This window comes from Nicotiana tabacum, chromosome 20 (assembly GCF_000715075.1).
Source record: "Nicotiana tabacum cultivar K326 chromosome 20, ASM71507v2, whole genome shotgun sequence".
Taxonomy (NCBI): Eukaryota; Viridiplantae; Streptophyta; class Magnoliopsida; order Solanales; family Solanaceae; genus Nicotiana; species Nicotiana tabacum.
Window position 1 is genome coordinate 49,676,102 of NC_134099.1, and position 72,089 is coordinate 49,748,190.

The 72,089-nt window shown below is 36.2% G+C and overlaps 5 protein-coding genes and 1 long non-coding RNA gene across 22 annotated transcripts; 3 read left to right on the forward strand and 3 right to left on the reverse strand.

Annotated features, from left to right (window-relative positions):
• The first annotated feature begins 4,237 nt into the window (after positions 1–4,237).
• Positions 4,238–4,972, forward strand: LOC142174370 (secreted RxLR effector protein 161-like). The gene has a single exon (XM_075240155.1). It carries the CDS (start codon positions 4,238–4,240, stop codon positions 4,970–4,972), a length of 735 nt encoding a protein of 244 aa, XP_075096256.1.
• Positions 4,973–7,035: 2,063 nt separating this feature from the next.
• LOC142174371 (uncharacterized) lies at positions 7,036–9,875 on the forward strand. Its single transcript, XM_075240156.1, has 5 exons — positions 7,036–7,363; positions 7,536–7,740; positions 7,890–8,440; positions 8,616–9,226; positions 9,432–9,875. Exons 1-5 carry the CDS (start codon positions 7,036–7,038, stop codon positions 9,873–9,875), a joined length of 2,139 nt encoding a protein of 712 aa, XP_075096257.1.
• Positions 9,876–13,022: 3,147 nt separating this feature from the next.
• On the reverse strand, positions 13,023–13,461 carry LOC142174189 (uncharacterized). Its single transcript, XR_012703533.1, has 3 exons — positions 13,359–13,461; positions 13,171–13,276; positions 13,023–13,082 (listed from the first exon to the last, which is right to left on the reverse strand). It is a non-coding gene; the product is annotated as an uncharacterized LOC142174189 (long non-coding RNA).
• Positions 13,462–23,818: 10,357 nt separating this feature from the next.
• Positions 23,819–33,732, forward strand: LOC107782528 (putative late blight resistance protein homolog R1B-16). Of its 13 annotated transcripts, none has more exons than XR_012704047.1 (7): positions 23,819–23,884; positions 25,465–25,580; positions 26,120–30,423; positions 30,505–31,673; positions 32,279–32,389; positions 33,096–33,173; positions 33,264–33,732. XR_012704047.1 is itself a non-coding variant. In XM_075241345.1 (5 exons), the coding sequence occupies exons 3-4, from the start codon at positions 26,162–26,164 to the stop codon at positions 31,661–31,663; spliced, it is 5,421 nt and encodes a 1,806-aa protein (XP_075097446.1). In that variant the 5' UTR covers positions 25,244–25,395; positions 25,471–25,580; positions 26,120–26,161; the 3' UTR covers positions 31,664–31,673; positions 32,045–32,269. The 13 variants fall into 13 exon arrangements, 2 of the variants coding, with proteins under 2 accessions (XP_075097446.1, XP_075097447.1); XR_012704046.1 differs by lacking the exon at positions 23,819–23,884 and adding an exon at positions 25,242–25,395; XR_012704053.1 differs by lacking the exon at positions 23,819–23,884 and adding an exon at positions 25,242–25,395 and having other exon boundaries at positions 33,273–33,732.
• A 100-nt stretch (positions 33,733–33,832) lies between these two features.
• LOC142174926 (receptor-like protein kinase HERK 1) lies at positions 33,833–40,873 on the reverse strand. 5 transcript variants are annotated; one of them, XM_075241349.1, is made up of 3 exons: positions 40,416–40,861; positions 39,031–40,233; positions 33,833–38,220 (listed from the first exon to the last, which is right to left on the reverse strand). In XM_075241349.1, the coding sequence occupies exon 2, from the start codon at positions 40,148–40,150 to the stop codon at positions 39,044–39,046; it is 1,107 nt and encodes a 368-aa protein (XP_075097450.1). In that variant the 5' UTR covers positions 40,151–40,233; positions 40,416–40,861; the 3' UTR covers positions 33,833–38,220; positions 39,031–39,043. The 5 variants fall into 5 exon arrangements, with proteins under 5 accessions (XP_075097450.1, XP_075097449.1, XP_075097448.1 ...); XM_075241347.1 differs by lacking the exon at positions 33,833–38,220 and adding an exon at positions 38,378–38,706; XM_075241351.1 differs by lacking the exon at positions 33,833–38,220 and having other exon boundaries at positions 38,827–40,233; positions 40,416–40,520; positions 40,770–40,873.
• A 7,660-nt stretch (positions 40,874–48,533) lies between these two features.
• LOC142174372 (uncharacterized) lies at positions 48,534–49,091 on the reverse strand. The gene has a single exon (XM_075240157.1). The coding sequence runs from the start codon at positions 49,089–49,091 to the stop codon at positions 48,534–48,536; it is 558 nt and encodes a 185-aa protein (XP_075096258.1).
• Between the last annotated feature and the right edge of the window lie 22,998 nt (positions 49,092–72,089).

Genomic DNA, 72,089 nt, shown 5'->3' on the forward strand with positions numbered 1-72,089 from the left:
AAATCAGTGATTAAATTTTCGAACATATCGTAAAAACTCCAGTTTTAATGAAAGTTGTTTAAAAGCATTTGTTCAACATTTTCAACAGAGGCTCAGTATAAGGGGAGTGAAAATAGTAATCTCATAAAAACAAGACCCTCGAGGAAAGCATCACTCATATACATATATAGCCCCTCGGGCAAGCTTTTTAGTCACTCGAGTCTCAACTCTCATCAATCAGCGCTCACACTCGACACTCACTCTCAATAGGTACCCTACAATAACTGATACGGCATGCAGCCCGATCCATAAATATATAGTTGACTACGCTCACTGGGGGTGTGCAGACTCCAGAGGGGCTCCTACAGCCCAAGCGCTATATCGTTGTGGCATGCAGCCCTATCCAACATATCACTGCGGCGTGCAGCCCGATCCATATATCGCTGTGACATGTATCCCAATCCATATACATATAATCCTCACATCCAGATCGTCAGCCTCTCTCGGTCATTAACCTCACAATCAGGCCCTCGGCTTCTCACAGTCATTAACCTCAATATTAGGCCCCCGGTCTCTCACAGTCATTAACCTCACAATCAGGCCCTCGGCTCCTCATAGTCATTAACCTCACAATTAGGCCCTCGACCTTTCACAGTCATTAACCTCACAAGCCACTCGGGCTATCAGTAAAACAGGGCGTTCAGCCCAAAAATATCATTTATAGTATCAAAACTGAGTAAATAAGGCTGAGTTATGAAATCAATAAAACACAGCATGACTGAGTACAAATATTAAGTCAAAACAGTGAGGAATAATAGTAAAACACCCCTAAGGGTCCAAACAGTTGGCACAAGGCACAAATATGGCTTTTAGCTCAAAACGTGATAATACTTTCCAAAAGACAATAGTATCAAATAGTTTTTAATCAAATATGCGACTTAATAGTCGTATGGGACGGACCAAGTCACAATCCCCAATGGTGCACGACCCCACACTCGTCATCTAGTGTGTGTGTCACCTCAAGGTAGCACAACGATGTGAAATCCAGGGTTTCATACCCTCAGGACAAGATTTACAATAATTACTTACCTCAAACCAGACGAAAATCCTACTCTGCGATGCTTTTTCCTCTCGACTCGGCCTTAACTCGCCTCGAATCTATCCAAAATTAGAATCATAACATCAATATACACTAAGGGAACAAAACCCACGCGAACATAATCATTTACATCAAAAATCTGAAATTGGTCAAACCCAACCCCGGGGCCCATGTCTCGGAATCCGATAAAAATCACATCAATAGAATCCTCATCCTCCCATGAGTCTATACATACCAAGATCATCAAAATCAAACCTCAAATCCCCAATTTAACTCTCTAATTTCCCAAATTCTTTCTCTCATTTTCCCAAATATTTTATGATTAAACAATGGAATGATCACCATAAACACAAAATACAAATCCCAAGTAGCTTACCTCTCTGAAAACACTTGATTCCCTCTTGAAATCACAGCTTGGAGCTCCAAAATCGACCAAAAATGGTGAAGAAATGACTGAAAATCGTGAAGGAGCCTTTATATATTATTTGTCCTAGTACTTCCGCATATGCGGTCCCCATTACGCATCTGCGGGGCTGCATCTGCGGAAAAATCTCCGCTTTTGCGGAATCTCATAAAAAGGGCATTCCCGCTTCTGCGGTTGCCTGACCGCACCTGTGGTCATCGCAGATGCGGGGACCAAACCGTACATGCGACCCCTGTTGCGCATTTGCACCTCTCTTCTTCTCCTGCAGAGCTCGCACCTGCGGTCCCCAATCCGCAGGTGCGGATATGACAGAAGCAGCAATACCAACTGCAATTTCTCAAGTTCAACTTTCCGAAAACTATCCGAAATCATCCCGAGGCCCCCGGGACCTCAACCAATAATACAATCAAGTCACATATCATCATTCAAACTCATACCATCCCTCGGAAGATTCAAAACGACATCGTAACACCAAATCACACTCGGAGTCAAGCCTAAGGATTTCAAAAACTTCCGAATTTCGCAACTGATCCAAAAATCTAGCAAACCTCATCCAAATGACCTGGAATTTTGCACACACGTCAAAAATGACACAACGGACCTGCTCCAATTTCCGGAATTCCATTCCGACCCCGTTATCAAGATTTTGACTGCCGACCGGAAATGCTAAATTTCTAATTTTGCCAATTCAAGCCTAAATCCACCACGGACCTCCAAATTCCATTTTGGACGCGCCCTTAAGTCCAAAATCACCCGACAGATCTAACCAAATCATAAAAATCCAAATTCGAGACCGAATACTAAAAAGTCAAGACTAGGTCAAACCTTTCAAATTTAAAGCTTCAAGCTGAGAATCATTCTCCATATCTATTCCGATTAACCTCAAAACCACAACCGATGATTTATATAAGTCATAATACATCATACAGGGCTATTCATGCCTGAGAATTAGCTAGCGAAGTGCAAATGCTCAAAACGACCGGTCGGGTTGTTACAAAGGGAAAGCAAACCAAACATAGTAAGAAAGGTGCCACAAGAAGCACCCAGCTTCTTGAAATTATACATACCGATATTTGTGGACCCTTTGATGTTCCATGTTTTGGTGGAGAAAAATATTTTACCACTTTTATCGATGACTTTTTACGTTAAGGATACATCTATTTGCTGAAAGAAAAATCTCAAGCAATAAATGCTCTCAAAGTGTTTGTTAATGAGGTTGAAAGGCAATTACATAAAAAGGTAAAAATTATTAGGTCAGATAGAGGTGGTGAATATTATGGAAAATATAATGAATCGGGACAATGTCCAGGTCCATTTGCAAAGTTCCTCGAGGAACATGGCATATGTGCACAGTATACTATGCTAGGATCACCTCAACAGAATGGTGTTGCAGAAAGGCGTAATCGAACACTTATGTATATGGTTAGGAGCATGATGATTAATTCCTCATTATCCAAATCATTGTGAATGTATGTTCTTAAAACCGTTGTATATTTATTAAACAAGGTTCCTAGTAAGGCAGTTTCAAAGACTCCTTTTGAACTGTGAAAATGTAAGAAACCTAGTTTAAGGCACGTGCATGTGTGGGGTTGCCCAGCGGAAGCTTTAGTTCATAATCCACAAGAAAAGAAATTAGATTCTCGAACAGTAAGTGGTTACCCAGAGAAATCTAAAGGGTATGTATTTTACTGTCCAAACCATAGTTCAAGAATTGTTGAAACAGGTAATGCAAGTTCATTGAGAATAGTGAAGTTAGTGGGAGTGTTGAAAAATAAAGTGTGGAAATAAAAGAGGTGAGGGTCAATATTCTATTACCCACAAATGTGCCTACTTCCACACAAATACCAAATATTGTTCCAGTTGTTGAAGAGCACTTTGACAACACCGAGAAATATTTGGATGAAACATTTCATGAAGAAACTAACTCACAAATATCTGACACAAATGAACCACAAGAAATGTCATTAAGAAAATCTCAAAGAGTTAGAAAATCGGCTATTTCAGATGATTACGTGGTTTATTTGCAAGAGTCAATTTTGACATTGGTCTTAATAAAGATTCAATTTCATTTTCACAAGCCATAGAAAGTAATGAGTCTGACAAATGGATTGATGCCATGAAGGAAGAGCTAAAATTCATGGAATACAATAAAGTCTGGGATCTCGTTGAATTGCCAGAAAGTTCTTAAAAAATCAAGTGTAGATCGGTCTTTAAGACCAAACGCGATTCAAGTGGTAATATTGAACGATATAAAGCCAGACTTGTTTCCAAGGTTTATACTCAAAAAAGAGGGCATTGATTATAGAGACATTTTTACCGGTCTCAAAGAAAGACTCGTTAAGAGTTATTATGGCTTTGGTGGCTCATTATGATTTAGAGTTACACCAAATGGATGTGAAAACTGCTTTCTTAATGGAGATATCGAGGAAGAAGTTCATATGGACCAACCAGAGGGTTTCAAAACTAAAGGAAAATGTCAAATGGTGTGTAAACTGAAGAAGTCAATATATGGACTAAAACAAGCCTCACGACAATGATATATAAAATTTAATGATACCATAGCATCTTTTGGATTTGTGAAAAATACCATTGATCGGTGAAGATACCAAAAGATCAGTGGGAGCAAGTTTATATTTTTAGTCCTAGATGTTGATGATATCCTACTTGCTGCTAACGATTTAGGCATATTGCGTGAGACTAAAAATTTTCACTCTAAGAATTTTGAAATGAAAGATATGGGTGAGGCATCCTATATGATCGGAATAAAAATATTCTGTGATAGATCACAAGGAGCATTGGGATTGTCTCAGAAATGCTATATCAAAAGAGTTCTAGAGAATTTTAACATGAATAACTGTTCAGCAGGAATTGTTCCAATTCAAAAGGGCGACAAATTTAGTCCCATACAATGCCCTAAGAATGATGTAGAACGAAAAGAAATGGAATCAATTCCTTACTCTTCTATTGTTGGTAGTCTGATGTATGCTCTGACTTGCACAAGACTGAATATTAGTTTTGAGGTCGGAATGATAGGAAGATATCAGAGTAACCCAGGAATTGATCACTGGAAAGCTGCAAAGAAAGTTTTGAGTTACCTGAAAGGAACAAAGGATTACATGCTCATGTATAGGAGATCTAAGCATTTGGAAGTTGTTAGATACTCGAATTCAGATTTTGTTGGATGTATTGACACTAGAAAGTCTACGTTTGGTTGTTTGTTCCAATTAGCTGAAGGAGCAATATCGTGGAAGAGTGCCAAACAGTCTGTCATTACTACATCCACGATGGAAGAAGAATTTGTGGCATGTTTTGAAGCCACAATTCATGCATTATGGCTGCGAAACTTTATTTTAGGACTTGGGGTTGTCGACACCATTACCAAGCCGCTGAAAATTACTGTGATAATTCTGCAACAGTATTCTTCTCCAAGAACGATAAGTACTCCAAAGGTGCCAAGCATATGGAATTGAAATACTTTACCGTCAAGGAGGAAGTTCAGAAACAACGAGTGTCACTTGAGCATATTAGAACAAATCTCATGATTGCAGATCCATTAACGAAAGGTTTACAACCAAAGATATTTAAAGAACATGTACATAAAATGGGTCTTGACTCTATTTATGATTAATGTATTTATGATGTTTTGACACTCTGAGCTTATTTATGTGTTTCTGATATATATTAGTGATTTCTTGTTTCTCATAATGATGTACACATTATTGTTTTGAGATGTTACAAGATAAGTCTCAATGAGACATTATTGTGGATCATAATATTTTATAGCTTATGAACCTGATATGATAAGTTACTAATATTGTAGTATATGGAAGGGAGTATGTAAACAAATTATATATAACCACCATAACTCACATTTACTAGTTTATTGTATTGTGGTATTTATGATGGACATTATAGAAGAGATTTGTTTATGTGCAACTAATGTTCCTATATTAAATATTAATATTATGTGATTATTGCACTAAGTGGGAAAATGTAAGATTTTCTTACGTTTATTGGTGGCCCAATAAGTTTAAGGCTCATAATTAATATTTAATTAATGAGCAAATCTCATCTGTCTGATCGGTTACTTGATGGACGTACCGGATTAAGTGAGAACCTCTATAAATTGATCCTCTCCCCACCCATTAGGGTTACCGTATTTTTCTATTCTCTCTTCCATCACTAAAGTCGGCGGTAACGAAAGTTAGGGCAAGGGGCGAGAAACCAATTCCAAAACGCTTCCGCTTCGTGATAATGGCTTACGATTTAGGTATGTTTTCTGTAAGATTATCATGTTCAAGATCCTGGTATACAATTAAAATATATGTTTACACAATATACCTGTTGTTTTGGATTAACTTAATTATCCTTACCGTGTAAGAAAATATTATACACCATTATGGTATGCAAGTTATTGAACTCATAGCGATGATATATAAATATCCAAGAATACTATACTCGCACCAAAATTACAATCTTTTGTCCTCTGTAATCACCAAAAACCCTTCAAACGGGTATAACTAGCAAAGTGCAATGCCCCATTAGTTATCTTCTATTGGTTTGAGACCAACGATATAATGGCTGAGATAGAAACTTCGAACTGCATATTTGAAGCTACCTCGTTCATTTAACGGTGTGGAGGAGCTGTCAAAATGGGCGAACAACTGTTTAACTTTTTGGGCAAAAAGGTTGAAAAAAATTATGAGAACTTACCAGACGTACTAATTTATTACATCCTTTTTCTTTGTGCATGAGGGCTTCCGTTCCTGTTCGAGGTGTTGGTCTCGTCAAACTCAATTTTCTCTTCAGGATATTTTTCTAGTTTAAGGTTAAAAAAATCGGTGAAGAAGTCAAGCAAAAAAATAATAATACTCGGTAGCATTTTGGACCCAGAGTCATCCTAATTCTTTAAAAGAATATCAATTTCAGTGATTATTCCATGTAATGTTAATTATTGTTTATTTTGTGAATAGGGTATTTGTATAAAATTCAAATATTTCAGTGGTAATTAATTTATTCATGTTAAAAATAAAGTTATTGTTCCAAGGGGCGGCTCAACATAATATGGGCCTAAGGCGAAAACAAAAGGGATTTTTACCTATCTATACCATATATCAAATCTTATTACCAAAAATGTTCATAATTTGTTATTTACCCATGTAGTCCACACTTTTACTATAAATTATATACCAATCCAAAAATAGGTAGATTTTGCCATTAAAAAAGCCCTAAAATGAAGGCACCAGATCTGATGTGATTCTGTCAAGGATTTTATTCGAATTTTGAAACTGAAGGAGATCTCTCTTCCTGATGAAGGCACCAGTTGCGTAATTCTCTCCTTCCTCAACAGAAAGAGATCTCACAAAAAACGCAATCAAATTGTACAATTACTGAAGAGAGACTATATCGGTTCTTCGTCTCAAATTGTACAAAATTGCTCTTCGTCGATATCAGTACTCAAATTGTAGAAACTATATCTGTTCTTCGTCTTTTTTCCTATCAACTACACGAAATCATATCAAAAATCCCAATAATGCTGAAATCAAATGGTAATTGGGATAACTATGGCAGATTTAGAGATTTTGAAGTTGATGCCATTGTGGTAGATGATAATGCAAACTACGGAATTCTCAGTTCTACAATTGCAGAACAATTATCGATTGATACATCGGATAAAATTATAGAAATCAAATACATTGTGAACGAGAATTGTCCTCCAATGGAGATTAGGAATGATATGGGGGTTCGTGCTTACATGGAAACCAAAAAGGAGAATAAAAACTTAGGTTCGTATCCTTTATGTATAAGCGTAAGAGATTTCAATATGGAATTGGCAATCAACAATGAAAGCACCAGTGCAGGTATATTTGATTCGACATTGCAGAGAGTTATGGTGTTACTATGTTATCTACAATATTACTACAATTACCTAAAATTAAACTACAAAGCTCACATAGTACTGAAAAGGATAAAGCAATGTTGCTTTCAAAATTATCTACATAGAAACTACATTTATGAATTTATTGTTTGCAGGTTCGTCTGGATCCCTAAACTTACTTGAATTTCCATCCTCACCAGCTATAGAGGAATATCAAAGTGAAATAATAACTGAATCTACGCAAACATATATTGAAGAAGGACAAGTTTATCAGGACAAGCAAACAGTAGCTGCTGCAATGAAGAATTATTCAGTGATGCACAAGTTCCAGTTCAGAGTAAAAAGATCTAGTCATAGAAGGTATGTAGTTATTTGTGGATAATATATCAGCAAAATTAGTGTATGATTGAAGATAGGTGGGTTTTATAAATTGTAGTTAAATTGTAGTCAGTTTGTAGTTAATTGTAGTTTTTTCATAAATTTGTGTAAATATTGTATTTCTTTTGTAGCTACTGGCTTATATGTGTTGCTGAAAGCTGTAAATGGCATTTCAAGGCAACGTCAATTAACGATTCGGCAATGTTCAAGATAAGAAGTTTCAGCCGTCAACACACATGCTGCCTAATGGACGAAACATTCATACAGCGCAAACGTACTGCAGCAGTACTTGGTAGCATGGTCGTTCCAAATTATTGTGATCCTAAGACTGTTTACACACCAAAGGACATACAAACTGACATGTTATCCAAACATGGACTGAACCTAAGCTACATGCAAGCATGGAGAGCAAAGGAAAAAGCTTTACAGTTTTTGAGAGGGAATCCGTGTGACTCCTACAACAAATTACCCAAATATTTTTATATTCTTGAGAAGAATTATCCTTGTTCTGTTGTTAAATTGAAGAAGGCAGCAGATGATTGCTTCTTATACGCATTTGTTGCTCTTTGTACATCAATAAATGGTTGGCAACATTGTAGGCCGGTAGTAGTGGTTGATGGGACATTCTTAAAGTCAGCCTACAGGGGGATTATGCTGACAGCAAGCACCATGGATGCAGCAGGTAAATAATGGAATAATTTTGTACTTATTTTGTAGACAGTCTTTAAAATGCAGTTAAATTGTAGTTATGTTGTAGTTATTTTGTAGTTATATAAAAGAATGTAGTTAACATGTCTATATTTCTCAATATATATTGTAGTTGTTATTTAATCATATTTTATGTCTTAAAAATGTAGGTACTATTTTTCCCTTGGCATATGCTGTGGTTGATTCTGAAAATGACGCGTCTTGGAAGTGGTTCTTTGAGCAATTCAAGGAGGCATATGGTGAAAGACCTTCAATGTGTGTTGTTTCAGATAGGCATGAGAGTATACTGAAGGCAACATCAGTTGTCTATCCGGGATTGGCACACTACTCTTGCATGTGGCATATATGGACAAATATAAGGTCAAAATTCAAGAAGGGACATCTACAATTACATGAATTGTACTTTGCTACAGCACGGTCATACACTATGGATGAATTTAATGAAAGGATGTTGAAGATTGAAGAGGTAGACCTGCGTGTAAAGTCTTACCTATATGATATTGGCTATCATAGATGGTCAAGAGTACATGCAACGGTGAATAGAACTTTTACTATGACGTCAAACATTGCCGAGTCGTTGAATGCTGTAACAAAAGATGCAAGAGAGCTTCCAATATTTGATCTATTTGAGTATATGAGGACTCTTCTTGAACGTTGGACAAAAGAAAAGTTATCGAAGGCAAAGGGTACTTTCACATACCTTGGTCACAAATACAACAAAGAATTGGAAGACAACAGTACATTATCTCAGAAACTAAGGGTAAGATATTTTTTTTTTGGTGCAGTAGAATCAAAAAAGTACTAGCTGCAGTTTTTCCAGATTGTAGTTAAACTGTAGTCAAATTGTCGGTAATAATAGTTTGTAGATGAGCTGTAATATATTTGTTGCTGATTTGTAGGTAAATTGTTGATAATCCATTTTAATGATTGATGTATTATTATTTCTGTTTGGTCTTCAATTGTAGGTGAGGGCTTCAACAGATCATATACATACTGTGTTAGATGGTGTGAAGCGGTACATTGTGTGTCTAGAAAACAAGAAATGTAGCTGTGGACAATTCCAACTTGATGAACTTCCATGTGCGCATGCTTTGGCAGCATTAAGGCATAGGAATGAAACATACGAAAACTATTGCTCTCCGTATTACACAAGGAAGAGCCTTCTGCTTACCTATGAAATGCCAGTAAATCCTCTTCCTGATGAAGGCAAATGGGATGTGCCACAACATATTTTGGATGAGGTAGTAAAGCCACCGGCGGGAGATAAAAGGCAGCCAGGGAGACCTCACAAGGAAAGATATAAAACATTTGATGAAATAAAGTCAAAGAAATACAAGGTGTCATGTGGCAATTGTGGAGGTGAATGGCATAACAAAAGAACTTGCAAGAATGCGCCGAAAAAGAAATGAATATCATGTAGTTAGAATAGTTATTCAAAATAAATGTTAGTGAGCTCAAATTATCAGATTTTCTTGTGTAATTGTTTAAGTTTTTGAAGATGAATAAGAAGTATAAACATCAATTTGTGTATCTGCACTATTTATGTTTTTATGTATTCTGTCAAGCATCTAAAGTTGTCTTTTTTTTATAGAATAGTTAAACTTTAATATTTACTGTATACAAAAAACTGATATTAATAAAGAATGCATTCAACGTAAATTGTATCCAGATTGTAGTGAATATGTAGTTTAACTGTGTTAGAACTGTAGTCATGTTATTCATATGTAGAGGAGTTGTAGTTAAAATGTAGTTTGACGTAGTTTAAATGTAGATAAATTGAATTTTTTTGATAAACCTTGTTGATAAAAGATGGCTAAATTATTTATATGATTCCTGTATTTATTTTATCTTTCTGCTGTGTAACAAATGACAGTTATATACAGATATTACTTGGCACTTGAAGGTATTTATAAAAATAACTTGAAGATTAAAGTCAAATTGTAAGACAAAGCTGTTGCTGTAAAAATGTAATCAGAGTACTCGAGTATAATGTAATCAACAAAAAGTGTTATAGAAAACCAAAACGACATATTTCCTACATTGTTTTCCAATTCAACTACCAAATTTCACAGACCAAACTAGGAACACAATAGTCTATTTCTTATTTCGTTGCACTCTAGTCCTCTCGTTTTTTGCCGGAGCACCCTTCCTCCTTGCTAGCCTGCCAGTAACCTCACTCTCACTGATTGACCCATCTTCTTGCTTCTTTGTTGCATAGTCCCACAGTAGAGCTCCATAGCGTCTACGGTGTTGGTCAATATCAGAAAGATCTTCCTTTGGGATTGCCAAATCTCCAAGGCTAACATACTCCGCAAATGCAGCCACAAATACACCACAATCGCTGCATAAGATGAGAATTTTTCATTATATAACAAATGATTAAAATAAAAAAATTAAACATATAGAAAGGGAGATTATTTTTTTACACTGAGCCTTCCTTTTGTTGTGGAATCTCAGCAACCATCCATTGTATGTCGAGAGGGTCCGTAACTGGTTTCTCGATGTATGCCTTTGTGCTCTTGAAGTTAATGTCTTTACGTTTACCATAGAAACCAGTGCATGACAAATACAGAGGGATAATGATTGAAAACTTGTCAACCAATGTCTCAACTGTTTTATGACGGTTTGCTCTCACCATGGAATCATAAACATAAAGTTGTCTGTCCTTTATGTCAAAACTAGCAACAACCAATGGAAGTTCTCTACAAGGTTCACAGGCATGAGCACATAGTCAACAAGATCCCAGGCAACATTAGCAAGAATTCTGTACCCGAGAATATATTCTCCAACATCATCCTCGGGTTTAACAACCGAATACCTTTGTTCTGGTGGAGAACTTATGAACTTGTCATAGATTCTTTCAATCTTTGTCTTGAACAAGCAATCCGTGGTTGTGAACCTAGTATTATTGTTGGGGCCATATTTGCCTCTTTTTCGCAGATAATACATAATAACATCAATGTGCTGCCAAAATAGAATAAACATATACAATAAGGTACGGTGTAACCACACTTGTTTACAAGACAGCTACAGATTAACTACAATTTGAATTTATTAAAAACTCTAACAGATTGCTGCAAATTAGCTACACTATAACTACAGAAATATAACAGTTAGTCCAAGTACCTCACAAAATGTAATTTAATTGTAGTTTGTATGAACCATAGTGAACAAGTACTATATGTACAATTGACCCATCAGACTACAAAACAACTACACATTAACTATATTTATGCACTGTCTACATTTATTCACTATACAGAGGAACAAATGAAACATACCACCTAACTTAAGGTCCCAATAATCAGCAAGTTCAACCTACAGTTAATATTAATAGGCACAATCACAAGCTCTACAATATTACTACAAGGTAACTACAGTTGTGGTACACGGAGATTCCAAGTCAGTCAAAAGTACCAAAATTCCAGTTTGTACATACAATCATCATCACATATGATACATAAGGTCCATAAAAAGCAAAATTTCACAGCTGAGACATAAATATAGTAACATATATATGTTGTCTACAATATTACTGCAATTACACATCATAGCTGAAAAATAAACTACAATTACACTACACAGCTGAAGACAAAACAGATATTGTGAATGATTATGTTCTTTATACTTACTGTGTTATTGATGACTTGTCCGGGGTGAGCAAGGTCATAAAAGCAGTCCTTCTTATCAATCTTTTCACAACCAAAATCCAACCAAGGCTTGATTTGGTTATCCTTCTTGAAAAAGTAATATTTCCTCCTGTAATAACAAAAAAAAAAGATGATCAAATAGAAAAAATTGACAAAATGAATTACAATTTTAAAGTATAAAAATGGTGAACAGACAGTGTAAAATGAAGCATTCATACCTCCTAGATACTTTATCACTACAAATGTATAACCAGTTAGTGAACCTTTCTGTCAATTCAGGATCTACATTTTCACCTATGACACTTATGAAGGGGTGCTTGAGGTAAAAAAATTTAGGTCCAACAGATGTGCTGCCTCCAGAACTATACAAAGATGTGAAAGGTGATCGTGCATATTTTCCCGGTTGCCTGGTTCTACCGGGATGAACAGGGGTTGATTCATCTCGTATGGGCTCGCCATACATGACCAACTGTGATAAGTTTTCTGGCAGCTCAAAGTCATCCAATGTCAAACCTTTGTTTTCAATGCCTTCAGGAACAACTTTTTTATCAATGCCTTCAGGAACAACTTCAGTCACAATCACACCATGAATTGGCGACTGTGGAACTTCACCTTCTGTAGATAAGTGTAGATCTATGTATATATGAACAGTATTATGGAGTTATAGAGAATATAGAGAATATATTACCTGCTTGTTGTGCCTCGGCTACTTCATCAATTACTGGTTATTCCTCAATATTTCCTTGTAGATGTTCTGCTGAAACTTCAGCTTGAATGAATAATTGGGAATGAGAATTGTAGATATATGTAGGAATATGTAGTTAAGGTGTAAATTATTAAAATTTTGCATAAAAACCTTATTGTAATGAAGGAATGGTTCTGTACCTGCTTTATATGCCTCAACTGCTTCTTGGAAGTCAGGATATAAGTCAACATGTGGTTGAAAATGTTCTGGAGAAATTGTAGCTGCAACACATAGTAAAAAAATGATTAGTATAATTAAATAATGCTGTCTTGAAATTTGTAGATATGTATGTAGGAATTTTGTAGATACCTGTATTGCTTGTGCTTCCATGCAGTTGATCACCAGCATTGAACTGGAATTGCTGGTTGTTCTCTCCTTGATGTTGGTAATTATTTTTTGTTGAACTACCAGCAAACTACAATTTTGGGGAATATTTGAGACTACTTTATTCATATGTCTTAATTAGTCTTAGTACAAAATTATATGTAAATTCTTACCTTTGACTCGTCCAAATCAAACCTCTTGTTTATCACATTCATAACACCCTTCAAAGATTGATCTATGAACTCTCGAAGGCTTGAGAGTTCCTCAAAAACATCCTTCCTATAGGCATCTAACTTTCCATCAACCTAAAAATTAAATATATAATTAGTTGGTAATCTTATTCTAACTGCTACAGTTACACTACAATTCAACAAACTATAATTGTTATAGATTTATACCACAAATTAACTACAATGTATAACATACTATAATTGTTATGTAATGAAGTCAAAATGTAGCAAATTATGTCAATATATTGTAGTTATTCATAATACCTGCACAATCCCCTTTTCCAACTTCATGAGCTTGCTACTGACAGATTCAATGTCCTCTTGATAATCTGTATATTTGGGTTCAAATGATGGAGAAGCAGCAGTTGGAACATGTGATGGTTGAGCACCATGTTCATCTTCATATTGAATCTTGTCTGGCAGATTAAGCACTCCAAGCTCTTCTCCAGATTCAATCATGTTTGTGAACTGAATGATGAAAATAACAGTTAATTCAAGTGACAAAAAAAATGTAGATTCAATGTAGTTATTATGAATGTAATTGTAGCATCATACAAAAGTGGAAAAAAATACCTTGATCCACTCAGGCTTGATCATCTTCTCTTCAATTGCAGTTAACCAAATCTGCCCCTTTGTAGCTGACCATCTTAAAATGCGAGGTATAGATTCAGAACATCTCGTAGCAAGCTCGGTGCTAACGGACGATCAACACTCATATAGCCACACTTGCAAGGCTAATGAGTATCCCCGTATCAGATAAGAATGTACATGGGGATTAAGACGATGTCGGACAGATTCAATAACCTGCTTGAAGGATTTGATACCCCATTGGTATGACTCAAAATTACCAGACTCTATTAGAAAGAACATAAACTTGTCTATGAAAGTCACATGGTCTTTATCAGAAAGACAAACAAAAAATTCCAACATATAAAGAATGCACAACTTCACCGCATCCACATCGTTTGCCCATGCTTTATTAGTCACTACATTTTCCAAATGCCATTTCTCAACCCTTTCTTTGTTCGGAAAATATGTATTCATTAAAGGGCTAACATAGGTGGAAGTGTAACCATAGTCTGAAAACTTATTCACACAATTAAGACCAGCTATCAACCCAAATTCTCTCAAGGAAAAATTCAATTTTTCACCCTTAAATAGTACTGAAAAATATGAGTCAGTAGACTTTGTCAATTCACACTTCATTAGAAGATGAAGTGATTGGTTTTGCATACAGATTTTGGGGAGACCTAATAAGTAAGCAAAACAAGTTTTTTCTGAAAACCCTTAAAGCATTCGGAGAGAGTAAAGCTTGTATCTGGCTAGGTATGCTAGGATCACACAAATTGTGGAATCTAAGCACACCATAATCAACATTTTGTTGTGCAAAGTAAGGTCCATTCTGTAGAAAATATAAAATTAATGAACATTAGTAGTTTGCATAAAAAGGAAACAGTAATCTACATATAACTACATGACAAATACAAAATATAACTAGAAGAAGAATAGCCTACCCACACCTATAACTACAAAACAATAACAGAAGAACAATGCACGTGTAAACATTATCTACAGGATGTAACAGTTACTTCAAGTATGTCACATAAATGTAGATTAACTGTAGTTAGAATGAAGTTAAATATATGAGCTATACAGGCTATAATAAAAAATAACATATCTACAATTTAACCATCAGACTACACATCAACTACAAACTAACTACATTTATACACTGTCTAAGAGTCACAGTTCCAATTAAACTACAAAATTGAGACAAAGAATCTACAAAACAGTTACTTCAAGTATCTCACATAAATGTAGATTAACTGTAGTTAGAATGAAGTTAAATATATGAGCTATACAGGCTACAATAAAAAATATCATATCTACAATTTAACCATCAGACTACACATCAACTACAAACTAACTACATTTATACACTGTCTAAGAGTCACAGTTCCAATTAAACTACAAAATTGAGACAAAGAATCTACAAAATTAGGACAACACCACATTTTACCAAAATACACTTGAACAATCAAAGAAGAACAATGCACTTGTAAACATTATCTACAGAATTTGTAAACATTATCTACAGAATGTAACAGTTACTTCAAGTAACTCACAACATGTAGATAAATTGTATTTAGAATGAAGTTAAATGTAGCAGCAATACAGGTTGCAATGAAAAATACCATCTCTACAATTTAACGATCAGACTACAAATCAACTACAAACTAACTACAGTTATACACTGTCTAATAATCACAGTTCCATTAAACCTACAAAATTGCGAAAAATAATCTACAAAATTAGGACAATACCACATTTGGCCAAAAAACACTTGAACACTAAATTAACACTTGAACAACAGATTTTTACAACCAAAATCAAACTACAAAACAGTGAGGAAATATAAATAGTGTTTACCTTTATTGAAATTTTTTCCTTAACCAATTTTGGTACTTTTTTTGAGGGTTTCTTCTTCTTTGGTTTTGATGAAGAAGGAGAGACCTTGTGTTTTTTCATAGATGGAACTTTGGGAGAATCATCTACAAAATCGTCATCTACACTCAACTATTTCCCCTTGTGTTTCAGTTGATTCTCGACTAGTTTATCAACTCCACCAACATCAACATCGTGCAAATGCTTGCTTCTCATTTCCGCACGAATTTGTCTAGGAGATGAAATACCAGTAGTTTGTTCACTTGCATGCGTCGATTGTGGGTTTTTTGGTGGTGATTTTGGTGTTAAAACACCCAAATCAAAGGTTGGAATATCAGCTAATATAGCTTTTGATGATTTTTTTTGGGGAGTGTTGGTTTTTTCATGATTTAGGAGTTGAAGACAAAGATGGAAGTGAATTCAAATCGTGGGGGATACTATCAACTGAAGGTAATTAAGTGGAGAAGAAAGTGATGGTAATTGTGGGTGAGAAGAGATTGTACGAGAATGGAGGAAAAACTGAAGGTAAATCGTGGGGGTGGGGAACTGAAGGTAAATCGTAGGGGTGTGGGGGGGTGGGAGGAGAGAGAGGCGGGTAAACCAAATAACGTGAAAATACAGTCCTAAAATCACGCCTAAAATAAATGAAGGAATAATTATACCCTTAATTTGAATTATGGTATATAAAAGGTAATTTGGTATGCTTAAATGTAATTAACACAATCCTTAAACAATGAAGGTAATAATGTTTGATATATGGTATAGATAGGTAAAAATCCCAAAACAAAAAGTGAGACCTTAAAAAAATTCTCTTATAATTTATTGAAATCTAAAGAAGTTATAATCAGTTTTAATTATTGCCATTATCTAACCAATTTGTTTAATCTATCTTGTGTTATCATGTTGAACTTTATTGATTTAATTTTGAAAAACTTTCTCAACCGAGGCAACTTATCTATATATAAATTGTTAACGGTAATTGAATTAACACTTTTTAGAGTATTCTTCTACTTATACAGTTTCTCTTTGCACTTTCAATTCTAAATATAAGTTGAAACAAATAATATTGTAGTAACTACTATGTTTCAAGAGTCATTCAATGTTAAAGATGAATTTTAATAGTTACTTATCGAAGTAGCTTGAAAATTATCTACAAAGACACTCAAAGAATTAAGAAAAATTGTTCTAACAATATGTAAGAAGATCGATTTGAGTTAGGACGAATTAAAGACATGAAACAACTAGTAACTACAATTTAAGATGTGTAAAACTTTTAGCTATAACTATTTTAACCATATGATTTAAAAATTCTATCAATAGTGCACAATTTAAATATTATATATATTAGGAATTTGTATATTCCTATGCCACATAGGAAACCTTATTATCCTCAATATTTAAGGTTTCACTTAATTACACTTAGTATACAAAATTACCAATTCTATACCATAGTGTATTTTATGAGTACAATTAATGCAGCGTATATCCCTCCTTAATTCAAGGTACCGTATATCCCACCCTCTCACGTTTCTCTCTCCCAAACCCTCACCCTCACCCATATTTATGTATTGTTATTAAACATAAAAACTTATGATTATGGAAACATAGGTTTGCAGCATATTGATGTAGAAACACTTAAATCATACATTGCAATTAGGAGCATCAATCATTCAAGTTCTTGGTTACTGCAGTCAATTACCTTTAAAAATCACTTGAAGGAAAGGAAGTACGTTTTTAAGATTAAATCACTGAATTGCGTCAAACACTGGATATCAATAAGTTAATTTCTTCGTATAGTCTTACCAAAGAACTTGAGCTGGTCTAATTGATTGATTAATGAGATTCAAGAATATTATTAATTGACTAATTTTAATGAGTATTTTAGATCTTTAAAAATCACTTGAAGGAAAGAAAGTACGTTTTAAGGTTAAATCACTGAATTGCGTCAAACGCTGGATATCAATAAGTTAATTTCTTCGTATAGTCCTACTAAAAAACTTGAGCTGGTCTAATTGATTGATTAATGAGATTCAAGTTCCTGGTGAAAATCTTGTGAACTGCAGTCAATTACCAATACTTTATTTCCCAAAAAAAATAAAGACAAAGAAGCTCGTGTTTTAACTTCAATCAGCACCTGATTTGAATTTTCTGTTACTCTACATCGAGAATACAAATAATCTATAATTCATCTACAAAATATCTATAAACTGGGTATATTAAATTTTAATATCCCAATTCGCATTCGATTGTAGCTTAATTGGAATTTTCGACATAATTGAGTTTTTTGCATAAGATTTGTAGAAGTTTTAGTCGTTTTTATCTGTGAAAACAGAAAACAATGCATCTATAATTAGATACAAATAATCTACAATTCATCTACAAAATATCTACAAACTGGGCACATTGAATTTTTATATCCCAATTCCCATTCGATTGTAGTTTAATTGGAATTTTGGACATAATTGTGTTTTTTGCAGAAGATTTGTAGAAGTTTTAGTCGTTTTTGATTTGTGAAAACAAAAAACAAAGCATCTACAATTAGAATACAAATAATCTACAATTTATTTATAAAATATCTACAAAATGGGTACATTGAATTTTTATATCTCAATTTCTATTCAATTGTAGCATGATTGAGATTTTTGACATAATTGCGTTTTTTCAGAAAACTTGTAGAAGTTTTAGCCGTTTTTTATTTGTGAAAATAGAAAATAAAGCATCTACAATCTGAATACAAATAATCTACAATTTATCTACAATTTCTGCAATATGTCTTCTTCTTCTTCTTCTTCTTCGAGTTTCAATCTGAAATTTAGTTAAAACCAAGTCTAATCTTCACCAAAACTCCTCAAAATTGAGATATAAACTTCAAACCACATTCCCGATTATTTTCAACAACACCTAATCCAAACAAATAATGATTTTTGAAAACCCAAATTTGAATTCAAAGCTTTCAAGTTTTGTAATGGCTGTCAATGGTGGAATTGCTGCTCTCTTTTCATTTGCTTTGTATTACTGAAACTTGCGATTGAGAAATAGTGAGAGATGTAGAGAGAATGTCGACGAACTGAGCTTTTGCAGAACTGATTTCTACAATTTGATTCGAATTTGTTGACGATTTTGTCTTTTTTGATTTGTGGCTTAAGGAAAAACATCGAAGAACAGAGTTTTTGCAGAAAAGAGCCTATGTAAGTTGATTTTAAATTGAAGATATAGGATTTGCGTTTCAAATTTGATCTGAAGGTCGCTAAATCAATTAGAATATTCTGTTTCTGCTTTGTAGCGCGCCTAATTAGGAAGGAATCGGCTCCTAATAATTAGTATTTAATAAATGATATAATAATTGTAGAAAAACTGTGAACATTGAGGGTAAATATGAAACTATGCACATTTTTTGTAATAAGGTTTCATATATGGTATAGGAAGGAAAAAGCCTCTATATATTATTTATAGATTTTGGGCCCTAAGGTCATTGCCATAGTAGCCTTAGGCTCCAGCTGGCCCTGATTGTTCCATATCTAAGTTATTGTTGCAACTTGCTAGTCCGTAGCAGATTAGGAATTTGGGCCAGCCCATGCCCATTACAATTCGGGTAGCTGGCGCTGATTGTTCCATATCTCGTCACTTCGTACGTACATAACATCCACAATTATTAACAATTAACAATTTAAACGCCTATGGGGGTTAATTTCCTCTTATAAGGTTATGCAAGAGACTTACCTCGTTTCCAAGCCCTCTTCCTGGTCCTCAAATTACACTAATAGCCTCAAGTCGGTGCCGAGCAATCCGAAACAATCCAAAAGTCGTACAAACTAATCAATATGTGCTCAAAAGTTTATAACTTAACTATTAGAGTAATCACCCAACCCAATTTAAAAAATTCTTAAAAGTCACCCCGGGCCCACATGCTTGCATTCCGAAAATAATTTGTAGATAAATGTTACCCATAACCTTAGGAACTCAAATATATAATTTCTACTCAACTCCATAAATATTTTTGTGGTCTAATCCCATTTTTACCAAAACCTAGTTTTTTCAACAAAATCCTATAATTTCCATAATTTACATTAAAATCTACATAATCTATCTATTAAACTTACATTATGTAGAAATCACTTACCTTAAAATGCTAGGTGAAAAATCCCCCTCCAAGAGCTCCAAAATCGGCCAACCCAAAGTGAAATGAGAGAAATGAGCTTAAGTCCCGATTTAAAACATGTTTCTGCCTAGTGGTCCCTTCTTCGCGATCACAGAGGAAAAAATCAGCCATCGCCTAAAAACGCTCTTCGCGAACATGACATGTCCATCGCGAACGCGAAGAGTAACGACCTAGATTCCCAGGCCCAGCTCCGCCCCTTCTACGCGAACGTGATACAATCATCGCGAACACGAAGAGTAACGATCTATCTTCCCAGGCCCAACTCCCCCCTTCTACGCGAACACGATGCAACCATTGCGAACACGATGACTACTGGTCTCTACCCTTCCCGAACGCGACTACCCTATCCCGAACGCGATTGCCTATCGCGAACGCGAAATACTAAATGCCCCATCCCCAATTCCTTCAACACGAACGCGAGACTCCTTCCGCGTTCGCGAAGAAGGAAACCAGTAGCAGATTTTCTGCAAATTGGACTTAAATTCGGGTGGTCCGAAACACACCTGAGCTATCCCGGATCCCGTCCAAATACACCAACAGGTCCATAAATATAATACGGACCTGCTCGAGATCTCGTAACTCATAAAACAATATCAAAATGAAATCGCACCCCAAAATCAAATTAATCAACTTATGAATTTCAAACTTCTTCAACTAGCTCCGAATGCGACAAACCATACTTAGGCAACTCGGAATGACGTCAAATTTTGCATACAAGTCTTAATTCATCATACAAACCTATTCCCAGACTCGGAATCCCAAACGCACATTGTTATAACCAAAGCTTATTTCAAACCAAATTTAAGAAACTCTAAAACCTTCAAGGCGCCAACATTCAACATTAAGTGTCGAAATGCTTCTGGATCATCCGAAACTCGATCCCATCACGTGTCCAAGTCCAAAATCATCATACGAACCTATTGGAACCATCAAATCCCGATTGTGATATCATTTACTCAAAATATTGACTCAAGTCAAACTTGGCCACCTCAGGTCACTATTAAGGAACTAAGTATTCTGATTTCAACCCGAACCTTTCCAAAACTAAACTAACCATCCCCGCAAGTCATAAAATAGTAAAAGAACATATGTGGATTCTTTATGGGAACAAGGATCTAAAAAGCAAAATGATCGGTTGGATCGTTACAGTGGTTGAGATGATGTGGTTGGTGATGGTAGTTGAGTATGATGGTAGTGGGTGGTGCATGGTGGGTGATGGCGATGGTTAGCAGTGAATATCGATGACAACATTTTTGATAAAATTAAATCTTAATTATTTAGATTTATTTAGATCCATTAAATGGTTGTGAAATAAAAAAAATAAATATACTTTATGATTAAGATTTAAATAAGATTCATAGTTTAAAAATAAAATGAAAGATAATTAAGATTCAGACATCCTCTGGGAAAAAAGCAAATGAGCCTAAATGGCTAGGACTGAAATATATATAGAGTGAAAGAATGATAAAAGGAATTTTTTCATACCTATAAACTATTTGAAACTTTATTATCCTCAATATCCATGTTTAGCTAATTATATGGCATAAACAAGTTTTATTTACCAAATATATACAATCCACCTTAAAAGGCTCTCAGTCCATTATTTGTGGCTTCAATCAAGGAAAATAGTTACATCATTTCCTTCTTTCTCTTCTCTCTCCCTTCCTCTTTCCCCTCCTCTTCACATTGCCCCGTGAGGCTATATGCCCAGAGAACCTCACTCCATGGCTAAAGTTGCTTCCTTGCCGAGACAAAGCTGGGCTTTCTGCATTGATGGACAGACCTCGTTGGAAAATTCCTAATATGCAAATGTTATGCCTCTTAGAACCAACAAAACTGCTGCCATGTCATTCGAGTTGCAACAAATAACAGAATCGATGAATTAACAACAGATCTAGGAAATGTAACAAGTCCCTGCATAAGTAGCAATTCAAATTCATGAAACTAACATTTCTTAGCGATACAGACATTCTGGCGTCAAGAGACCCACCATTTGATCCAAGAGGGTGAACCTACATTTGTATGTGTATACTAAGGTAGACGAGGACAAAATTTTTTGCACAACAAGGATGTTCGACATATGACAGTACTGTTTCTTCACACCCGAATTCAGAGACCAACCTGCTGTATTAATTCCACAAGCATTACGCGAGCAGAGAAAGATTAGCAAACAAATAAAGTCAGAGCTAGCACATAGTATTCCCTAACCCATAAAAATATATTACATCATCTAATGTCCCAGCTCTAGTGCAGAGCTTTCCACTTAGAAATATCAGATTCTGTTTAATGTTGAAGGCAAAGGGAAAAAGAAAAAGAAACTACAACAAGCTATTTTTAAATTCCTATCTGTAGCATCTCAATACTGTGACTTGCAATAAGGCAATTCATAATTGTTTGAGCTTGAATTAGGTCCTACTGGAGCTCATAGCTAAGCTGTATAGTTGTATCTATTGTTTCACTTATTATATTTTGCAAAAAGACAATAATCAAATTCTCTATGTGAACCGAAAAAGAAAAAAAAAATTGGATGAAATTAAAAATATTTTTACTTAACGTTATGACTACAAGATCCTAGTAATAATATGTACTACTTTATTTATATTATTTCTTTTTTCATGAGGAGCTGAGAAAGTTCTATTTAGAGAATGGGACAGCGAAACTTATCTACAACTTTCATACATTATTTATATCAAGTTATATACAACTACAATATTATACCACTTAAAACAATTATTCAAAATTTATACAATATGTCTTTTGTACATTTTCATCTGATTTATATATATAGTAAAAATAAATTTCATACAACTAATTATATATTATACAACTTATCTACAACTTATCCACAACTTTCACACATTATTTCTACCCAGTTATATACAACTACAATATCATACAACTTAAATATAATTTTTATACAATGTTGTTCAACTTTCATACAATAGTTAAATAAATAAAAAAAATATATATAAACAACAGAATACAATTTTTCTACAATTTCGTAAATATAATGTATAACATGTCTTCTTCTTCTTCTTCGAGTTTCAATTTGAAATTCAGCCAAAACCACATCTAATCTTTACCAGGACCCCTCAAAATTGAGATATAAACTCCAAATCATATTCCTAATTGTTTGCGACAACACACAATCCAAACAAATAATGGTTTTTGAAAACCCAAATTCGAATTCAAAACTTCAAAGTTTTTTAATGGTTGTCAACGGTGGAATTGCTGCTCTCTTTTCTTTCGCTTTACATTATTGAACTTAGGGATTGCGAGATAGAGAGACGTAGAGAGAATTCCCAATTCTTTGCAACAACACTCAATTCAAACAAATAATATTTTTTGAAAATCCAAATTCGAATTCAAAGCTTCAAAACTTTTTAGTGGTTGTCAATGCTGGAATCGTGGGTGAGTGCAAGATACATGTGGGAAGGGGGGGGGGGTATGTGGAGAGAGAAACATGAGGGGGAGTGGAAGATACGTTAGAATAATTTTAGGACACTAATTATTATTATTAATTCCCTTAAAATGTACATAAATGGTAATTGAGTATATAAAATGTAATTATAGTAAAACTTGAATACGAAGCGTAATATATTTTGATATAGTGTATGAGAATGTAAAAAATTTCATAGTGTATAAGAATGTAAAAATTCCATGATAAAATAGACCAATTAGTCAGTCAACCTTTTGGTCATTGTTTATTGATACTTCCATCTATTATTGTCTTTCACTACAATTATCTAGTGGATAAGAGATTATGCAATCTTCTACTTAAAAAGAGAGAAGAAATAGAGCAATTTGCTTCGTTAGCTTCAGGACACTTGTTTCTGTTTCAGGACTTCAATCACTGCACAAGAAGGTATTGAATTTCTACCGATACGAAAGTAAGTTGTAGTAGCTACAGATTTTAGCTTCAATTATCTGCATTAATGGCATTGCTCTGTACCATCAATAGATGCTGACTTTGTACGGGGTGGTCAATGGTTCGATTCGACCGATTATTTTATAAAATTTGTACCATATCAATTTTTCGATTATTCTATTGTGTATAACCAAATTTAAATTTTTCGAAACCGTCCCAATCATGTCGGTTTCTCTTCGGTATCGGTGCGGTTCGATTAATTTTCGGTATTTTTTTTAATATCATGTAGAATTCATCAATAGTTTTAGAATGCAATAACATTCGTTCTTTTATAGCACTTAACAAAACTATCTAGACATTTTTACTGTTCAAAGGGCGATGAATTAAAAAAAAGAAAAGAAAGATGGCTAGAGTATAGATCCATCAGCTATTCTACAACAACGTAAAAGAAATCAAACAAAGGCAAAAAAAATATAAATCGTACGAGTTGAAAGATATACCAAGCTGTGACTCAAGAATAAAGTCTATAGAAGATTAAATATTCAAAAAGATAAATCTAAATTATATGAAAGGAAACATATTTAATACATTGTAGTTTGCTACTCATAATCGCTAGAATACTTTGTGTCTTGCTCGTAAAGATACTTGAAATAACTTAGTTTAAGTAGAAGTAGCATAATAGGTTTTAGGAATTAGTATTTTGAGTTTAATTACTTGTTTGCTTGTAATAGTTTTCATAATTCCAAGGCTCAAAGAAAATTGCATTATTATTTTTAAACTTACCAAATAAATTTATTTTCCACATGTAAAATTTATTTGGTACGGTTCGGTATTTTTTCGGTTTATTTTTATAAAATAAAAAACCTACCCTAATTATCGGTGCGGTTATAGATTTATATAAAAAACCTACGGTTTCTTAAAAGGAAACCTAAAAATCGGTTCAGTGCGGTACGGTTCGATCGGTTTAATCGATTTTCGAATATACAACCCTAAGTCTCCACATATGCAAGTAATTTTGTTCATCGCAGCTACTAGAAAGTGGGTCTCCTAAATTATAAGAAAATAAAGATATTCAACTCTTCGAAATAAATTATATTTCATTATTTCATCTGTCGTCCACTAGAGGAAAAACAAGAAAAAGATGAATTAATCAGTCTGCCTGATAGTAATTGTTTATTAGAAGCTTAAAATTTTATTGTGTGTCTTATAAAAGAAACCTCGTACAACTAATGTTAGAGTTGCATGAGACACAAAATAAAACTTATTATTAGAAGTACTTACTTTTGTTCTTTCACGTGACAAGAAGTGCAATTAGAAATGAACAAAGAACAATATTAGATGAAGTAGGAAAATATCAATTAATCAGTCTAGCTACCTTTTAATCATTGCTTATTGGTAGTGCTTTATTATCTCTCATATTGAAAGGAATGCAATGAAAAATGAATAAGACCATTTAGTCCTTGAGAAACTAGGTTGAAGACAACTTTCTTCATCACTTCCTCCAAACGGTGTGTTCTGATTCTCCTTCTTATGAACATTTGCAAATCTTAGCTTACTTTATTCTTATGCTTTGTTAGTTGCAGGAATAGCTGGTTCAATTTTTTGGTTCTTGGGCGTTTGAGGACTTCGTTCACTGTATTAAGGTGTTTGCCGTTGGGGCTTTATTTGAAGTTAGATTTCAACCAATACGAAAGTAAGGTCTCCCTCTTTTGTTTTTGTTTTTATTTTTGTTTTTGTTGGTCTTCTTAGTTCTTTTTCATATGTATAGTGATGTTAAAGTTTCAAACACCAGAATGAAACATCAACTTTTGAACCGAAAAGTTGCTGTAATCAACATGTTCAGTGATGATAGAGTTACACATCAGACCTAGCAGCGTCCATGTTTGCAAATTACAACTAGTCTTGAAACTTTGTAAAGGCTTTCACATGGTTGAAAATCCAAATCGTAAATTTCAAAGTTATAGAAACAGTTCACGGTTGTGACAACACACTTCTTTGACTATATTTTAGATTATAATGGAAGTTTCATCCCTCATTTGCTTTTTGGAAATTGGAAAACAGATAATTGTGAAGGTATCCATCTTCGTTTGGTGTATGGTTGCAACATTTAGGCCATTGATGCACTTGTAAAGAATAAGATGGGTGAAATTAGAAATACTGGACTATTTGATGTTTAGTGGGTAATGGAATCAGTAAAGTGCTCCGAATTAAGATAATGATTTATACTTGCAGGACTTATTAACAATTAGAGGAAACTGAAAAGGTGGAAAGGAGATGGCTGAGGAGTGTCGCGATGTGATAAGTGCCATAAACCTTGTGAAGGGCCAGCATTTAGGTAGAACGACCATTACTCAATTGGAGGATGCTACAAAGCACCTAACGCGTGTAGCTGTATTTCTCACGAATCTGGAGAAGCGCTACCCTGAGAATGGGATATCTGGACAACTTAGGCCCCTATTTCTAGAAGCTCGTGATGGCTTTTCTGAGATATGTTCTCGTTTTCCTCGTTTCAACCTTACCATTAAAATGGGGAACATTGCTGAGAAATTCAAAGCTTCAAAGGCATCAAAGCTTCAAATGATTTCAGAGGTGCTGAAAATAATTGAACATGAGACTATTGCTAAGCGAATCAGAGCTTCAAAGCCATCAAGATCATCTAGTCGAATCACTATGGAGATGGTGGGGTTTGTTGAATCTTTGCTTGGTTCTGTTCACCGTGCTCTGTTCTTTATTAGTGTAGGGCCTGCAGCATCTTTGCTTGACAAGAAGCTCCGACATCTACGAGTCTTCTTCACATTAATTGCAAAGCGGTGCATTGAGCATGAGAGTATGAAGGATCTCTTCAACCATGTTGAGGATGTAGCTTACACTGCTGCATACCTATGTTTCTTGGGGTCGAACTGCAATATGGATGGCGAGTTCTCTAAATTGCTGGAAAGGGTAAGTCGGCCCTTTAGCCCAGAATTGAGGCAGATTTATCTGAGTGCCTTGATAGGGTTAAAGTCATCAAGCTCTGAGACTACTACAATATTGAATGCCAAATATATGCTGGATTTTGTTAGTGCTCTCCGGGAGGATCTAAGACCTGGATGTGATGGTCGAATTAGGTGGCTCCAAAGAGGACTTTCTTACCTTTCTCGATTTCTCAGGGACGTAGAATCTTATCCCCTTCCACTTGGAGAAGTGATTTCTCTTCGATTAAATATGGAAGCTCTGGCCATTGGGGCAGCAAATGCTATCTACTCCTCCTATGATGAGCACAACACTACTGAAATAGACGATGTGCTTTTTCATTTGCAACTGAAGTTTAATTATGTCAAGGTGGAAATCGATCTGATTCGGCTACTAACCCGTCAAGCCGCCATCACAATAGGTCCTATGAAATCTCTGATTGACTATGTTTGGAGTGAGCTGATATTCTTTAGAAATTATTTCATGGATGCATTAAAGCAGTTTAATGAGGAGACTAAGATAACTGTTATTTTGACTTCTATTCAATCTGCGATTAGCCAAGCATGGTCAGTCTGTGATTCTCTTTGTCATGACTCAGAGCAAGAAGACTCTATTTCTAATGATACGGAGCAAGAAGACTTGGTCAGGGAAATGATTAATTGCTTGCATTTTCAGTTGCTTCTTAAATTCAAGTTTATTAAGGCAGCGATTAGACAGATGTATCCCAGCATTTCTGCATCATCAACATTAGACCATCCCACGATAAGTCTGCTGAACTTTCTTCCTATGAACTTTGAGGTTATTGATTCCTATTTCAGCATGCTGAAATCCTCCAATACATCATCCCCACATAGGCCCATGATGGATGAGGTTTTGATGGGGTTTCATGAATATATTCTCAAAAATCTGCTACTGAAGGATGAAACCAATTTGACGTTTACTATTGCAGGTGAGGTCAAAAAGTTTTATGGTGGGTTATTGCTCCTGGTAACATATCTTATTGAACCTCTAGTTCCTCACATTGAATGTAGGGAGCAAAATAATGTCTCGACAGGATATGGAACCATTGCAATTGAGGCGCAATCTGCTATGAGTTTATCTTATGAGGATTCTATGAATAGCAACAACTGTAGGGAGGTCAATCTTGTTCTTCAATTTTTGACTGTGGCTTTCTGGCTTATCAAGTCTGAGGGAAGCTTGATGGATATACTAAAGCACAAAGCCACTTTGGAATATCAAGTTCTGGATCTGATTGAGAGTGCTCGTGAAGAGCTTATTTTCATTAGATCTATTCTCATGGATCTTCTCAGGCAACACACAGAACTTAACAAATTGGATGATATCTTAATGCATGCTGAAGTGACTGCGAAAAAGTTAGCAATACTCAGTGATTCTTGTTATGAAATTTTCCAGGACGGAAGCAGCACTGACATAATGAGGCCTTGGTTATCTGATTCTCTACAAGAGATTGAGTCTGTCAAGGTAGAGTTCAGAAAAGTATGCTCTCAAGTTCTGGATGTATCACCTTTGACCATGACAGATGGAGAAGGCCTTATTAATTTCTTATTAAACCACCAGGACAAGGTGCCGAACAATGATGCTGCTTCTTTTAATGAAAGTTTCATGGATGGAAGTAGCAGTGAGAATCTGGAACTTTCATCATCTGATTTTCTAGGGGTGATTGAGTCTGTCAAGGTAGAGGAGGTCAGAAATGCATGCAATCAAGTTGTGGATGCATCACCCTATGAGATGCGTAAGACAGATGGAGAAGGCTTTATCAATCTGTTAACACAACAGAACAAGGTGCTGGAGTATGATACTGGTTCAATCTTTTTTCTGCATAATCAAATCTCAGTAGTTAAAGACAAACTATTGGACATGGGATCTTTACTTGTAGATATTGTACAGTACCGCAATATGCATCTTGAACTCAAAGATCTTGCTAAACGGATTCAAGATAAAAACTACATTTGTTTCTTCTCCATCAAGGGGTATATTCCTGCTTGGTATTACACATTATATCTCTCTGATGTCAAGCAGTTGATTAAGCTTGTTGAGGCAGAGGTAAAGACGATTTGTCTGAAAGTTCCAGATTCTTCAAGTTATAGCTTCCCCAAGACAAATGGGCTAGGATTTCTCAATTGCTTTTTGGGCAAATTGGAGGAGCTTTTATGTTCTAAGCTTGATTTGGCTGTCGACTTAAATCATCAGATTGGATCAGTCAAGGAGGGTTTACTGTATCTAACATCATTGATTGGTCATTTTTCAGAAAACTATGATGAGCATGATGAAGTTTATGGTCTTATAACAAGTGTTACTGTATTGGCATACAAGGCCGAGTATGTCATTGACTCATGCTTGGCCTATTCTCATCCACTCTGGTACAAAGTTCTTTGGATTTCTGAAGTTGTTGAGAATATTAAGATTGTAAATAAAGTTGTTAGGGAGACTTGTGAAAGAAACAAGTTTGAGGTGACAGTGCATGAAGTTGCAAAGACCTCCACTAATCTTGCACCGTCGTTTTCAGATAATACTCAAAGAACAAACGAAGAAATGGAGGGTTTCCAGGATACAATGGACGAATTAAAGGAGCAGCTACTTGGAGGATCACCTCAACTAGATGTCATCTCAATCGTTGGCATGCCAGGATTGGGCAAGACTACATTAGCGAAGAAGATTTACAATGATCCAACAGTCACCTCTCACTTTGATGTCCATGCTCAATGTCTTGTGACTCAAATATATTCATGGAGGGAGTTGTTGCTGACCATCTTGAATGATGTTCTTGAGCCTGCTGATCGCAATGAAAAAGAAGATGGTGAATTAGCTGATGAGCTACGCCGATTTTTGTTGACTAAGAGATTCTTGATTCTCATTGATGATGTGTGGGACAACAAAGTGTGGGACAATTTACATATGTGCTTCAGAGATGTTCGGAATGGGAGTAGAATTATTCTAACAACCCGGCTGAGTGACATTGCCAATTATGTTAAATGTCAAAGTGATCCCCATCATCTTCGTTTGTTCAGAGATGATGAGAGTTGGACATTGTTACAGAAAGAGGTATTTCAAGGGGAGACCTGTCCACCTGAACTTGCAGATGTGGGATCTCGGATAGCAAGGCGTTGTAGAGGGTTGCCTCTCTCAGTGGTGTTAGTAGCTGGTGTTCTGAAACAGAAAAAGAAGAAACTAGATTTGTGGAAAGTAGTAGAAGAAAGTCTAGGTTCCCAGAGCATTGGCAGCTTAGAAGAGAGCATGTCTATAATTGGATTCAGTTACAAGAATTTACCACACTATCTTAAGCCTTGTTTTCTCTATTTTGGAGGATTTTTGCAGGGTAAGGATATTCATGTCTCAAAATTGACTCGGTTGTGGGAAGCCGAAGGGTTTGTACAAGCAAACAAGGAAAAAAGACAAGATGATGCCGCACAAGGTTTCTTGGAAGATCTTATTCGTAGAAATCTAGTAATGGGCATGGAGAAGAGACCCAATACCAAGGTGAAAACGTGCCGCGTTCATGATTTGTTGCATAAATTCTGCATGGAAAAGGCCAAACTAGAGAATTTCCTTCTCCAGATCAATAGGTAAAAAGTAACTATACTAATATAATTGTATTATGTTTATCCCAACTCTAATTTTCATGTGTTTTCTTTTATCTGGCTCAGTGGAGAGGATGTGTTCCCTGAACAGCTGGAGGAATACCGACTGTTTGTTCACTCTTACCAAGATGAAATCGATTTGTGGCGGCCATCTCGCTCAAATATCCGCGCTTTACTATTCAATGCAATTGATCTGGATAACTTGTTATGGCCGCGTGATATCTCCTTCATCTTTGACAGTTTCAAACTTGTTAAAGTGTTGGATTTAGAATCTTTCAACATTGGTGGTACTTTTCCCAGTGAAATACAATATCTAATTCAGATGAGGTACTTCGCTGCTCAAACTGATGCAAATTCAATTCCTTCATCTATAGCTAAGCTTAGGAATCTTGAGACTTTTGTGGTTAGAGGATTGGGAGGCGAGATGATTTTACCTTGTTCACTTCTAAAGATGGTGAAATTGAGGCATATACATGTAAACCATCGGGTTTCATTTGGTTTGCATGAGAACATGGATGAATCCCTTTCTCACTCTCAATTAGCTAATTTGGAAACCTTTTCTACTCCACGGCTCTCTTATGGTGAAGATGCAGAGAAGATTTTGAGGAAGATGCCAAAACTGAGAAAGTTGAGTTGCATATTTTCGGGGACATTTGGTTATTCAAGGAAAGTGATGGGTAGGTGCGTTCGTTTTCCCAGATTAGAGTTTCTAAGCCACCTTGAGTCCCTCAAGCTGGTTTCCAACAGCTATCCAGCTAAACTTCCTCACAAGTTCAATTTCCCCTCGCAACTAAGGGAATTGACTTTGTCCAAGTTTCGTTTACCTTGGAACCAAATTTCGACCATTGCAGAACTGCGCAACTTGGTGATTCTTAAGTTATCTCTCAGAGCTTTTGAAGGGGATCACTGGGAAGTGAAAGATTCAGACTTCCCTGAACTCAAATATTTAAAACTGGATAACCTCAAAGTTGCACAATGGTCTGTCTCTTATGATGCTTTTCCTAAGCTTGAACATTTGGTTTTAACGAAATGTAAGCATCTTGAGAAAATCCCTTCTCATTTTGATGATGCTGTATCTCTAAAAAGCATTGAGGTAAACTGGTGCAACTGGTCTGTTGCCAATTCAGCCCAAGAAATTCAAACAACACAACGTGAAGATATGGCAAATGATTCATTCACAGTTACCATACAGCCTCCAGATTGGGCTAAAAGATCATCTCCTTGACTCATATCTGGTATGTTCTTGCCGTTTCATCTGAGTACGTTTACACTTATTCATTTTTCTTTTACGCCAGAACATATTTGTTTTGCTAGTATTATGCTTAGTACTAGTATTACTTAATACACGTATCAAATAATTAAGAAATCGAACTCATAACTTCTGATGCAATCTTAACTTTTTCTTGGGCTTATTTGAGATCAAAAGTAGATCTATGGTTCCTGTAACTTTTAATTCACGTTTTGATTCAATTGCCCTGGCACAGTTGTCAAAATGATAATATGTTATCCCTAGCCTAACTTATTATGTTTCCTTTTAAGTGAAAGCGATGTCTATGTTTCTATGAAGTGTTTTTGAAATTTTTGCTATAAAACTGATGAATGGCAGGCTTTGGTTTTTGTCAGCTCAACTCTTGTGTTAACTGCAAGTATGTTTAGGGGACAGTTATATCTTATTCAGACCACAAGTGGCTGAAGGAGAAGCTTAAGTAGTTGAACACATGCACTAGAAGTCGTATTTAGAATTACTGTGGTTCTAGAAAAGAGTTCTGCAGAAATTTTATGCTTTTTCAGAAATCTTAAGTTTCTAGTTTGAAACAGCAGAACTCTTTTGTTTCAGCAGTAACAGCAACTAAAGCAAAAGATTCTACTTCAGCAAGAGGTGTTTTGTCTTATTTCTAGAACAAGTGGAGTTATTATTTTGAATTCTTGCAAAGAAGAAGAATCAGGACAGGTAAAGATGATTTATTTTTCTATAACTATTTTTTTCTTTAATGTTATTTCTTCTTCATCTTTCCTCATCATCTTGAATATGAACACTGCAAAACATTTTAAATAAACTGGACAGGAAAATAAAATCTTTAATATAAAACATTACATGGAACCATCCGTGAATCCATATGGTACAACTGTTTCACAGAATGATAGAGAGGGAAGACAATCTATGCTTGATTCAGATTTCTTGCTGCATTAGAATGTGGTAAAATAAGACAATAAGTCAGAGTCCCCCTCTTGAAATGGAACAAGCAATCAGAAAAGCACATACTTTTTTGTGACAAACCAATACAAGCTGACTGTTAGTCACATCCTGGTTAAGTTAGCGTAGATAACGACTGTTCTTATTAGTGAGCTGGTTAACTGGCTCTAGTTATCGTTAGCTTAATGAGCTGGTTAGCTGGTGGATGAAATTCCACTTGACATTCGTAAGATGAAGGTGTATAATGGTGGTGCAAGTTTTAAATTCAAATGTAAGGAATTGCTGGACTGTTATTTTAATGCGACTTTGAAAAGAGTAAATGCATTTCTGACTTCAGATACAGTTCTACGGCATCCTTGGAAGATGTCAATGCTGTTTTATAATATGTTCTTATACAACCCGTTTGTATTTACACTCTTCTGTTCATTTATTCATCCTTTGTGGTCCTGTTGGGTGCATGCAGTCTTATATTATGAACAGTCAAGAAAGCCTTCTTTTATATTAGTTCCTTCAAACCAGAGTCTTGATAGCTTCATCTTTGGTGAGTATCAGACTTTGTTCTACAATTAAATTGTGTTTTTGCACAACTACTGAAGTGACTTTGTCACATTATTAATTCTGTTTTTAATAGGGATTGCAGAAGGTTTGGTCTACCTCCATGAAAACACTAAGACGAGGATTATTCGTAGAGATATAAAAGACAGCAATATCTTGTTGGATTCTAGTCTCTGAGTTAAAATTGCTGACTTTGGGTTGGATAGATCCTTCCAAGAAGACGAGTCACATGCCATCGTGAGGACTTTGTTAGTGATTCTCTTCTTTAACATTTATATTATAGCTACAAAACTTGTGCTCACTAAATAACAGCCAGTTAGGTTAATTAGTTATCTCAGCCGATGGTTATTTTTTCATTTTTTCCCTTCATAGAGGATATGGCGCCAGAATACTTGGCCATATGATTTTTTTCTATCGCAGGTTGATACTTAGCCAGTGGTTATTTTTTCCTACAAAACTTTCATTTTTTCTATTGTAAGTTGTGAACCAATTCTTGTATTTACTTCCAAATATATATATATGGACGTTTAGAAAGTTTTTGCTCATTGGTTTAGCTGTTGCCTTATATTGTATGAAAGAGGGATGGCAGCATTTTCAACATGGGAGAGTAGAGGAATTGTTTGATCCAAATCTTATGTTGTACAACTACCACATTATTAATGTAAAAAAGTGAGATTCTAAGCGTGGTACATGCCAGAATTCTGTGGACGCAAGAGGTTCCGGGATTAATGCCATCCATGTCCAAGGCATTGCACATGCTAGTAAAGAAAGTAGGAAGAGTAACCAGTACCAACTAATCCTCCCTTTATAGATGAGAAAACGGTGGAGAATCAACTTCAATTTGCCCCAATTTCTCACAGTTCTTTCTAGATGATGCTTCAGTGGCCTCAAACTGAGACGTAAAAAGGAATTTTTACCTCCTATAGCAAAGGTTAACACCCTATTTATTTTAAATAAATACCATTTAAAAAAATTATATTCTATAGATACCTTTTAATGTTTATAGCAAAATATTTAATTTGGTTACCTCCTAACCCTAAGCCACTAAATACGCTATTCAGTTACACTATTTTCTTTCTCTCTCTACTTTGATACATGCCATTCTCTTCCCCCCATTCCATGAAAACACGATGCTCAATCTCAAAATTCCTCACCCACATCACCTACGTTCTCTCCGATCCCAATTTCTCCAATTCCATCGAAGCACGCATATATGTTACCACATCAAATATGTTGACATATGGTTTCGACAATTTAAACAGAGTCCATTCAGATTTTCTGTGCTGCCGTAGAGGTTAGGAAAACATCCGTTCATCCAATCTCCGTCGAAAATTAGGCTGCCAGATTTTCTATGCGGCAGGAAATTAGGCTTTGTTCTCTTCCATTCAATCTCAAAGTTTGGTGGATCCTGCTTCACAAGCCCAGTTCTTGATTTTCTATCGTGAATTATCTCTGACTTTCTTCGTTTCTCTATTGGGAATTTTTCTGGGCTGATTGTTGTTTCTGAAGTTGGTGTGGGACTGAGGACATTGGGGTCTGAAGAGTCGGGTGTGGGATTGTATCTCCATGTATTTCATTATATTCATTGTCTTTTTTTTCATTGTATTTCAATGTATCTCGTTATATTCCATGTATTTCATTGTATTCACTGTCTCGTTGTATTCCATGAATGTATTCATATATTTTTTTAATTAATATAATTTATGTATTCAGATGTATTATATAATTTCTCTGAAGATTGCTATGTTTTTGGGGTGTTTTTCGGTTGAGAATTTTTTTTATAACTGAAAATACACAATTTGTGTTATAATTGAGTTTGTTGAGTTATATTAGGAGTCTATTATGTTAATTGATTCATTTTCCATTTAAAACAGTGTAATCCCCTGTTTCATGCCGTGAATACAGTCGAATACAATAATCTGTCCAGCTGTAATCTCATGTTTCACGCCATGAATACAGTCGAATACACTCGAATCTGTTGCCTATTTTTGCTATTGTATTCATGAATACAGTAGCTTAAATACATCTAATACATCTTATAACAAGAGAAAACGTATCTACAATCCATAATATAGCAAATGGTATCTATAGATAGCTAATTACCACTAAAAGATAGTGCTTTATGAAAATTTCTCTAACATAAATCTGTGATAGTACAGATAGTGAATCCGTGCATCTCAAGTATCTTCTTGCCTCTTGTTCCTCTTTGCACACTCTGGACACAGATGTTTCGTTTGCAACAAGTTGCTTTTATCATTGTAATAGTGAAGTGTTTAACAAATCCTTGGGCAGTTTATTATTGTTACATAAGTGGATGGACATTACCAGGAGAGAAATCAGAGAGAGTAGACTGCACAATTAGAAAATATACAGAGTGCTATTTCTGCAGAATGGAGGTGTTGATTTTTGCTCATTCTGAATCATCTCTGTATAATCTTCTTCTGTAATTGTTGATTCTGGTTGATCCATTAGTCATTTCACTGAGCCTTTTCCTTTTTTGATTCATGAAGATTCTTGGAAGTATCTGCTTTTGGCTTGAAAATTACACCAAATCTTTACTAGAACGCTGAAGTTCACTAAAATCTGTTACTGGTTGTCATTCAGTTTTGGATGTTCTATCAAATAAGAAGAAGAAACAAGTGTGATAAATCAGTGATCACCTAAGCTATTGACCATTTGTTGTTCTGATTCTAATTATTATGTCTAGGTTTTAAAATGAAGCAAGAAAGTTGTTGCGAGATGCCGCCTAGGCTTGGGCCATCATAATCCAACTCCACATATGTCTTTATCTAACAAATATATTTTAGTTTCCCAAACACAAAGAATTCCATGCCAGAAGGAGATGACAGCTCATTGAGTCTGGAGATTACAAGATTGACAAATGTTTTGGACTTGATGTTTAGGAGTAACTTTCAGGACTGGGAGGTGGCAGAGTTCCAAAGCCTAATTGATGTTTTCCATAAACAAAGCACAACACAGGATAGCCACAATTAGGGGTGACAAACGGGCGGGGTCGGGTCGGATATGAGCGAGTCGAAAATGGGTAATTTAAAAAAAAACGGATAAATTATCCGATCCGACCTGTATTTGAGACGGATAAAAAACGGGTTATCCGGCGGATAATATGGATATCCATATTATCCATGGCTTATTAAAATTTCTAGTCTCCCAAACTTGAGGAACCCCAAATTTGAGGCTTCACAAATATAAAGGTTAAACACATTAGTTATCCATTGGTTAACCATTTTCTAAGCGAATAATATGGTTTTTATCCATATTCGACTCGTTTATAAAAAGTTCATTATCCAACCTATTTTTTAATGGATAATATGGGTGGATAACTATATTCTTTTAACCATTTTGCCACCTCTAGCCACAATGTATGGAGGTGGGGGCCGGAAATAACGGAGTGTTCTCTGTTGCCTTTGATTAAGAAAAGCTTCAGTGAGGGAGGAGGTTGCCTTTCCGTATAGCTTTATTTGGATCCCTGAAGTACCGAGGAAGGTGCGCTTTTTCACTTGGTTAGTAGCAAGGGGATGATCTTGAGGGCTGAGAATTTGAGAAGAGGAAGGTTACCTTTATGTATAAGGGCTCGAGCGAAGATGTCGACAATCTCCTCATACATTGTCCGATAGCTTCGATGTTATGGTGGAATACCCTTAGATGGTTTTAGGCTTAACTACTGATGTTATGATCCCAAGAAGTCCAGGACCTGGTGAGTTATCTGCAGAGGGACAGGTGCTTTGAGCTTGAGTTTGCAACTCTCAAACTGCAGAATCAGTGCCTAAATCATCAAATTCTAGGATTGGAAATAAAGGAGAAGAATCAGCTGACTTAGTTGAAGGGGAAACACATCTTCTCTGAAGATAACATCTCTGCTAACAAACAACAGTTCAATTGTAAATCATTGAGTATGTATCCTTTCTGAGAAGAAGAGAAATAATAAGCTGAGAAGAATGAGAAATGAAAATCTATATCTGTAACTACCACCTATTGACAGTAGCTTCTGATTGAACTTAGTTACTCTAACTAACCGACTAACTACACTTCTAACTTACACCCTCTCTTTTCATCATATGAACTTTAAGGTTACTCTAACTAACCGACTAACTACACTTCTAACTAATTACATCCTTAACCTAATTACTGTCACTAACTTCCTTCAACATAATGTTTAGCTAGAATTGTGATAGAAGAAAGAGAAGACGCAAGGTGTGGAATGTTGCACCGCTAGCACTTATGTGGGTCGTTTTGGAGAGAAAGGAACATGAGAGATTTTGAGGGTGTAGAGATGAATTATGTATGATTGAGGAGCCTCTTATCCCTTATTTCCTTTTGGTGCACCCATGAAGTTCCTTTACGATTACAAGATTGGGTGTCAATTCATAGAAACCCAATCTTTTGTAAATTTTTTACTTTTTGGTATACTTCTTATATATAGGACGCTTTTTGCCAAAAAATAAAAAAAAAGATTAGTTAACCATCAAAGTCATGTATGTTCTTGCTCGCCAGTACTGATCTCTTCGTTTTTCTTTATTTTGTTTGCTGAATTACTCGTCTTCTTGTCAGTATCTCTCATAATTAGCTATTCTATAGCATTCTTTTGAAGAACAAAGTAGTAGTAGAAGTAGCAGTGCATTTACAGCTTAACTGCCAGAGCGCATAAGAACTTTTAGCTAAAGAAAAATAGGGAAAGAAAGAGAAAAAGAGAAGCTGATAAACCTGTTAACGCCAGCCACCTCGTAATCATGTATGACATCTAGAAGCTACCTGCTCGAGATGCTGTAACTTGTCACGAGTTTTTCTTGATCATATGCGTCCACCTCTTGTCCATCGTAGAATTGAAGTACCTTCTCAGTCAATTAGCACCTAAAGTACATGTGCTCGCCCTTCATATTTAGCTTCTATTTTAAGTGTTCCTTTGTGTGGTATTTCTTTCATATTGATGAAGAAGAATAATCATAATGTTGCAGGTTTGTAGGATGACTGGAGTGCTGACACTTGCTAAAAGCAAATTCCCATATTAATGGATCCTTGACAAACAAACAAACAAACGTCCTCGCTCAGTGTAGGAAGCTCATGTCAAACATTGTAAATTAAAACATGAGACCATATGATAATGGCTGAGAAAAAAACACAGTTAAGGTTGATACATGGATGAATACAGTGAGCAAACAAAGAGACTGACCAAAAAGGATGTAACTTCACCGTCCCAAACCTATCACTTGTTAAGGAAAACATTTCATGAGAATGGGAAATTGTATTTACATCATTAATACTGTGTAATTGAACGACAAGTATCAAAATAACCATATCACCGAACTAACCCTGCCATCCCTATTGGCTATTGCCAATTAATGGAACAAAAGGGAACAAAAGAAGCTTTGATGTTACATTTTACATTATTTCGCAGCCACTAATACTGCAGTATCACTCAGTATCTCAAACACATAAAACATCAGGAGAAATGTGAGGGGCCATCATCTCAGATGAGGTATGCAACGCCAACTTCTATTTGCCTGTTTACAGGAAGAAAATGGATTACCATGATTTGGTATATGTACGAAAAAATTATGTTATCAGGTCTTCCCGAAGGCTGCAAATTGTTCCATGTTTTTAAAAGACTTTTCAGTGACATGGTATTAATGGAATGATTTCATATGTATGGAGAAATTCTTAGAAACCATATACAACATGTGAAACAACCGGGAGCACCCAATAAAATGAAAAGAGGATCCACAGAACTCGTAGAATAAACTGTTACGAAACAAAATAATCAATCTTCATATGATGATGATCCATGAAAAAAGTGGAATTGACAAACACCTAAGGACAGTGTGTACCGTTTTCACTTAGTTATCTACCATAGGAGTAGGACTCATCATCAGAGAGATCACCCGAATTTGATGAGATCATCCAGACATGAGAAGCAGAAGCACTGCCATTAATATGACTGAAATCATTGACTTGTGGAGAGAGCTCGCCAATAGGGATGGTACTGTTTTCTTCAGGATTATCATGAATGACAGACTGTTGGAGATGAAGTGCATACTCCAGACTCCACAGCACATCACCCATTGATGGCCTATCTTCACCATAAATAGCTATGCATTTCTCTGCTATTTCTCCAAACTTCCGGAGGGAATCTGGTCTTATTTTGCCCACAAGATTGGGATCTATGATTTGTTCCAGTTGTCCCTTCTTCTTATTTCCCCATTCAGTTAAGCTGACTACTGTAGGCCTAGCACAAAGAACTTCTAATAAAACAACACCGAAAGAGTAAACATCAGATTTTTCTGAAAGCCGTCCGTTTCTATAATATTCAGGATCAATGTAGCCAAAAGTTCCAACCACCCTTGTAGTTGTGCTAATATGGGTTTGATCAAGCTCAAGCCCTATCTTGGATAGCCCAAAATCAGTAACTTTTGCAACAAAATTCTCATCAAGCAATATGTTTGCAGACTTGACATCACGATGTATAGCTGCATTGACATAGCCAGTATGAAGGTAGTGCAGACCTCTGGCTGCCCCGATGCATATCTCCAGCCTCTGCTCCCAGCCCATACTGGGTAGATCTGACCCATACAAATGACTCTTGAGGTTCCCATTCTCCATGTACTCAAAAACTAGAATCATCTCGTTGTTTTCATCACAGTATCCAATCAATGAAACCAGATGCGGATGACGGAACTGAGAGAGCATCTCAATTTCTGTTCGGAACTCTGCAAGACCTTGTCGGGATGCAGCATTAAGCCTTTTCAGGGCCACCTTTGTGCCATCACACAAAACACCCCTGTAAACATTTCCAAAGCCACCTTTTCCAATGACCAAACTCTCATCAAAGTCGTTAGTTGCTTCCTGCAAAGCTGCAAAAGGAACTCGATAATTCTCAATAGGAACGCGATAATTCGAGTTTGGAGCATCACTTATGGAAGTTGTTCCCTTTGAATGCTTGCTTCCCATGGTGTATGGAGTGGAGTGCCACCGTTATCAGATAAAGGAATCCATATATCTTTTGACTGGGGAAAGCTGCTCCCGGCTATTTCCTGAAGCAAAATCAAATACTCGGGAGTAAATCTCATGATCGAAAGGTTGAATACAGATACTATTAAGAAAAAAATAAAATTATCCCTAACAAAGAGAGAACAATCGCAACTATAATAGAAGCTTCTAGATGAAAAAACACAAATACGTAAGCAAAACAGATGATTGAGGAAGCGGATTTTACCAGAACAGTGGAGATTGGAGAAGATGAGAGAGTGATAAGTCTTACTGTGCAGGGGGGCTTTGGATAGTTATTGTGCGTCTCTCCCTCTCATCTCTATCGGGGAAACTGTAGAGTGAGAGCACAAATAACAAAAATTTAATTCAGTAAACAAGCTCAACAATTCGGTCCAAGCAGTTTCCAACATTGATGCGAGATTTCTCCGACGTTGGCTGATTCGAAAACTCAAGAAACCCCAACAATGGAGGTTCGAAACTTTCTCCTCCCAAATGGTGATTCAAAAATTCGACACCAGTACCACAAATCCTCGAAATTTCTGAATAGAAAAGGAAAAGATAGAGAAGATGACTAAATTACCTTGTTTAATTGAATGTTATGGTGTAAATTTGTAGATTGAGCTTTATCTTTTTTATGGGAAAGTTGTTGGCGAATTGCTCAGACCAGATGGGGAAAAAAGCTTTATTTTTTTTTATTATCTTTTTTATGGTCTTTTCCTTTTCTTCCTCTTATTTTTTCTTTATTTTTGTGGTTGTTTTTTAAAATAATTTCTATTTTGGTTTTATTTTTGATAGATGGTACTTAGATAAGATTTTTCACAAAAACTTTACCGTTCTTACGCTCTTATTTTTTGTGTTAAACACGCACATGCCAGCTAAGCAAAATGGTGTGTCATTGACACACTTCTAAAAAGTTGGGTGTGTAAAAGGTTGCTCGTGGTAGAGAGGTGTGTAACATGAATTTGGGTGCAAGGTCAATGAGTAAACTATGTATTTGCCTTTGGATGGTTTGATAAAAATAATGTTTGGATAAATGAGTAAACTTTGATAATGTATCGTATCGTACTATATTGTATTATACCGTATAGTTTGATAAAAATAATGTTTGGATAAATTATTTGTCATGATATCATGCACATATAAAGAATAAACTTGTAATATCATAAACAAAAATTATGATACAGAGTAAAATTACTATATAAAAGGTATGGTAAATGATAAAATAAAATTATTTAATAATAATAAAGGGCGAGATTGAGAGAAAAAGACAAGGTAACGACGCGACCACACCAACTTGGTCATTACATAAAGTGGCACATTTCGTCGTTATGTAACGACAGATTTAACGATACGATACAATAAAATTTAAGTAACAATCAAAACAAACATCGTATTTAAAGTAACAATATGATACAATACAATGGGTAACAACCATCCAAACAAGCTATAAACTTGAGCAGTTTATCCACTGCACACTTCAACTCCTTGTAGTGAAAAATATTAATTAAATTAATTTGTGATCGAACTTGTTTGAACAAATTAGGAGCCCCTTTGGACATAAGAATTTTTTCAAAATTCTTTTACTTTTTTTCCGAAATTAGTGGTTGGCCATAAGATTTCTAATTTTCACTTGAAGATGAATTTTAGATTTTTTTGAAAATTTGAAAAACTCCAAAAAGCTATTTCACTCAGATTACTCACAAAACTTCAAAAATAACCCAAAATTATATTCATATCCAAACACGACTCTAATTTTCAAATACCATTTTCACTTGGAAATGTATTTCACTTTTTTTTGGAATTTTACAATTCTTATGTCCAAAAGCCCACTAGATCATATTGCTTTTATAAATTTCAATTGTCATCTTATTTGTTAATGTAATATACCCAATAATAAAATCGCTATTAAATTAAAAAGACTTATATAGTCATCGAATAACTTTTTTTTCTATATTTTTTTATTCTATTATCCAATATTTAGTATTTTTACATTCTTAATAGAAATATTGATTAGCATATTACTTTGTTTAATATTTTTATCTGCTCGCTTTCTTTTTATGATATAAGAGAAGATATATATTTTATTAATCTTGAAATATTTTTTATTTTAAATTTTTTTCTATTGTTGTCAATAATATTATTTAAATTTTAATGAATAAAATTTCTATTTAAGGGACTTATATAATTATCGAATAACTTTATTGTTATGTATTTATTATTATATTATTCAATACTTAATATAATTGAATTGATAATAGAAATTTTTATTAGCATATTACTTTGTTTAATATTTTTGTCTTCTATTTTATTTTTGTAATATAATAGAATATATATATTTATTACCCTTAAAATATTTCTTTATTTTAAATTTTATCCTATTGTTCTCAATAATATTATCTGAATTTTAATGAATAAAATCTCTATTAAATTAAAGAGAGTTGCATAGTCATTGAATAATTTTTATGTTCTATATTTTTCTTTAGTATATTATCCAATATTTAGTATTATTACATTTCTAATCGAAACTTTTATTAGCATATTACTTTACTTAATATTTTTGTCTACTACTTTCTTTTTATAATATAATAGAAGATTACTTTCTTTTAGTAACATATTACTTTATTTAAATTTTTGTAAGCTGCTTTCTTTTTACAATATATTAGAAGATACATATTTTGTTTATTCTATTATTCTCAATAATATTTTTTGAATAAAATAAAATTTTATTTTTAAAAATAAAAACAAAAATTATTTAAAAAAACAAAGAAATTTTGAATTGGAATTTTTTATTCTTTGTAATTTTAGCTTTTTATTTTAAAATAAATTTTAAAACTCCAACTTGAAACTACTCTCCAATTTGAAGGGACAATTTTTTTAAATTTTTGTTTTTTATTATAAAATATTTTATTTTATTTTTTTATAGATATTTAAATTCAAAAATAATAACCAATAACTAAATAACTAATTATTAACTACTTAATCCATGTGGCTTTTTTCTAGGCCTCTGCTTGGCTTAAGAGAGGATTTTTTCCTCTCCTGGTAATAATATATAGATTTTTAGTATTTTTTATTTTGAAATAATTTAAATATTCCAACTTGAAACTACTCTCCAATTTGAATGGACAGTTTTTTTTTAATTTTTAATTTTAATATAACATATTTTATTTTATTATTTTATAGATATTTAAATTCAAAAACAATAACCAATAACTTATTATTAACTAAATAACTAATTATTAATTGCTTATGCCATGCGGCTTTTTTCTAGGTTTCCACTTAGCTTATAGCTTGTTTGGATGGTTGTTACCCATTGTATTGTATCGTATCGTACTTTAAATAAGATGTTTGTTTTGATTGTTACTTAAACTTTATTGTATTGTATCGTTAAATACATTGTTACATAACGACAAAATGTGCCACTTTATGTAACGACCGATTTGGTGTGGTCGCGTCGTTACCTTGTCTTTTTCTCTCAATCTCACCCTTTATTATTATTAAATAATTTTATTTTATCATTTGCCCTATCTTTTTATATATTAATTTTACCTTGTATCATAATTTTTCTTTATAATATTACATGTTTATTCATCATATTGCTGGTGCATGATATCATGAAACGATGACAAATGACACATCTATCCAAATATTATTTTTATCAAACGATACAGTACAATACAATATAGTATGCTACGATACATTATGACAGATGCTAACAACCATCCAAACAAGTTGTTAAGGAGAGGGCTTTTTTCTCTCCTTTTAATAATATATAGATTAGTTTTTTATTTTAAAATAAATTAAATACTTTAACTTCAAACTACTCTCCAATTTGAATGGACATCTATTTTAAATTTTTGTTTTTTATTATAAAATATTTTATTTTATTATTTTATAGATATTTAAGTTCAAAAACAATAATCAATAACTTATTATTAACTAAATAACTAATTTTTGTTTTAGTCAATCCGCTAGGCATACGCCTAAGGGTAGTTTTATTTATAACAAAATAAGACAAAATACAATGTCATGATATCCTATGAAATGAAAGGAATAAAGTTTGAATTTAACAAATAGCCTATTATCAAAATTGAGTGTTGCACTCAACATTGATATCACATTAATGCTATTAAACTTTGTAAAAAACAAGTCTGCATCCGAGATAACATTCCATTTTTGTTCGACAACATTTGTTGTCTTCCAGTCTTTGGTCGTGCCTTCTATTAAAAATTCCCGGTTGTTTGTAGCAATTCCAGCTTTTGTCGACACCTGTTTTCTCTTTTGTTTTCAAGACGCATACTGTAATTTTGGCCCATCCTCCCCTTGTCAGTATACTCGCATGCTTTCCTCGAGCCTCGAGTTACTTTCAGGTTAAACTTGGCGTGCAAAACTGTCGAGCATCCCTGTTCGAAATTTTTCCCAAAGACTCACGGGCCAGCTGATTTTGATACAGCTGCCAGCTTCCTGTTCGTGTATCAATATTCCATGTTGGACAGCTTCAAAGGCGTTCATGAAAATTGCTATCGTGCGTGATCAAACAGCATTGTCGATCCAGAGGCAGTTCTGTCCCCATTGTTGCATTCCCTGACCATTAGAGACAGCTTTGTGTTGTAAAATCCAAAAACACATGGGCTCCACATACATCTGAAGCATAAAGAATTATATCCCATAGTACCATCATCCTAAAGTATTGCATGCTTTTATGTATCCTAGATAACTTTCCATATGTATTACACCTTTCCATGTGATTCCTTTTCTAGACATCATGTGCTGTCTGCCATGCCTTCCACGTTACCCCATGTGCACTCCAAACCATTTGGCTTCTGATAATGTGCCTAAACTTCTTAAAAATACATGCTCATGTTATTTCCCATGCTATTGCACTATTTCTCTTTGTTGTGAGTCGTTTCCATGTATAATATATTGTAAAATTGCGAAAACCCTTCTTTAATGTCCTCCCAGTGGATTGAAATGCAATGCATTAATACCACCATTTCAGATTCTACCAAAATATTAGGCATTAGCTTCGATGAAAAACCTGCAAAAAAAGAAAAAATTTAGCCGAACATTGCTATCTAAACTCTCCTCCAGAATGATTCGAGCGTGATAACAAAATGACTCCTCTTTTCCTCCTAAATCCTTGCAACTTTTACTCTTATGTAAGGACATTGCATCTTATCTTCGTTAATAATCCTCCTTCCTTTTGAGTCTAGATCCCAGAAACCATGGCATTCAGTATTTCCTTCATCGAGGGCGTAATTGGCAAGATGGTCTGCTAATGTATTCCCTTCTCTGAAAAGTGTGTGACCTTGATGGTATTTTGTTCCTTCAGTCTTAAAATCTCCTTTACATGTTCAGTAATATACCATGGAGGCTTCCATGATTCCTCTATAATATTCTTTAATAACATAGAATCTGTCTACAGCCATATTCGGCAATAATTAAGATTTTTGCACATTTTCAATGCCTCCATAATAGCTACCGCTTCTGATTCATTGTTGGTTCCTTCAGAGATCTCCCTTCCTTCTGCATATATCAAATCACCTGCCTCATCCCTTATGCAAAAACTAATTGAACTCCTCCCTGGGTTTCCTCTACATGCTCCATCCATATTCACTTTAATCCATCCTCTTGAAGGAAATTCCCATAACACTTTATCATATTTCAGTCGAGGTGTGTATTGCTCCATCATTGTCAGTAAGTCCAGCCACTTGTGAGGCACATGTAGTCCTGGCTTTTTCAGTTGGACCAGCGATTGCAACGTAGATGACACCTGGTAGATAACTCTGCTCACTGACACTGCTTCTCCATATTTCAAACTGTTTCTTCTCTTCCAAAGTTCCCATACAATGCATGCAAGTAAAGCTTGTAACACTGGCTTCAATCTAGGTACTACCGGTGCTGTCCAACACTTTGTAATTGCTTGATGTAAAGACAACCCATCTAATGTAATTCCTGCTCTCCTCAGGAAGTATCTCCAAACACTTCTAGCTGCATTTGATGTGAAGAACAAATGAACTAAAGACTCCTCCTTAGGATCAGCACAACACCAACATTTAGATGGAATGGAGTATCCTATTTTACGCAAAAAATCATCAAGTGACAGTTTTGCTTTCCACACCTTCCACAGGAAGAAGGATATCTTGAAAGGTAAACCTTTTACTCATATCATCTTGTAAGCTAATTTTGGGTTGTCTCTTCTTCGCAGGTAATCCCATGCAGATTTTACTGTAAAATGTCCCCTTTTTTCAAGCATCCAGAAAGGAGTATCTAACTGTGAACTTTCAAATGGTGGTCTAATATTCTGCACAATGTGGTTTTCCAGATCTTCAGGTAGGCTCTCAAAAATTTTATCCACATTTCACATACCATTTTCAGCCAGATCGTTGACATTATGAATATCCTCATCGATACCAAAACCTGCAGGCACTTGAAAATATAAGGCCCCATCTCAGTCCAATTATCGAACCAAAATTGAGCTGATCCCATTCTCAGTTTCCAGTAGATTTGATGCTCAATCAAATCCCTACATTCTAGCATTTTTCTCCACACACGGGATCCACGTTTCCAAGGTACAATCACTGCATTTAGTTTCTTGCAGTACTTTTGACAAATAAATGAATTCCACAAAGTGGGCTTAGTCCTGAAATTCCACCACAATTTGCAGAAAAGTGCCTTCGATACGTCATGCAGGGACCTGAAGCCTATGCCTCCCTCGTCAAAAGGCATACACAGGTTAGTCCAAGACGCCCAATGTCTAGTGCTGCCTCCGACATTGCTACTCCAGAAAAACTTGGCAAAAATGCTATGTAATTTGTTGATCACATAATTTGGAGGATTAACTACTGACAACATATGAATTGGGATACTCTGCAGGACATTTGTGATTAGAACAACTTTGCCTCTTACAAACAGGAGTTTGCCTTTCCATGACTGAAGTTTGTCCATAACCTTGGTGATTAATCCCTGGTAATAGTCTCCCCTTCTTCTTGCATAAAAAATAGGACAGCCAAGATAGGTCATAGGGAAACATTGTCTTCGTATACCTGTAATCCTTTCCACCTTGTTAATCACCTCATTATCCGTTAAATGATACAGGTATGTGGCTGATTTGGTTTTGTTCACCAGTTTGACCAGATGATGATTCATAAGCTTGCAGAACCTCCATGACAAGTCTCACTGAAGTTTCATCAGATGAGTAGAAAATGATTATATCATCAGCGTATGATAGATGATTTATTTTTGGGCTCCATTTTGGCATTCCAAATCCACAGAAATACAGGTTAGTGTGAAGTGAATTCAATCCCCGAGAAAGTGCTTCTGCTGCTAGAATAAATAGAGTTGGTGACAAAGGGTCACCATGTTTAACTCCCCTCGATGATTTGAAGAAACCATTAGGTTGACCATTTATAAGCACAGAGTACCAATTGTTCCCAATCAAATCAAAGATCAATCCAATAAAAGCTTCAGGAAATCCCATTTTCCTTAGTGTTTTGGTCAGGAATAGCCATGATAGCCTGTCGTAAGCTTTTTCCATATCAAGCTTAATCATAACGTTTGGACATGCTTTTGTTCTCAACCTGATATTCGTAATGATTTATTGAGTTAACAGTACGTTTTCAACTATGCTCATGCCCTTCATAAAACCTGCTTGTTCCTCTGAGATTATGTTTGGTAATAATTCAACCAACTTGTCATGAATAACCCTAGAGAAAATCTTGTTAACAAAGTTACTAAGACTGATTGGTCTCATGTCTGCAAAGGTCATAACTTCTTTTTTCTTTGGTAATAAAACCAGGTTTGTGTGCGTAACACTCTTTGGCAGCCGCTGACCGCAAAAGAAAGCCTTGACCATTTGGACAGCATCTTCTTCAATAATTTCCCAGCATGTTTGGTAGAAGGCTCCAGTGAAACCATCCGGTCCACCAGCTGAGTCCCCATTCAACCCCATAACTGCTCTCTTCACTTCTTCATTGGAAGGCAATGCCATCAATCTTTCATGTTGATCACTATCTACCATTAAAGGTACATGATTTAGAATATCGAAATCATTTGGGACTGCACTCTCAGTAAATTGATCCTTGTAGAACTTTAGTGCTTCTTCTGCTATTAATTGATCTTCTTTAATCCAGTCACCAATGCTATTCTAGATCCTTGATAATTTCAATCTCTTCCTTCTCCCATTAACTTGAGCATGAAAGAATTTAGTGTTTCTATCGCCATCTTTGAACCATACCATGCCAGCCTTTTGTCTCCAGAATTCTTCTTCTAATGCAAGATATTTAATCATTTTAGCTTGGACCTGTTGTAATCTTTGTCTGTTTATCTGTGTAGGATTGACTTCAAACTACTTTTCATGAACCAAGACCACCTCATCCAGGCTTGCAATCTTCTGGAATATATCCCCATATGTAGCTCTGCTCCAGGTAGATAGTGCTTTCTTAAGCTTCTTTAACTTGTAGTTAAAAATACAGAAAGGGTTAGCACTAAAATCAGCATTCCAATTCTCCTTTACTAAATCTTTGAAGGATTCATGCCTAGTCCAGAAGTTAAGAAATCTGAATGACTTCTTAATTGGAGGAGTTTCTATATCACATTTCAGCATCATTGGGCAATGACCAGACCCAATTTTGGACAGGTGAGTTACCTCCAATCCAGGAAAGGTCTGTTGCAATTCATGATTGCCAAAATATCTGTCTAATCTTTTAAAAATACAGTCTTCCTCTGATCTTCCATTCCACCATGTAAATATGCTTCCTTTAAATCCCAAGTCTGTCAAGTTGCATGTATTTATGCAGTGCCTAAAGTCATCTACTTCAATGAGAGGAACGGGTAAGCATCCAAATTTCTCTTCCTCATCCCATATTACATTAAAGTCGCCTTCAACTAGCCATGGTACTGTCATATCTTATGCCATTGCATATAGGAATCCCATAGTTCAATACTTTCAATGCGATCACATTTGGCATAAACTAGTGTAAGGATGAGCTCAACATGTGTTTCAGTGTGCGTTAATCTCAAAGTCAGTTGTTGAGTCATATTATACAGAATAGTAACCTCAAATATTTCATCAATAAAAGCCCAAATCTTGTTTGAAACATTCACCACAGCCTGTGCCAAACCAATTCTTGCTCTATACTTCTCCATTTTGTGAGACTGTTGCATAGGCTCAAGGATTCCTATGAACTCAAAGTGATGTTTTCTGTGCATTGTAATCAGCCTTTCAAATGCTTGCATTGTATTTACTGACCTGACATTCCATATAATTGCATCCATTAAAAGTTTTGGGGTTTGGACAGTGTTCTCCTTGTTTGTACTCCACTGGCTGGGACGGTAGATGTCTGTTTTGACTGTTTCTTTTTTCCTTTTATTGCAAATTTTTCTCTATCAATAAGCCTTGGCGAGAGATCACCCTACTTGGCACAGGCGAGAGATCTTTTTTCCTTAATAACTAATTATTAACTACTTATGCCATGTGGTTATTTTTAGCCTGCCACTTGGCTTAAAGGGAGGAATTTTTTCTCTCCTTTTAATAATACTAGTACTAGTACTAGTATATATACCTGCGCGATGCGTGAATTAGTTCAAAGGGAAAAAGAGCAAAGAGAGATAATAGGAAAAGAAGTACATATAGCATTAGCCACAAGAAAGACCAAAATCCTCTCCGTTGTTGCATCAATTAAAAGCGTCATATGATTTGTTATTTTGCCTTTAAGAGTACGTTTGGAACATTAACACATAATCTTTTCTTCCATATTCTTGATAATGATATATTGCATAGACGCTTCAGATCATATGTCGTTATTGTCTAATATAATAACACATTCGAATAACATGAAAGGAAAGGTACACAGACATAGAAAATGCTCTCGGCGCACATTAGTTAAACATACGCCGAGCTCGTAGCCATGGCGAGAGGAAAAGGTAGAGGAAGGGGAAGACCTCGGAAACACCCATTAGCAGCACTAGAAGCGATATTAACTACAAAACAACCATTAATAGAGAAAAATCCACCACTAACCACTCCACCAGCTTCACTTCAGAGTTCAGCTCAAAGTTCAGATCTCAGCAAAGGAGCAGTTGCATGTGCAATTGGAGCAACTTCAAGTCAATAATACGTAGCTAAGAAGCTAGATCTGACAATTACATCTCCTAAAGAAGTAGTTTCAGAAGGGATGGAAGTGCAATCCAATGGAACAATGACTTCGCAAATTCCAATCCAGATACAGCGTGACCTAGCTAATAAAGAGGATGTTCCGGTAATGAGGAATGATCAAAAATAAGATGCTAAGGCCCCATGGAAAACACTTTTCCAGAAGAACAGATTTGCTTCTAATGGTATGTCACTTTCATATATACCACCATTGTTAGTAGATGGTGAACCTGTGGTCCAATTAGACAAGGTAGAGATGGAAGAAGAAGAATCTAAATGGAAATGTGCTTTGATTGCGTATATTTTAGGAGACGGACTAGGGTATAATACGATGAAAAGGTATATCAGTATTCACTGATCTTATGTTCCAGAACCTGACATGTTCTATCATGAGGAAGGTTATTATATAATCAGATTTAAAAATATGGATGATGCTCATGAAATCCTATGTGCATGACCTTATTCCATAACTAGTAAACCTATCATTCTAAATCCATGGACGCCGGATTTTGATTTTACATAGGAATTTCCCACTTCCATTCCTTTGTGGGCTAAATTCCCTAAATTACCTATGTCATGTTGGGGTGTGGGATCGTTAAGCAGAATAGCAAGTGTGATTGGAAAGTCTATCTTTGCTGATGAATGTACACCAAAACAAACAAGAATTTCATATGCCAGGATGCTTATTGAGGTTAATGTTACTAAGGAACTACCAAGTGAAGTGTAGGTGATGGAACCAAATGGGAAAAACTTCCTACAGAGTGTAACATATGACTGTAGACCTGCCTATTGTGAGAAATGCTTAGTAATGGGACACAGATGCTCAACTCAGGTCAAGACTGGTGTTCAAGGACCTCCTAAGAAGGGTAGAGTTACCCAAGAGTGGAGAACTAAAGTATCAGCTCCTGCTAACCAAGTAGAGTCTGCATAGATTCAAAAGCAGGAGGGACAACAAGATACTAGTACCAAGATGGCTGAAATTCAACAGACTAAGGAGAAGGCTCAACCAAAGGTTGATCATAATAATGCAAGGAAGGAAGATAGAGGGAAAGCAATACAGAGTCTAGAGCTGAACAATGTAAACTTTGCTCCATTAACACCTATTCTTGTTAGGAATGGATTTGAGCCAGTGGTTAATAACAAACATGACATTCCACCTAGTGATAGAGGTGGAACAAGTTATCAATAATGAAGTGGTTATTCTGGAACATCAGGGGTGTAAATAAAAGATATAAGCAAAAGGAAGTTAGGGAATATATTAGAAGTAACAAAATAAACTTGGTAGGACTAGTGGAAACCAAATTTAAAGAAGAAAATTCTCAAAAAATATTGAAGTATATTACACCTGACTGGAATATTTTGACTAACTACAGAGAAGCTAAGAATGGTAGAGTATGACTGTTATGGAACACTAATCTCCTCATGGTTACTAGTGTCAGAGATGACCCCCAAATGATCCACTCTCTAGTACAAAGCAGAAAGGGGGATACTAAATATTATCTGACTATTGTTTATGGATTTAATGGGCTAGAACAAAGAAGAGAATTGTAGAAGAATCTTCAACAAATTTGCTACAACTGTTACCGGCCCATGGTTGGTTGCAGGTGACTTTAATGTTGTATTGTATGCTAGTGATCGACTGTCTTGTAATCCAGTTAGCTTTGCAGAAACTCAGGATTTCAGCTCATATTTGCAGCAAACAGCTTTATCTAAACTTCCTTGGCAGGGTGAATACTATACTTGGACAAACAAACAACCTGGAGTTGATAAGGTTAGTAGCAGAATTGATAGAGTTCTTGGGAATTATGAATGGATGATAAACTGGAGCCATGTGGAGATAATCTATGATCTTCCTCAAATATCAGATCATGCCCCTATGTTACTAACTCTAGCAAGCTCATCTTGGACTGGGAAAGTACCATTTCGATTCTTCAATTCATGGACTAATCATCAGAAATTTACTCAAATAGTGACTGAAGGGTGGAATACAAAGAACTCTACTGGTAATATGAAATTTGTATGGTATAAACTGAAGGCATTGAAAGCTCCACTAAAAGCTTTGAATGTTAAGGAGTTTAAAGGAATCAAACTAAGAATTGAAGCAGCTAGAATGGACCTTAAAGATATACAAAAATAACTCTCAAATAAGTACTCAAACAGTCTGTTGAAAAGGGAGAAGGAGACTCTACTTAACTTAGAGAACTGGTCTATGATTGAGGAGAATATCCTGCATCAGAAGGCAAGAGCTAAATGGATCCAACTGGGAGATGATAATACCAAATATTTTACAGCTGTTATGAAAGATAGATCACAGAGGAAACAGATCAATGAAATTACTACAAGGTGCGGAGATAGAGTTACTGATCTTGAAGGCATTAAAGAAGAGATATTGGATTTCTACAAGTCTCCTATGGGATCAATAGCAAGATCACTTCCAGCCATAAACAGATTGTATATGTCCAATAGTCCCAAACTAACTCAACAACAAAGAAGAGATCTATGTGCAAATGTTACTGATAGGAAATTCTGGAGAGCCTCAAAGCTATTGGAGATAATAAGGTACCTGGTATTGATGGATACAATGTTGTCTTCTTCAAGAAATCATGGGGCATTATCAGTAAATAAGTTACAGATGCTATTAGGGGATTCTTCCTAACATCTAAGATGTATAAGCCAATCAACTGCTCCACCATCACTCTAGTACCTAAAGTTGCTAAACCTGCTACAATCAAAGAATATAGGCCAATTGCATGTTGTACAGTGTTATACAAAGTGATCTCAAAGGTTCTAGCTGCTAGACTTCAAAATATCATGGCATATATAATCTCTGAATCTCAAGCTAGTTTTGTTCCTGGTAGGAAAATAGCAGATAATGTGATTTTGGCCCATGAGCTAGTAAAGTCCTATATTAGAGCCCAAATCTCTCCTAGGTGCATGCTTAAAATAGACCTCCAAAAGGCCTATGATTCAGTTGAATGGATATTTTTACAACAGATGATGGAGGAGATTGGTTTTCCTTTCATAAAGTGGATCATGGAATGTATCAAATCAATTAGCTATACTATGTTGATTAATGGAGAAACTACTAAACCTTTTGAAGCTGCTAAGGGTCTTAGACAAGGAGACCCCATCTTACCTTTCGTGTTTGCTATTGTTATGAAGTACTTGAGCAGATCATTCATTGAAATGGGAAAGGATAAGCTGTTTCAATATCATCCTAGGTGCAAACAATTGGGACTCACCTGAGTTTTGCTGATGAGCTTCTTCTTTTTCCAGAGGTGATCTTTTTCTATATCCACCCTGTACCAATACTTTTCTCAGTTCTCAAAGGCATCTAGATTACAAGCTAATATGGGTAAAAGCTCAGTGTATTTTGGGGGAGTGAATCAGGATGTTAAGCAACAAATTTTGAACTATCTTGGATTTGTACAAGGGGAGTTGCCTTTTAAATACTTAGGAATTCTTTTGTCTTCCAAGAAAATCGCATTGATCCAGTGGCAACCCTTAATTGATAGAATCACAGGAAAGATATCTTCTTGGAATGCAAAAAAGCTTTCTTATGTTGGTTGAATACAATTAGTCAAATCTGTTATCTTTGGTATTCAAGCATATTGGGCTCAGCTGTTTATTCTACCTTCTAAAGTGTTAAAGATGATAGATGCTATGTGTAGAAGCTGCATATGGTCTGGTAGTAATACTATTACCAGGAAGAGCTATGTGGCATGGGACAAAATGTGTACTCCAAAATCGACTGGAGGTACGAATATCATTAACCTGATGATCTGGAACAAGGCTGCAATTGCTAAAGTATGTTGGGATTTAGCTCATAAAGAAGACAAACTGTGGATTAGGTGGATCAATGCCTACTACATCAAGCATCAAAAAATTCAGACTATGCCTATCCCAAAGCAAGCTAGTTGGATGGTTCGAAGAATAATAGCTTCCAGAGATGTCCTACAACAAATTCAGTGCATAAGGGGTGACAAAGAGACTATCAAACATATGTATCTACAACTACTGGGAGACTTGCCAAGAATGAGTTGAAAGAGCTTGGTATTTCAGAATTTTGCTCGACCAAAGGCTATTTTCAGCCTATGGTTAATGTTACATGAGAGATTGACTACCAAAGATAGAATAGCAAGCTGGGGAATGACCATTGATCAAAGTTGTGTATTATGCCAGGGACAACTAGAAACAAGAGGTCATCTGTTTCTACATTGTTCTTATGTAACAGAATTATGGAGTAAAATACGGAAATGGATTCAGGAAGATCAAGGAAGCTACAACAATTGACAACATCATCTTCAATGGATCATCAAGAAAGCAAAAGGGAAATCGAACCAGGCCAATATCTGCATACTAGTATTCACAGAAGCATCTTATGCATTATGGCTAGAAAGAAATAATCGTATCTTTGAAAAAAGACATCGACACTGTGATAATATAGTTCGAGAGATAATCTATATTTGTAATGTTAGAGTTGAGCCTAAAGCTAGAATTCAATTACAGAAACACTTATTAGTATAGAGAGTAGTAGCCTGTATAGTCCTTTTGAGTAGATTAAAGGTACTGTAATTTTATTGAGATAGTCAACAGAGTATGATGTTGATTATAGTTTTGTAATGATCTCACTTTGGTAATTAATATAAAGAAAGTTAATTACCAACAAAAAATAAAAAAAATAACATATTCCTTTGTTGGTTCGACTATATAGTTTTAGAATTTGTACTTCTCGCATAAAAACTTCATTTTAGGCAGAAAAATATGCTAGATGCGTTGAACAAAACTCAAATGGTTTATTCTAATAAATTAAGATTGATATTAGTACAAGATAATTTTACGTTATTTGGAACTCATTGATATGGAGAGATTTATTCTTCATTTTGTAGCACCAACTATTATTAATTCCTTCTTTAAGCACAGAATTTCGAGATTATATTATTTCAAATATTATTATACACCTGGAAGGGGTGTGAACTTTTTTTAGCCCACAAAAAGTAAGATAGAATGTTGGAAAGTCTACCCAATCAAAAAACATAATATATAAAAGACTAGATATAAATAACAGTACATGATTAAATACAACTGTATATGAGGCTTGCTAAAATATTTATTTTCTTATCAACATGTGCTACCAAACAAAAGGTTTTCTATTGATCGATAACGATGAAATATAGGTTTACAGAAGTATATATCTATGTTCAGTTTCGAATGTTTAGGGATTTGCTTGCCAGCGAGTGCTTTTGCCCTACTATTCAATTACCCATTCTTTTTTTATACAATAGTGATGTTGTCTTGCATTCTTTGCTCACTTTAGTGCTAGTCGATTATCTCTCTCTAGAAATGCAAGTCTAAACTTTTCTGCCTCGGACAACTTTTTTGTGCTTGAAACTAATGAAGCTGATGTTCTATGTACAAATAAAGATAATGCGCCAGTTAGACTTGTCCTAAGCCTGTCAAAATAGTCTTGAGCATGTTCGACTTGTCATGTGCTTGTCTGACTGATCCTGCACCTATCCGACTTTGTCTTTGACTTTGGCTCAAAATTGTCCGTTTCACCATATAAAGCGAACATATGTAGAAGGTGACATACCCTCTCTTGATAAACATAAAATACAGAGGGTAAGTTGCAAATCTACCATCAAAGATTCATGTTTTATACACTAGTTTGTTAAATGTAGTACTATCGACCAAAAAATTTTGCAGTTCAAGCAACCAATTTAGAAATCTGTGTTTAATGTATTTCGAGCTCATTTATATGCAGACAATAATTCATGAAGTTTTAGCATATGTTGCACTTGTCCGGCCTGTACCGGGCCTGTCCAAATTGTCCTGTGCATGTTCGACTTGTCATGTGCTTGTTCGCCTTGTCCTACACCTTTTTGAATTAGAAAGTTCAAGCAATTATTATCTCTTTCATAAATATTTGTGAAGATTGTAAGAGTGTTTCTCTCATTTAGGAAGTGGAAAACAGTGTCATTAGGCATGTATTAAAAATAGGTTAATAACGTATTTGAACACACTTTAATATTGGTAACCTTCTCTTCTTATTATGTTACGGAAGTCGGAAGATGTTATGAATTGAAGGAGTTGATTGTTCCTAATATTTTTCCATCCATTGTCATTGTTGACAATGTAATTCAAGTTACATTAAATTCCTTCATAAGAGAATATATTTTATCCATAGTCCAAAATAAATTTGATGGTTGTATTCTGTCTAATTTCGTCTGTTAGCTATTACATCAAAAAGCGACTAGGGACATAATATATATTAATCAAGTTAATTTACTTTGGCATGTGTTGTTTCTCATTGTTCAGCTAGAAAACCAATCAATGAAAATATATTTTATGCTGCATTGTGGCTATATAAGATATACAATTGTAGTTTTCTCTTCCCATGCAGAGAAATATGCTAAGAAGAAAGCTAGGGCAAAAGAGTTGAGAAAATTGCGAAAAGCAAGGCAAAGGAAGGCTCAGGTAATGTATTAATTTATTTTTCTAGTAGTTTATGATTTCGATATTTTTTCCACGTACTGTCTTAGTGCTATCTTGCAAAAATAGTAGTTGGTTCATTTTGCTTTAGCCGGATTGCATGGCATGGATTAAGAAGCAAAAGTCCGAGATTTTTTTTTTGTTTTTTGGTTGTCAGAAATTTTCTCTTCAATCATAACCATCAATACCAAACTGAACATACTCACATGGATAGCAAGGCCGCAATACTAACATACAAAATTTACAAGACTCGCCTACAAACCTCTAAAGATAACAAATTGTATTATGGTCGGGACAGGGCTTCGACCTACCCATCAAACTTGTATATATAAAAGGGGCTCCATGGTCCGAGGAAGCGGAGCTTACCAACTGAGCTGATGTTTAACTCTGTCTGCTGGGAAGGTCTATCCATCTATCTATCAGGACCTGCAGGCATAAAATGCAGTGTCCCCAGCAAAAGGGATGTCAGTATAAAATAATGTACCGAGTATGTAAGGCAACAAAATAACAGAAAGCTAAAACTGAACTGATAATATAATAACTGAAAGTAACTAGGAGTCAAAGGTGATCGGCTCTAACCCTATACCACTATAGAATGGCAAGAGTGGTCGATGCAGCTTTTACCCGTGGGGTCGGGATCGATTTACACAAAGAGCTAATATTAGTTTGGAATTGGGTTTCTATCTAATCTAGCTATGTGCGATGTTCTTAATTACACTTCCAATCATGTTTTGTTTTGGTTACTATTCTACTTTTAACACTAATAAAGAATGAAAATAAGCTAAGTATGATATTTTTGTAAGGGTTTTCTCAATTGGTAAAAAGGCACTAGGGAAGTGACTTACACCTAGGTGAGTATCTAACGGGGATCTAAAACTTAGGGCAAACTTATTGTAATTGGGATCATGATATAACCATTGCACATAATTACTCACTCTATACCTCTCGGTAATTTGAGTGACTTTGCCCTAATTGACTTTCTCAAGCGCAATTGGGTGTTTAAATAATGCAAGTAAAATTGGTTCAAGTCGGATATTACTATCTCTAGGTTTAACCCTTTAATTGGGGCTATCAATCTCTTGAATGTACCCCAATTCTTTTTTAGCTTGAATTTTCTAGACTTAGTCTCTCTCTCTCAAAAAGAGCCTAAGTGAAAAAGGCACAAATCAGTTTTTGGAACCACCAATTCAACAATTAAAGCATGAATCAAGCTCAATATCATTAACCCATAAACATTTAAGCCCTAAAATTGAAGACCCATTAAATACCCTCACTAGGGTTGGACCATAACCCTAGCTATGGGTTTAGTTACTCATAATCAAAGAAGAAATCAAAGATGGAGATGAAATATATGCTATAAAAAGTAATTACAAGATTAAAATCTACGATTAATTGCTAAAGATGTTCTAAAATTACTCTAAAAGCAAAAAGTGGTTGTTCACGTGCTCTACAAAATAACAGATGCCCTAAACATTTGAAAAAGAACTATTTATACATAGCTAAAATTTTCAGACAAAATTGCCCCTACGAAGATTCCACTGACAGCAAAAAACATGTCGCCTCAGATCTAGGACTTCCGCAGCCGTGCAGAAGCAAGCGCGGACCACGATTTTTCTCTTTTGAGTTGGATCTGAACTTGAGTCTGCTGGGAGCGAAAAATCACCCGCCTCAGTGCTCCTCTAACCACAGCCGCAAAATATGTTCGCGGACCACGCCTTTCAATTTGAGATCCCAACTATAGTCCTCTGACTCTTAATTCCGCTGAGGGCGAGAACTAGACCGCGGCCGCATCAGATGATACCACTGTCGTGCAATGTCACCGCGGGCAGCGGTGACTGTTAAGCTCCAAAATGACTCTCTAAACCTTACCACCGCTGAGAAAGTATTTAAGACTGCCTCAGCGGTGGATCCTCCGCGTCCGCTTCTATTTCTTCGTTGTCAGTACCTTTGACTCAGCTTTGAACTTGTGCAGGTTTCACTACTTTTTGAGCTGGTTATGACTTTCTTGTCTCTTTTTGACCAAACACTGCAAACAAGCATAATAAGTTAGCTTTCAGGAATACTTTTACACACTTTTAATCCAAAACCTAAGCAAAAAAGAGCATAAAATAGGCTAGAACCCCTAGTTATCAACTCCCCCAAACTTAAGCTTTTGTTTGTCCTCAAGCAAACAAAGTAATTCCCACCTCCTCAAGATAAAAGAAAGGAAAATTTCAGTTGTTCTAAAGTAGCCTCATCAAGCATCAATTGGGACTAACAATTACTCTCAACTCAAATGCATTATTAACAATACACAACCTTTTTAGCACCATGGCTTTAGTGCAACACAAAAGCATCAAGAGTTGACTCAACTCATCAAGGAAACTCTTTCTACTACATTGATCATTGTGGAACCCAAACTCATACTCCTCGACTCTACATATGCAAACCTCACTTTTAGATTGTAGCACTCGGAACGAGGATTATGAAAAATACACTCATCTCTCTCAAAGGAAGGTCACAAGTCCAACTCTAAGTACCATAAGCTTGCCCCTTATGTGAATCACCACTAATGTAAGCTCACTCAACTCAAGATCATATAGGGCTTTTGCGGGAATGTAATGAAGGCTTTTGGTTCAAGGTAGGATATGTTGGTCTATGAAGGTTTCATCTTTCCTTAATCACTTCATTTTCTTCATTTTGGCTCATATTTTCTTGACTCTTTGAGTCATTTACTTCTTCCTAGGGGACTAGAGAGACACACTATCACTCTTTATTGATCATGTCATTCCTTTTTCTCCTTTCTAATCATTCCACGCCTTTCATCTTTTCTTGTATTGAATCCCTTCAGTTTTTCTACATTGTTCATTTTCTTTTTTACTTTTTGGCTTTTCTTTCTTTTTCTTTTGCCTTACCTTTTCTTTCTTTTGTACCTTTTATCACATTTGCATTCCTCGTCTCTTCCCCCAAACTTATATTTTTTCCAATTTGTACTAAGGAAAGATCGAGTACCAAGAGAGGATCATTTTAGAACTGATAAATGCTTGTATCATGGTTTTTGAAAGAATAAGGGGTATGGCTCAACGGGGTTGACTAGGGATATCATTTTTGGTGGGCTATGGATGTTTTCAAGTCTCAATTTGGATTAAGGAGAGCCTATAATCACCTCTCAAGTCGAGCTACACTTAGGATTTCACTTAGACAAATATTCAGGGCAAGTTCTAGACTTATTGGCATGGGACTTGGACTTGCAAATCAAAACCTCACCTCACAAGCTATTGGATTGCTAAAGAGACAGAGTCGAGGGCCCACAACAACCTTAGCTAAAATTTGAGCAACACAAATGATCCCTAAAAAACCACTCGATGATTGTTTAGTCAATACAAGAGTCTCAAGGTCACAACTATCACCATCCTTTACACATCAATTAGTTTTTAACCATAAGGTCAAAGGTAAATGTGTTAGGCCCAAGTGAAGCTTCGCCCGAGGCACTATTGTTCATTAGCTACTATTTACACAAAAATGAAAAGAAAATAGACTCAAACCCTTAAGAAGTTTATCATGCCATCCATCATCGGGAAGAGCCACCCGGTTCACACAAACTCCACCTTTGGAAAGAACCGTGACATAAATCAAAGGCTTGTTGATTATGAAAACTTGTAAAAATAAGAAGCTACGAACTGAAAAAGAAGATACTAAATGAAATAAGCAGTTATGCTATTAAGAAAAATTGCAAAAGAAGTTATGAAGTAAAATATGGAAAGTAAACTAAATGTGTACAATAGGGGATTTAGACGAATGTACATAAGACGTAATGAATATATACATGGAAAAGTAACTTATATACATACCACAATTGAAAAATAATGAAAAGTGAAAAAAATGGTAAAGTTATATACATACCAAAAGTGCAAAATAACAATAAAGAAAAATTAGTATCATAATTACAATCCAATTATCAAATCATTAAAATAGGACCACCCCCTCAAATGAAAACTAGCATTGCCCTCAATACTAAATAGCAAAAATAAGATCAAAAAGGGGTTAGAGAGTAAAGAAACTCCCTATGGGTCCTCTGTCTGCATGAGGTCCTATGGCTGGCTCCCTGGATCATCTCCCTCGGGGTCCTGTGGCTGGCCTGAGGCACCTCCCTCAGGGTCCTCCAACTCAATCTCTAAGTCATCAACTTGAGGAATCCGTCTCCTCCTCCTAGGCTCTCCATCAGCCTCCATCTCCAGTACCTGCTCTGCCTGAGCTGCTGGAATGGGGTCCTCTAATAAAAGCTCCAATGGTAGGTCACCAGCTGATTTCATCTTTTCCACCTCTCCTCTCAACAACTTCACTGACTCCTTTGAGGCCCAAGTCTTTTTTAGCTTCTTCGTCTGCTTGATCAGCTCCTTAATTGATTTTTCTTGCACTGCCAGAGCATCCATGATGAGCTTCTGGTTGTCTAGGAGCTTCTTCTAGTTGTCCAGAAGCTACTTGAGAGATTTCTCCACTGAAGCTGGCACCAGGGGCTATGCGGGAACTGACTGGGTTACCACTGAGCTGAATAGTACATACAACTTTGATGTTGCTGCCTGCATCCAGTTTTTTATGCTGGAGAGAGTCTAGTTCAGCCTATGTACAGTCAAAGGTTATGCTGATCAGTCAACGGGTATGCTGAGGAGGAGGGCACTAAGGACGCCATGGAAGTAAATGGTCCGGAGGTAAGATCCTGTATGGTAGTAGGAGGTTGTGAAGTAGTAGCTTTGCACTTGGATTTAGGGTTGCTTGGACCCGGAAGGTTGTACCATGAGAAGGGCTTCTTGGTCTTCACCATGATATCAAAATCTCTTTTCTCCACCTTCTGATCCTCCAAGTACATGGTAAAGAAGTTCAGAAAGGGGTAGGATCCCTCATCCTTGTTGACCACTCTGGTGATCACCCTGGACATGATATTCCCGATATTGATCGGGTACCCCGCCATGATAGCCGCCACTATAATCGCCGGGAAACCGACATGTCACTATCATAAGTAGTGGGGTCTAATCTGCTACACACAAATGTCTCCCAGTCATTTGCCTCGAAGTTCAGGGTGTTCCTATAGATAGGGATCCTCGTTGTCAACCAAGCTGGAGTAGTACCCGGGAGAGCAAGTATTGATGCCAACCACGGGCGGGCTGCCTCACCCATGGCCACTTTCTCTAAGTACAGTGACTCATCTTTATCATTGAATCTGATATTGTCATTCGGAGTCTTCCCATCAAACCTAATCTTCAGTTTCCGCAGCTTAGTCACAAATGTGACCTTTTTGATGTGGGCGACATTGGCATAGAATTCCTTGACTAGGTGCTCATTAGCATCCGACAACCCCCTTATAAAGTGTTTCCACCCCACTCTTTCCTCAAATTGCCGCTTCACATTGGGGTTGTGGGGCAGAAGATCCCTCTCTATAAATTGATGCTCATGAAATAGTGACCTGAGAGGCCACCACTCCCAAAATTTGTGGTAGGCCTGCTCACTGACAAGCCTTTACTGCCACACTACCGGGTTTCTTGTCCTTTCCAAACCTCCAATCTTGGTATCATCCCCTCTCCCGTCATCCGGTGTCTCAGTATCTACATCTATGGGGTTCTTTCCAAGTGAATAAGCTACCAGAGAGGCTGATGCTGAGGACTCACTACTCTCCGATGAGCCATCAGACGACTCAGAAGAAACAGGAGAAGTAGGAGAGGCCGGGGGTATAGGCATGTTTGTCAATCGAAATCTCCCTGGGAAGTCTAGTACATGTGTGAGCACAGAGTCACCCTTTGAGACCTCCTGGGAGGGAACATACTCACTTCCCTAGGAGTGGGATGCTACTCTATCTGCAGCTCTGATATCTTTCCGCATTTTTCCAATGGATTGCCGCACTGCTAGGGGTAACTTAATTTGTCTTTGTCCCCTACCGCGGGAGGACTCTGCTTTCCCCTTTTGTTTCTCGCCGCCACCTCTAGATTTAACCATTGTCTGCATACATAATTAGTAGAAGTTTGTTAGTACTGGTGCTAAAAGAAGCAGTGAAGAAAAGTAGGTGAACAATTGATAGTGTCGTAACAACTTTCAGAATAGCTAATAGCTAACAACGAATAAAAAAATGTGGTCACGAAATGAGTACCACTGAGAGCGGAAAAAGGGCCACGGCCGCGGAGGCATGGGGATTAGACTACCCATCCTCTGATTTTAAAGTACCGCTGAGCGTGGAATGTTGGGCGCTGCCGCGGAAGTTGCACTGATGTCCACGAAAAAACAACTGCGGTCGCGGACCCATTTTGTGTACTTCTCTGAACATATGTACCGATGACCGCAAAAAATGTAGCGCGGCCGCATAAAGTGGAGCGCTGTCAGCGGAATTTGACACCGCCTGACCGCGATATTCAAAACTTCCCAAACTCAGATTTTTCATATGAACGCTGACCGCAGAAATTCATCCGCGGCCGCAGATTTAATAACGAACTGAGTAACCTAGGGTTTCAATTTTTCTTGCCATTAGCGGATATCATCTACACTATTAACCCCAACTAGGTATTAATTAATCAACCCTAACTATTTAAGCATAATTTAATTAACACTAATGAACCCTAGGTTAAAAATTAAAAGAAAAAAGGAAGAAGAAATAGAAACTAACAAATAAAATAACGACAAGTACAAATTGAAGAACAATGAATAAGTGAAATTACCAGTTGCGTAATGAGTGATGAAAATGGACTTTAATTTTTTGTTTGTGCAGATTAGGGCTTTGGGTGAACAGTAAAAATTAAGCTTGAGAATTCAGAGATCGAAAAAGGTAAAAGGTCTTAGGACCTTCTACTTAACAGAGTACCCTGGGACCCACAAAGCTTACCTGTCGCGTCCGCAGAATTTCACCGCGGTCCGCGCTTTTGACTTACAGAAGGGCTGATTGTTGAAGAATTCCACTGAGAGCAGAAAATCGTACGTGGTCGCGGAGTTGCATCGATGACCGTGAAAAATCCTCCGCGGATGAAACTTCTGAGAAGTCTCATTTTAGACTATTCAAGTCCGCGTCCGCGTCTGCTGCCACATTACGCCTTCGCTGACCACGAAAAGTGGAGCGTTGTCAGCGGTCCAACTACAGACTGTGCCAAATTTTTTCAGCTTTGTCCTGCACTACATCAAACATTCCTACACACATCTCACAACCAGTTAGTCCAAAACAAGTCCTACACTAAGAAGAAAATCAAAAAGAAGAAACACACATGGGTTGCCTCCCAAGAAGCGCCTGATTTAACGTCACTGCACGACAAAGGTTACCATCAATCATTTGAGATGGATCATTGCCACCACGTGGTTGTCATCAAACTTGCCAAGATAGTGCTTCACTTTGTGCCTATTAACTCTGAAGATTTCACCATTTTTGTTTTTCAAATCAAGAGCACCGAACGGAGTTACATTTACCACCTCAAAAGGACCACTCCATTTTGACTTGAGCTTTCCCGGAAATAGTCGTAATCGAAAGTTGAACAAGAGAACCAAGTCACCCTCCTTAAATTCCTTGCTCCTTGCATATTTGTCATGTAAGTACTTCATCTTTTCCTTATACAAGGATACGCTGGAATAGGCATGAAATCGGAACTCGTCAAGCTCATTGAGTTGCTCTACCCGGAGATTTGCTGCAACATCCCATTCAAAATTTAACTTTTTCGAATCCCACATGGCCTTGTGCTCTAACTCAACCGGTAGATGACAAGCTTTTCCAAATACCAACTAGTACGGAGACATACCAATCAGAGTTTTGTAAGCAGTCTTGTAAGTCCACAAAGCATCATCTAATTTCTTTGACCAGTCAATCCTATTTGCATTGACAGTCTTTGACAATATGCACTTTATCTCCCTATTGGAGACCTCAACTTGCACACTAGCCTGAGGATGGTAAGGGGTCGAAACCTTGTGATTGACACCATACTTTGCAAGCAAAGTGTCAAATTCCTTATTGCAAAAATGAGAACCCTCATCACTGATGATTGCTCTAGGAGTGCCAAACCGAGTAAATATGTTCTTCTTGATAAAAGCCACCACACTCCAGGCCTCGTTGTTGGGTAAAGCCACAGACTCAACCCACTTGGAAACATAATCAACGACCACCTGAATGTACATTTTGCCACATGAACTCACAAAAGGCCCCATGAAGTCAATGGCCCACACATCAAATATGTCAACCTCAAGAATAGTGGTGAGAGGCATTTCATCCTTCTTTGAAATTTCACCAGCTCTCTGACAATCATCACATCTCTTCACAAGCTCATTTGTGTCCTTGTACAATGTAGGCCAATAAAAACCACAACTAAGCACATTTGAAGTTGTCCTCGCCCCACCATGATGACCACCGTAAGGAGAGGAATGACAAGCATCAAGAATACTTATTTGCTCTTTTTTCGGAGCACATCTCCGGATCACACCATCATTACCAATTTTGAACAAATAAGGCTCATCCTAGTAGTAGTCCAAGCTATCCCGTTTAAGCTTCTTCCTTTGGTTAGAAGAGAGCTCACACAGAACAATGCCGGTCACAAGAAAGTTGGCAACATCCGCAAACCAAGGCATGTTATTCACATATACGGAGAGGAGTTGCTCATCAGGGAATGAATCATTAATTTCGAGGTCATCACGGGGCATCCCCTCCTCATCCAAGAAGGACAAGTGGTCCGCCACTTGGTTTTCACACCCTTTTCGATCAACAATCTCAAGATCAAAATCTTGAAGCAATAGAACCCATCTCATTAATCGAGCCTTAGAATCCTTCTTTGTCATCAAATAGCGGAATGTTGTATGATCAGTATGAACTATCACCTTAGCACCCATGAGATTGGGCCTAAACTTCTCATTGCAAACACAACTAATAGCAACTCTTTTTCCGCCATCATGTAATTCACCTGAACATCATTCATTGTTTTGCTTGCATAATACACTGGGTGAAACATCTTGTTTACTCTTTGACCCAAGACTGCTCGTACCGTAACATCACTAGCATCACACATGATCTCAAAAGGTAAGCTTCAATTTGGTGCGGTAATAATGGGAGTGGTTGTTGATTTGTACTTGAGAAGTTCAAAAGCCTTCATACATTCATCATTAAACATGAACTTTGCATCATTTTCCAATAATTTGCACAAAGGATTCACTACCTTAGAAAAGTCTTTGATGAATCTTCGGTAGAACCCCGCATGCCCAAGAAAAATTCTAACTCCCTTGACGAAAGTAGGAGGAGGAAGCTTGGAAATCACTTCAATCTTTGCCTTGTCCACCTCAATACCGTTCTTTGAAATCTTATGACCGAGGACAATGCCCTCCTCAACCATAAAGTGGCATTTTTTTCAATTAAGCACAAGATTTGTCTCTTCACACCGGGATAGCACTTTATCAAGATTCTTCAAACACTCATCAAAGGAGTCACCCACAACACTGAAATCATCCATGAACACTTCCAAAAACTCCTCCACCATGTCGGAAAATATAGCCATCATACACCGCTGAAAGGTAGCCAGTGCATTACACAAACCAAATGGCATCCTAGAAAATGCAAAGGTGCCATACGAACATGTGAAGGTGGTTTTCTCCTGATCTTCCGGAGTAATCAAAATCTGGTTGTAACCTGAGTACCCATCCGAAAGCAGTAGAAGGCATGCCCAGCAAGTCTATCCAGCATTTGATCAAGAAAGGGCAATGGAAAATGACCTACGCGGGTCACTTTATTCAGCTTTTGGTAGTCCATGCACACCTTCCATCCGGTGACAGTCCTGGTGGGAATCAATTCATTTTGCTTATTGGTGATCACAGTCATACCGCCCTTTTTCGGCATACATTGTACCGGTGAAGTCCAAGAACTATCCGAGATGGGGTACACAACCCCTACATCTAGCCACTTGATCACCTCCTTTTTGACAACCTCTTACATAGCCTCATTCAACCTCATTTGATGTTCCACGGAGGGCTTGGCATTATCTTCAAGTATAAAATTGTGCATGCAAAAGGCAGGGTTATCCCCCGAATATCAGCTAGAGTCCATCCAATTGCCTTCTTCCTTCTTTGGAGCACTTCCAATGTGGCATCTACCTACACGTTAGTAAAACAAGAAGAAAGAATAACAGGTAAAGTTGAACTAGGGCCCAAGAATTCATACTTGAGGTGTGAAGGCAAAGGATTCAACTCCAAAATGGGAGGTTACTCAATTAAGGGCTTTGTTGGTGGAGTCTTTCTATTCTCAAGGTCCAAAGAAAGCTTACGGGGCTCATAAGAATAAGAACCCATTCCGTGCAAAGCATTGATACACTCCACACTACCTTCATCCTCATTCACATCAAGTTTCAACAATACCGCTCCTAAAGGATTGTCACACCTCCTTTTTACCTACACCACCCGAAAAGGGTATAAGGGAGTTTTTTTTCAACTTAAAGTGACAATCGAAACGGGATTATTTTATTTAAAGATTCAGAGTCGCCACTTGGGAGATTATGGTGTCCCAAGTCACCGGTTCCAATACCGAATCGAGGAAAAGATTGACTCTGTTTAACAGTCCGTGAACATAGAAATCCGGGTAAGGAATTCTGTTAACCCGGGAGAAGGTGTTAGGCATTCCCGAGTTCCGTGGTTCTAGCACGGTCGCTCAACTGTTATAATTGGCCTATTATCTGATTTTAATACATGTTTTAGCCTATGGTACATTTTTAACTTATTAGCCGCTTTTAATTAATTTTTGGAAGATTCAACGTTATCTAAAATACATCTTGAACCACACCACATGAAATGCACCCGCGGTCCACGACAATTTTATTTAACGTCGTTGAGATTTGGATTTGGGTCACATAAATGTGCACCCGAGTTTAGGAAGGTAATTTTTATAATAACGCACCTAAAGCAACTACGAATGTCATGATCATTATTCCTAAACCAATTCGAGATGGTCGTAAAGCAAACAATTATGGAATTTAGACTTGGATGGAATTTGATGTATTAAGATTAATTTGATAGATTCCAACGTACGAAAGAAAGGTCTCCTAAAGAGTCTAAGTCAATTACTTCCTAAAGTTTTTTTTTCTTTACTAAAGCTTAACTCCAATCACTGAAATTAATATAACTCATGAGTTAAAAGAAGTTCAGAAATTGACAAGTAGCGATAACATTTAAAAGTATCAAGCATTCCGACCAAATAAATTGAATATTTATACTATCATGCTAGGATTGCAAACACAAATTATTCCACAAATCTAAACTAAATCCAATTCAAAACATGTATGACTCCCAATTCCAAAGAAAATAGTAGGAGCATTCAAATGAGGACTAAAGAAAATATGAAAAAACAGTAACTTATGACGCAATGGTAAAATAGCAAAACTAGTTCGAGCTCCAATTATGCAGACCTAATCCAAACAAATCCAAACAGTATATGCTTCATTGTTTACTATCACTCTTTGTTATTATCTATTTTTGTATAACTGAAATAAAACAATCCTAATCCCTTTGAACCCAAGCTCATATCATACTGGAAAATCTACACCAAAACAAGAACAAGAGGAGAAAGAGCTTGACCTGAAATTACTTTCCAATTAATGGAACTTCAACAACTATGACAACTAAAAATAGAACTTCCAATTGATGAAATTTCCAGTAATACACGGGCAGAAATCGTGCGAACGCTACAACCAAAACTCGAGACAACAATCAAACTCAAACGGGTTCACGAACCGGTCTACGAACGACACCTCGAACTCGATTGAACTCCATGTTTAAAAATCCAAAACTAAAAGAACGGAAGGATGAACAGAAATATATACATATATTTTTTGTAAAACTTGGACACAAATTAACTTAACAAAGAAACCTTATACTCCAATCTTTGTGTGTGCATTTTATATGAATCTCAAAGAAACGGACCATTAGAAGAAGAAGACTCTTTGTTTTTGCTTTCACGATTTTCTCCTCTCTCTTTATTTTTATCAGATCTTCTCCTCTTTGTGTGTGTGAGAGTTTCTTTCCTTTTCTATCTTGAGAAAACGAAGAAGATATTAAAATGGGGGAAGGATTGGTTCAGAGATGGGAAAAAATGGGTCAGGTGAGAGGTCGTTCATGGGGGAGTGGCATTGGGGTGAAGAAGATGAAATACAGGGATTGGCATTCTTGGGGTATTGCGGCGCTCCCGATTTCTTAGTCTAGGTTTTATTTTTTGTTCTCTTTTCAGCTAATTCTTAAGGTCTGCGGTTGGTGCTCTATACAGTGTAGGGGTTAGCTTTTGTAGGTTTTTTTAGGTTAGGGGTATGGGCCTAGGAATTATGGGCTAGGTCCAAAATTAGGACTAAAAATGGGTTGCTCGAGCCCAAGTTTATTCTTTCTCTGTGACGAGACTAAAAATACGATATCATTTATTAATTAATCCTACTTAAGTAAAATAAATATTAAAATAAGACTGACCATTAAAACAAAACTATTTTTGGTATTTTCAAGATTAAAAATGACTACAAAACATTAATGAAACTATTTTTTTGTAATTTTCATTTTCTTGTAATAAAATAAGGTAAAAGAGTAAAAATGAGTTGGATTAGCTATATTAGGACTAAATCAAATATTTACGTGCTAAAATATGAAAATTCTTGGGGAGGGTCAAAAATCACATGTCTACAGCTGCCCGTCTTTGGCTGGAAAGACGAAGTATTTTCAGACAAAGAACGACTAGACAAGTTTTTTGACCCGACCCTTATTTGGAGAGACTAAAACTAAGAGAAAGGGGAATGTGACCGAGCTTTGGTATCTGAGCTACCTACATATCCTTGGCTATAAAGGAATCAGGCCACGTGTAGTTCAGAGGTGAGTGAGATGATGGAGTATACCGAGGTGGAGAGCCGGTCGAGGTGTCGTTCCGCTGAGGTTCCGGTCTGTGTTATTACATCAAAAATCAAAACATGAAAAAGACTAGCTAAGCCTGTCAACTACGAGTTAAAAGATTCCTATCTATAAGTCTTCTGAAGCTTGATCTTGAGTCTTGAATGGTTCTTCCTGCAGACTTTAGATTTGAACCTCGGCGCTTGTTAGCTGCAGGTGCTAGCTCGTTCTTCTTCAGCTTTTCAAACCAAGACGGGACATGCAGAGCTTGTGACCTCAGCCCTGTCTTGAGCAGCTCACATCTTTCATTAACTTTTGTATTTGGATTCACTTCTTGTCTTTCTTTTTGTTTTTTCTTTTTATTCTGGATTGACTAACTTATGTTGATCATCTTGGACTGCTGCCTCGCATTCTTGACGCGAGCTTCTTTTGCTGCTGACCTGAATTGCATTCTGAATTGAATTCCCTTTTTTTTCCAGGTAGGCGCCTGATTGCTGAACTTGAATCGTCTTCTCTTGTTACTTGAAACTGTTTTCCCTTGCAGATTGTCTTCCTTCAACATAGCTTTTCCTAGAAACTTGAGTTGTCTTCCCTTGTTCTTCAGCTTTTCAAACCAAGACGGGACATGCAGAGCTTGTGACCTCAGCCCTGTCTTGAGCAGCTCACATCTTTCATTAACTTTTGCATTTTGGATTCACTTCTTGTCTTTCTTTTTGTTTTTTCTTTTTATTCTGGATTGACTAACTTATGTTGATCATCTTGGACTGCTGCCTCACATTCTTGACGCGAGCTTCTTTTGTTGCTGACCTGAATTGCATTCTGAATTGAATTCCCTTTTTTTCCAGGTGGGCGCCTGATTGCTGAACTTGAACCGTCTTCTCTTGTTACTTGAAACTGTTTTCCCTTGCAGATTGTCTTCCTTCAACATAGCTTTCCCTAGAAACTTGAGTTGTCTTCCCTTGTTCTTCAGCTTTTCAAACCAAGACGGGACATGCAGAGCTTGTGACCTCAGCCCTGTCTTGAGCAGCTCACATCTTTCATTAACTTCTGCATTTTGGATTCACTTCTTGTCTTTCTTTTTGTTTTTTCTTTTTATTCTTGATTGACTAACTTATGTTGATCATCTTGGACTGCTGCCTCGCATTCTTGACGCGAGCTTCTTTTGTTGCTGACCTGAATTGCATTCTGAATTGAATTCCCTTTTTTTCCAGGTGGGCGCCTGATTGCTGAACTTGAACCGTCTTATCTTGTTACTTGAAACTGTTTTCCCTTGCAAATTTTCTTCCTTCAACATAGCTTTCCCTAGAAACTTGAGTTGTCTTCCCTTGTTCTCCAGGTGGGCGCCTGATTGCTGAACTTGAACCGTCTTCTCTTGTTACTTGAAACTGTTTTCCCTTGCATCTTGAATTGTCTTCCTTCAACACTGCTTTCCCTAGAAACTTGAGTTGTCTTCCCTTGTTCTCCAGGTGGGTTCCTGATTACAACTACATAAAAAAACAAAAGAATTTTTTCTGCCCCAGTTTGCGCTAGGAAGATTTGTGAGTTGTTAGCAAAATTGTAAACCACTTGTACTATTTATGCAATGATGAGAGCAAACTAAAAAATAGACTAGGAAAACTATAAACTAAGCTTGACTAAAGTAAAGACTCACCCTATTCTCCAGGTGGGCCCCCCTAATTTCAGAAAAACTAAACATTGAAAATCTTAAGAAAACTAAAAATTGACCCATTTTTTTTCAAATCCAAACTTCCTCTTCTTTTTTTCTTCTTTTTTTTCAAAATATCCTAGGAAAAAATTCGTCAGACTAGGCTTTCTATCTTAGGAGAAAGATTCATTAGACTAAGATGTTAATCCTAGGAGAAAATTCATCAGACTAGGTCCTTTTCTTTTTTTTTTTTTGTTTTTTTGGTATCTTAGGAGAAAGATTCATTAGACTAAGACGTTTACCTAGGAGAAAATTCATCAGACTAGGTTTTCTATTTTAGGAGAAAAATTCATCAGACTAAGATCTTGATCCTAGGAGAAGATTCATCAGACTAGGTTTTCTACCTTAGGAGAAAAATTCATCAAACTAAGATCTTGATCCTAGGAGAAGATTCATCAGACTAGATTTTCTATCTTAGGAGAAAAATTCATCAGACTAAGACATCTATCCTAGGAGAAAGTTCATCAGACTAGGTCTTCTATCTTAGGAGAAAAATTCATCAAACTAAGATCTTGATCCTAGGAGAAGATTCATCAGACTAGGTCTTCTATCTTAGGAGAAAAATTCATCAGACTAAGAGATCTATCCTAGGAGAAAGTTCATCACACTAGGTCTTCTATCTTAGGAGAAAAATTCATCAGATTAAGATTTTGATCCTAGGAGAAGGTTCATCAGACTAGGTCTTCTATCTTAGGAGAAAAATTCATCAGACTAAGATCTTG

Bases quoted from the DNA above. Each gene is read 5' to 3' on its own strand.
- LOC142174372 (XM_075240157.1), bottom strand. From the start codon at position 49,091: ATGACAGTACCATGGCTAGTTGAAGGCGACTTTAATGTAATATGGGAT.
- LOC142174370 (XM_075240155.1), top strand. From the start codon at position 4,238: ATGGGTGAGGCATCCTATATGATCGGAATAAAAATATTCTGTGATAGA.
- LOC142174926 (XM_075241349.1), bottom strand. From the start codon at position 40,150: ATGGGAAGCAAGCATTCAAAGGGAACAACTTCCATAAGTGATGCTCCA.
- LOC142174371 (XM_075240156.1), top strand. From the start codon at position 7,036: ATGCTGAAATCAAATGGTAATTGGGATAACTATGGCAGATTTAGAGAT. The intron at 8,441-8,615 runs GTAAATAATGGA...TTAAAAATGTAG, and splicing joins AAGCACCATGGATGCAGCAG to GTACTATTTTTCCCTTGGCA. The intron at 9,227-9,431 runs GTAAGATATTTT...CTTCAATTGTAG, and splicing joins CATTATCTCAGAAACTAAGG to GTGAGGGCTTCAACAGATCA.
- LOC107782528 (XM_075241345.1), top strand. From the start codon at position 26,162: ATGGCTGAGGAGTGTCGCGATGTGATAAGTGCCATAAACCTTGTGAAG. The intron at 30,424-30,504 runs GTAAAAAGTAAC...TATCTGGCTCAG, and splicing joins TTCCTTCTCCAGATCAATAG to TGGAGAGGATGTGTTCCCTG.